Source organism: Dermacentor silvarum, chromosome 9, assembly GCF_013339745.2.
Source record: "Dermacentor silvarum isolate Dsil-2018 chromosome 9, BIME_Dsil_1.4, whole genome shotgun sequence".
NCBI classification, from domain to species: Eukaryota; Metazoa; Arthropoda; class Arachnida; order Ixodida; family Ixodidae; genus Dermacentor; species Dermacentor silvarum.
Window position 1 is genome coordinate 87,787,115 of NC_051162.1, and position 67,088 is coordinate 87,854,202.

General features: G+C 45.9%; 1 protein-coding gene across 1 annotated transcript; it reads right to left on the reverse strand.

The window, feature by feature from the left end:
* Positions 1 to 7,029: 7,029 nt before the first annotated feature.
* Positions 7,030 to 60,117, reverse strand: LOC125940456 (uncharacterized). The gene is made up of 8 exons (XM_049656691.1): positions 59,868 to 60,117; positions 41,990 to 42,125; positions 37,323 to 37,385; positions 31,391 to 31,515; positions 23,279 to 23,334; positions 11,495 to 11,600; positions 10,002 to 10,067; positions 7,030 to 7,436 (listed from the first exon to the last, which is right to left on the reverse strand). The coding sequence occupies exons 2-8, from the start codon at positions 42,044 to 42,046 to the stop codon at positions 7,277 to 7,279; spliced, it is 633 nt and encodes a 210-aa protein (XP_049512648.1). The 5' UTR covers positions 42,047 to 42,125; positions 59,868 to 60,117; the 3' UTR covers positions 7,030 to 7,276.
* Between the last annotated feature and the right edge of the window lie 6,971 nt (positions 60,118 to 67,088).

Below are 67,088 nucleotides of genomic sequence, written 5' to 3' on the forward strand. Positions count from 1 at the left end.
CTTTTCTATAAAACAATTTTAACTTCGTTTCCTGGAAGGTGTATTGCCCATGAAGCCATGACGCAGATCGTATTCATGGCTGTAACGCTAAAAAAACCAGCTGCCCTCAGAGCTGCATAGGTGGTTGGCACGCGTTCGTGCGCACATGGCACTGCTCCCACGTTCGTCATCGTCGTCTGCTTCTACAGCTGGCTGCGTTGCCGCTAATCATTCCAGCGCATAATTTCACTTCTCTTTTGTCGTCGTACTGAGGGAGGCCGCGTTTACGGGGGTATGACTCATTGCTTAAGGGAGTATGATCCATTCATTGTCTTACGTAATGGACAGATTTATTTTGAAGCAATTTCATGGAAATCCATCCAGAATGAACGCGCTCGGGAAAGGGCTCGTCGTCGACATGCAGATTCTAGCGCGAGGGCTTCCGAAGGTTAGGCCAAACGACAGCGAAGAGCCGCCGACCCCGAGTTGCGGGAGCTCGATATTGAGGCCAAACGTCAGCGACGTCTAGCCCTCCAGGAACCCGACAACGGTGGTGCACGCCTCGCCAAAGCTAGTGTCAACATCCGCAGTGCAACGGACAGGTTTCAAAGCCAATTTCTCAACCGGAAGTTCAAAGCCTGCTACAGTGCATGTGAACGGTTGGGTTTTGAGCACAACGTGGTACTCGTTAGTGCAATTCGGTCGGTGAAACACTGAAGAAACACACGACAAGCTTCGCTTTCACACATTGCCTCGACAAGGGAGGGGCTACTAATTTTGTTTTAACACCGAAACTATTAAGCCAGCCGCAAAACGTGTGCGTTTCACGGAACGCCAGCCGCGCCGTAGCCGTGGGAACCAGCGACGCCGCAGCTGCCTGCCACTGCGTTGCCTAGAAACCACCTCGCGGAGCGCAACACGCTGTGCTTGGGAAAGAGAAAGAGAAAATGAGAGCGAGAGAGAGAGAGAAACAAATTATAGCAGCACGAGCGAGGCAACGCGCAGAGGTACTGCCGACGCCAAACGCGCTTCTCCGTTTCCCCGCATTAGCGCCGAACGCTCGCAGTGTCCGTGATAAAACCCCTTGATGTTAGAAAGTAGCCACACTCTCCTCCGCGCGCGCGCTTTCCTCCTCCTCGTTAACGTGCACTCCTGTCTAAATATTAGAGCACATAATATACTCGCACCTTATAGATTTTCTTGAGTCCAATAGTTTTTTCAGTAATTCCCAACACGGGTTCCGAAAAACATTTTCGTGCGAAACGCAACTGCTATCTTTTACTAACGACCTGTTCATTAATGCAGACCTGGGATTTGAAACATATTGTATATTCATTGATTTCGCGAAGGCTTTTGATTCGGTTTCGCATGCCCTGCTCATCTTCAAACTTAGTCAGCTTAATATCGATCCCAATGTCTTAACGTGGATAAAACAATTTCTGTCTAACCGCACCCAGTACGTGACAACTAATAACGTCTCTTCGGTCCCCACTGCGGTAACATCTGGCGTCCCGCAAGGGTCCGTTCTCGGTCCTTTGCTCTTTTTAATCTACATCAACGACCTTTCTTCCTGCGTTTCAACTTCAACTATCCGTCTATTCGCAGATGACTGTGTAATCTACCAAAAGATCACTAACAATACAGATTCGCTAGAACTTCAATGTGACCTCGACAGTGTCTTCGTTTGGTGCACTAATTGGCTCATGACACTCAACCCAACTAAATGTAAAAGCATGCGTTCTTCTACTCAAAGCATGCCTACCTACTTCCTTAACAATGTTTCTTTACCCCCCCCCCACTGACTGTTATAAATATCTCGGCGTTAATATCACGTCTAATCTGTCCTGGGATATTCATATTGAATATGTGACTAGCAATGCGAGCCGCATGCTTGGTTATTTGCGTCGTAATTTTTCCACTGTCCCATCTACCGTTAAGTTAATGCTTTATAAAACCCTCGTCCGCTCAAAATTAGAGTACGCATGCGCCATATGGGACCCTAGTCAATCATCCCTCATAATTACCCTTGAAGCAGTTCAGAATCGCGCCGCGCGTTTCATCCTGTCAAACTACTCCCGTCATTCTAGCGTCACGTCCATGAAAAGAACATTAAATTTACCGGACCTTTCCCTCCGTCGCAAATGCTCCCGCCTGAATCTTTTTCATAAAATATACCATTACAATCAAGTGTTGAAACTCGCTCTATTTTCACCGCCTTGCTACGTTTCAGCTAGAACCGATCACCTTTTCAAAGTAAGCCTACCATTGTGTCGCACTAACTTATATCATGATTCTTTCGTCCCAAGAACAAGCACTGAATGGAACCACCTTCCCTCCTCCATTGCTGCCATTGCAGATGCAGAACGTTTCAAGATCGCCTTGGAAAATGCTTTGTAACTCATTATCTGTTATTTAACTGCATACGTTTGTAATCATATACCACTCCTTTCTGTAGTGCCTTCGGGCCTTGAAAGTATTTATAATAAATAAATAAATAAATAAAAAAATTCTCCTCGGATTTCTCCCCTCCCCGGGCCGGCGCGGTGCGCACGGCATGCTGAACCGTCCTTGGGCTCGCTGGAGCCGCATTACCATCAATGCGCACGCTTGTTTATTCGGTCTTTTGAAGCGTTGTATGGCAATTTAACCCTTGTGAAACTGTCAAGACGACAGTACGCTTCCAATACAACGTCGTGACATTTTTTTTTTTGAGGACGCTTCGATAAATACAAGCGTAAGCGCTCCGAAAAATGAGTGCCAAGCAGAGGCTGAGCTGTTTGCCTCTACGTCGCCACTTGGGTTGTCCGTAACGCGGAGGTGTATTGGGCGCATATAATATAAGCTGCGTAGAGTATAAACGAGAACTTGGTTCATAATCCTGGCTCTTAAAAGGCCCAGAGAAGGTAACCAAGAAGAAGTGTGATAGTTTACTTAAAGTGAATTCGCCAAAATGAGTTGGCCAAAAGCCTTTGTACGAATGCTAATGTGCAAAATACAGTGCTGTGTTTGCAACACAGCCAACATAGAATTTTACACACGCGCCTGTGTTCCGTCACTGTGAAACGACGAGAAATTGCATTCCATCACCTATGGGAGTACCCTAAGTCTCTAAAAAAAAAAAGAAAAGGCTGATTGCTCACACGGAAACTTATAAGACTATGGCACTTGATGATTAACTTACAGACCTCAAGATGTCAAGTATATCAGAATTAAGGGAGATTATGAGAAGCACGTGCCTTGTACTTTATGAGCATGCGCGAATAATACATGCCAGATACGTAACTTCGCCTCCGTGCGTATGGCTTTTTACTTCACGGCGGCTGCCAAGATATCATTGAGCGGTTGACTGATTTTTATACTTTCGCTTAACCAACTCAAGTTCATATGCCTATATATATATGCAGGAAAGGAGATAATTGTCTCGTTTAATTTAACAAAATAATACTTATTCGCGCTTTTTCGCACGATGAAAATCGCTACCAGTATTTCGTATCTGACGGCACTGAACTACAGAATGGTCTAGGCGGCACCGTAGGTTGCGGACCGGACCAATGGGTGGTTAGAAAAAAAGTACCACGTTAACTACAAAGTATTTCTCCTTGGCGCGCAAACACCCAGACACGCGCACGCATACTCAGTGCACACACGCACACACAGACACATACATACACATACATGCACACGCGTACGCACATACACACACATGCATATACGCACGCACACACACATACATAGACGCACGCACGCACACAACATTACAGAATAGGAGTTACAGCCATTAACTTATAAATTACATAAATTTGAAAACAAACGCAGGCTCGAGAACACAAAAAAGCTTTGTCACTGCACGAAGAGTCAACAAAAAGTTAAGCGACTCACTTGGAAAACAAAACAATATATATATATATATATATATATATATATATATATATATATGTGTGTGTGTGTGCGTGTGTGTGTGTGTGTGTGTGTGTGTGTGTGTGTGTGTGTGTGTGTGTGTGTGTGTGTGTGTGTGTGTGTGTGCACAGTTATAGGTGCTCTGTATTGACTGAACAAAAATCCCGGCTGTGCAAAGAGCATTAAAATATCCATGCAACTTCACTTACGAATATAAGGAAAGCTGTAAGATTCACCTCGCAAAGAACGACGTGCTTAGAAGGCGCGAAATCCTTTCTCCCGATGTTATGGAGCCACGGAACCGGCCAACGACATTCCGTTCTCCTCGGGAAATAGAAAACAATGCTAGCCCTTTCTCTGACCTGCTGCTGCATTGAAACGCGCAGCAGCAAGGCATTTCCATAGAGAACTAAGCTCAGATTATTACGGAAAGACGGGAAAACAAGGAAACGCACGTTCAGACCGGCAGGGCGACCACCACTTGGACAGCGTATGGCGGGCGGGAAAAACTGAAGGCGCGCGAAAGTAAAAGATCTGAAGTGAAGGTGCGAAAACGACGACGGACGAAGAGAGAGCACACACACACACAGGGCGCCACTTCCAACAATGTTTAATCAGAAAAGAACGCCACTAAGTTATACAGCGAAGCGCAATCACAGTTTCTCAGTGCGCATTCGCGTTCAGGTAAAGTAGTTCTTTGCTTGATAGAGATATTGAGGCAACACTTACGCACTTTGTGTGTGTGTGCTCTCTCTTCGTCCGTCGTCGTTTTCGCGCCTTCACTTCAGATCATGCTTAACCAACACGCCCAACTATCCAACCAAACGCGAAAGCAAGTTTCGCGCTGTTTTCGTGACGTCAAGCTCACCTGATGGGGTAGCATCGCGGGCCGCAGCCATTCAGCGTGGCGGATGCGCCGCCTCCGCCAAAGAGAGGGAGACAAAGAGGAGGTTGACCGCGCCGGTGAGGGTGTTGCGGCGTAGATCAAAGCGGGTCGCTACTTTCTAACATCAAGGGGTTTTAGTCCGTGATAAAGCCCCTTGATCTTGTCCGTGACTGCAGCAGGCGCCTCTGGCGGCGGCTCGGCCGAGCTCCCACCAGGTGGCGCTACCGCGCATGCGCCGGGACGTCATCCGAGCGATTCGTCTGCTGCGCGCCGCCCGCACACAGTAAATAACTTTCGTCCCACTTCCATTACGTGTGCTCAGACTGCAAGTGTTTTTCGAGTGACTAAGCACGGTCTTAATTTAAATAAAGTTGTTTCTCTCTCTCTCTCTCGATGCGTTCCCCGATGCCACGGACCACGAGGATATGCTTATACACTTCGTACAGCCATCACCAACTAGGAACCGTTCAGCGCCACTGTCTTTAGCCTTGCGCCACTAGTGCAAGCTACTCCGATTTTTTTTTCACTACACATTGAACACATGGAAAACAAAAGCAAAACATTTCGTAAAAAAACTTCTTTAGTAATAAATTAGAGCGTTGTCAGGCTTGCCATTATTTTTCTAGGATTTTGAGGCCAGGAAACTTATTTACCGCAAAAAATGATAAATCAACATTGTCATGTCAGTAGCCCATTAAATGAGCGATGACGTCGGTGTCGCATGCGGCGCGCGGCGACGATTTCGGTGTACAGCGTACGGCGCGCGGCGACGATTTTGTCGCCGGTGGACTTTACACGGAGCCTCAGGGTGACGACGACGGTGACGGCAGAAATGCGCCTATATAATTGCGGTCGCAACAGAACACCAGTTTCACATCTTGTGAACCAATTGCCGCACAGATGCCGCGTTTCAAACGCGCAAGCATTTCTATGCTACAGAGCCAAGAAACCAGTCCGTCCGTCTGTCCGTCCGTCACGTAAGTCGATCCCTTTAAAGATAGGGCTCGTTGCAGCGAGTGAATTGACCTTCGTGCTGCCTCTCGCTTCAACGCGAACTAAGCGGCGAGAACACAGAGCACACGAACACTCGGCGCACTCTGTCGCCATCGCAGATCTCTTTCATGATAGGGACCGTGCGGCCGCGCCATACGCTGCGTATGGCGCGGCACCCGGTCGCTATCATGAAATATATCTGCGATGGGGACAGAGTGCGTCGCCGGAGTACGGTTCATAACGGTTAAAGATGGTTCGACACGGATGAGAAAGGCGCTAAAGAGCGATAGCGGCTTATAATGATCAGAACGTCATCAGCCCACCAATGCGCCGGCAGCTGCAGTACTTTGCTTGCGTCATCAATTCACTTGCGCCGCCGTCCGCAGCCGTTAGTGTCACCGCGGCGCAGTCGTTTGTACTGGTCACATCTAGTTTCATAACGTTTATAATGGAACCGGGCGTTGCGGAAGCGCCACAATGCTATTCGTACTTAAATAACTTCCCAGAGGAGTTTACGCATAAAGTTTTTTTAACAGCGAAGCTGTTCAAGCCAGCCGTAATTTGTGGCCCGTATCAAGAAACTATCATCATCAGCAATGAAGAAAGAAAAGGAAATAAGCTTTGTTGCGAGGCGGGATTCGAGGCCTCGTACCCATGGTCCCAAGGCCAGCGTCGTAACCACTAGGCTATACAGCCACGCTTCCAGAACATGCATTTATGCCAACCATATGATTGCGTTCGAGCGTCGTCGTCTTCGTCCACAACTGGTGCGTTCGCACACGCTCGTGCCAATGCTCTGCGAGGTGAAGAACAGGTTTTGTGCGCTATGCTCGGGAAAGAGATAAAGAAAATGAGAGCGAGATAGAGAGAGAGACGCATTATTGTAGCGGGTCTGCTGGAACACGTTGTCGGCATTCAAACGTGGTAGAACGCGTTGACGGCAGTGGAACGCGTTGCCGGTGTTGCAAGCTGCGCTAAGCAAAGCGCAGTGGCGGCCGTAAGTCCGAGAAGCACGAAAAGACATTGTCATCGTCATGAATAATAAGATAAAAAGTACGCGCGCACTACCGGAAAATGCTAGGCTACGATCGCCCAGCTTCGCTGTTTCGAGCCTTGCGCGGCCGAGTGCAAGGTTAAGCGCTTTCTTTTATTTCTCATGAAATTAAACGTGAAATTCAGACTGAATGGCCATGCTGTCAAGAGTCGCATAATGTTGTTTTTTTAATGAGGGAATAGTCAGGTGTAATTTGATGGTGGGCTGGTTAGTCGTTACATCTTTCAGTGGTCGCGTTAGGGCACCTTCGCCGTGCTACAACATTGAAAAATTATTCTTACTATTTTCGTAGGTGCAACAGCACCTGATTTCTTACGCATAAGTATGTATGAACCTTGTTACAATTTAAGGTCTTTATTCAAAGGTTGATTCTAATCTGAATAAAAAACATTTTGCAAAATATTTTTGAAATTTGCGCTAAATCTACAAGTTGGCATGAATATCCGTATTTCATTTATTTATAGCATTCAATTGTTACTTTGGCCCGGCTTGCTCTGTCCCTTTTCTTGCCCTTTTTTCTCGCCTTTCTTTCCTTTTCCTTTTTCTCCTTTTCCTTTTCCTTGTTCTCCTTTTCCTTTTTTTCCTTTTCTTCCTTTTCCTCTTCGTTTTGCTTCATGTTGGCAATTCCTGTAATCAAGAGAGACTTCGTTTACGGAAAGCCAAGACAGTTTGTTTTAAGCTAGCTTACTCTGGCTGGCCAATTATTCAGCACAGGGGGAGGGCACTAATACACAAATATAAAGCTCACATGTGTGTAGCATACGTATCATTTTGTAATATGATACATAGCGCTCTATTGTGCTAACTTGTGTGGATACCTAAGCTGTCTCTATAAGCCTTCCGTACCTTAACGTGTTTTCGCTGTTGTGTGTGTCTTAAAGCGTCATTTTATTCTAATATGGAGCTTCTTTTACTTATGCGCAGAACTTCACATATGTTCACGATCTGTGTCTGCATCCAGCATATTTCTCTTTTTATTGTACGTTTTGGTGGTGCATGCCCTGCGAAGACGTGTAGTCGGTGCGAATATTGGCGCAAACCTCTACTCCCTCACACGCGCCGAAGTAGTCGTAGAGGCAGCTACAAACACATTTCCGCACCTATATCACGCAATGTACCCCACACAATACCCGCAAGAATGCCCAGATTGAAATGGCCTGGCCATGCTCTACCACGCCCATGGGGGGGGCAGCTCATGAGCACCAACCTTATAACTCCCAACCCAACCGCGCAACAGTAGGAAGCCTCGCTGTCTAGCGTCAACTCCCGGGACCAGCTCGATCTGGTCGTGATAAAACGCCGGGCGGCTGTGGTTCATTGCGTCCTGGACTGAGAACTCTACCCGCGCCCAGGACCCGTCAAAGAACCCTGTGGTTCCCCTTTAGTTTAATAAATGTTTTGTCTCTCTCCTTTAACTTGAAATTGAGAACTAAAGATAACCAATGCAAAAGAGGAGTGAAGAATGTATTAGAAAGCTAGAGGCATTTAGAATTATTTGCTTCTATTAGCAATACAAAACAGCGATAGTAATCTTCCCTGTATTATCCCTTCCATTATTTATAAGCGATAACATAAGAACTGCTGGTGTAGGTGCACACCGCAAGGATGCAGCGCGAGCTGAAATAATGGAGGGCGTGTTACTTTTTCTGATCAAGCCTTTTAATGTGATCCGCTTTACTCTTGTTACTAAATGCTCAAACGTGTCGGATACTAGTGAATACACTAATGTAACTTATAGCCCGCCACTTTCCTTCTACAAGACACTAACTAGGAGCCCTATTCAAGCGTGATTTATATTTTACGGTAAGCTGCAGCCGAAACGTTCTGATTTGAAACAATTCTGAGCAGCAGTAGCATTGCTAGTTTTACTGATGCTGCGTGATTCCTGCTGTCGCCAACGTTGCAGTGCATTTCAGCATGCACTTACACTTGAGCCTTTGTAGTTCATTTGTACCGAGTGCTGCCTTGCAGCGTGCTGCGCCGATACTGAGAGATTAATATCCGATTTTCTGAATGCTGCGGTAGCTGTGCTTAATAAGTGAAAAGGATATGCCTAAGCGACCATCTCAACATTTACCTCTATCCTTATCTGCAGTTTTAACGAACAAGAACGCAACGTAAGCCTTCGCTATTTGAACGGCAGGTTAGTTATCATACATGTCACTTCGTCTTAGTCCGCTATTGTCACTGCTGCTCACTAGTTTATCTCTCGATGCTGGCTTCTTTTCTACGATTACCACCAGCGCTGATCTGACTAAAAAAAGTTGAGAATCTGGAATTACTTCCAAAATACAATCTTGATTCACTAGTTGGCAATATTTCTGGTGAAATTTGGAAGACATTTCATGATCGGAGAATTGGCAACCTTGCTTCCCTAGCTGAAAGCGCATATTTCAGGAGAGAACAGTAGTACATTATCAAGTGGACCTTCCACAAACTCGTACATACTAGCAAAGCATTAACTTCCAGAATCAAGCATTAACAAAAAGCATCGCTGACTTGGAACAGTGCCGAAGGATGAACTGTGTCAAATAAAAGTAATCGCGCCATCACAGGGAGAGAACTGTCCTTCAACTATGAATAGGGTAGCCAATAGATTGCCCAATTTCTTCTGAGGACTTCGATATAGTTCATCATGTATGCAGCAGAACTACTGATGAGAACGTAATGTTTATTTACTTCAGTCGTAAGAAAGAATTTATACGTAACATGTTTGAGTGCAGTAAGGTCGCTACGAGCAAGCTCTTAGTGACGTTAATCATTCACAAATCTGGCGTGCTTTTCTGTTCAGCCTCAAAAAATTAAAACCACAGCAGCGATCAATACGGGAATAAATTATTTAACGTAAACAATTAACAATTTAATTTAAACAAATAACAATTTAGGTAATTTAACAATTAACATAATACTATAGATGGGTAATTATTACTTTTATTAAAATATCTGAGCTTAAAGTTAAATATTTAAGTTGCCCGAACAGAGCAGTCTCCGTTGTTAACTTGATCGCATTCTTGTACCGTATACGCAGATTTTTTTTAAGTCTTGGCATGGGTTAGCTGAAACACTCAGTATAACAGGCAGTGCTAAAAAATGATGTTTTTGCCCCTCCCTCCAGAAACACGAAAGTGAAAGGCAAATATCGCATTGCGCTTAACCCGGATGGCATGTTAAAAAAAGAAATAAAACACGTACGCAAAGGTCTTGTTCATAGCTTGAATGTCTTCAAGATGAAAATCTACCCGGTGTTTCGCACCGAATCTGAAGCAAAGAAAAAAAGTTTTTAGAGTAACAAAACAGCGTGGCAGTATTGAGAACACAAGAACGGTGCCATCTTCTTTGCAATTGTGTAGATCATTTATAAGTAGTATGGCACCAGTAACGAGATTTCCGAATGGTGTCGAATATGAAAATTTGAGACAAGAGGTCATCCGAATGACGAATGTTTTGCCAAATCAAAAAATGTGAACTACAAATTTTGCGCTAGGCTGTTTGGTAAAAAAAAGGAACTGTGTACGTTTATTCAACATACCAAATGCCTAATACAGTTCTGAACATACCGATATTTGCGGAGCTTGTACGTGCGTGACAACTGCCTTTGTTATCAACGAAACAAGGCAACAACACGTCACCGTATGCACGTGCAGCGTTGTGCTTTTTGAAGGATGGATTGGTGATGATACAGCCTCGCACATACTTGGAAGGAGATGAGAACATGGTGAAACTGGCTAAATAATATATCAAAACAAGAAAATTTTATATAGGCTGCCTAAAAGGGTGTCATTATCACTGAACAATTTCTATAATGAAATTGCTGAGCAGAAGATGTCATCTGTATACGATCAGGAAGCACAGCTCACATCCCTCTGGCAGAGGGATCATTCGGAATGGTCTTCACATCCATCCTAATGCCTCTCTCATGGCCCCAATGTCCGAAAGAAGCAAACATTACGCAATTTCGAAAACTGAATTTCTGAACCGAATACAAATCGAAAAGAGCAGACTATTCGATTTGTGTTGATACTTCAAAAAATTCGCAGTCCCCCTTCTAGAAACCTTCACTTTTGTAGACAATATTACTATCATACTCATTTTTCTTCATGTAAAGAGGAACATGAAAAAAATACACGCTTAGTTCCAACAACAATCACAATATTGTCCTGTATCAGAGGCAAAATGTGACAGTATCCTCTTTACTTGCTGTTGAAATATCTGAAGGGCCAGATAATCTACAAGATGATGTATCTCCTTCGGATACCTAATTTTGTATACTATTTCTTGATGCGAGAGAACCCGTTAACCAGTTTCCGCAAGTACTTGTTTCTTTTGTATTGCTGTCATGTCCACTGATCACATGTCACACAAGAGAATACTTAAAATTGCACTCTGCTGCTATACATGCGATTGATGTCATTGAAATGACACGATTCCAAATACAATCCTATCGCACCTTTTTGGACGAGCTTCGCAGCTACATCCGTAATGACAGACTAACGTTTACGTGTTTAGGGACTTCGCTTTTTGCATCTTTCAAAACCTACTACTTGGCGTTGTTCAATTAGGGAACCATGAAATGCACTCTGATTGCACTTTCTTCCTATCGTTGTTGTTCCATGCCTGTTTCCGTCAATTTCATCAAGATTTACATTATGCAGTTACACGTAGATCCCGAAAGATTCAATACTCACGTGCCCGCCGTTCCTCTCACCATGCTGCGAGGATTTGAACTTCCCGGAAACTCCAGAAATATCACTGCGCTTGGTCCTTTGCAAAATGTTCCATTTGTGGAAACATCTGCAATGTGCCCGGTATTGTAAGACTATAAATACGAAGCTTGCTTGCCGAGTTCCAGGCACCTTATTGTACGTATCTGGCCTCTAACGCCGAACGCGTTTAACGGTATGGCGCCATCTAAAACGTTTAGCGCCATCTAAGAACTGTGCAGCGAAGTAGCAGTTCACGAATTTGCCATTTCAAGCATAGATTTTCATAGTATAATTACTAGAGAGATCAGTGGCGCTAGTATCTGCTGGAGCAGCAAGCAGGGGGATTCAGCCAGCATGGTATTAGTGGTTAGTACATGGATTTGGTATGGTTTGTCATCAAACAGCTTTGTGACATTGCAAATTCGTAATTTCCACCAATGTACGGTGTGATACATATTTAATTATTGAATACATAATAATAAAATTGTCCTAAGGCACGAGTCGAACACAGGATTTCTAATACACAAGCCTATACGCCACGTACGCATGCGTCGACAAACGGCATAGATCACCCTTTCTCGCGGGCTTGCCATCGCGTAGAAACGCATGGCGCGTTTCGATCCGCAATTTCACTAGAAGAAACCGAGGCATCAGAAACACCACGAGCGCAACATGATACTATGGACACCACAGAAAACTTAAACAAAGAATATTTATGACGTACTGCCTGTAAATATATCTATATAGTATCCATATCTACACTCACACATTCACACGTTTCGCGAGCCAATCATACCAAGAATTATTTCCTTTACGCAGATGTCAACTGGACGTCTGCCTGTTTTTATACTGCACATTTGTTTTTCGGTGCGCGTGAAAGCAATACATTTATAGGGGCACTATTGTGACCGAGGCATTTACTTCTCCCTTCAGCAATGAATCATTTTAGAATAACGTGCACAACAATGCAACACGATGGGTTCTGAACGGCCTGAAATCGTATAGATAGAAATTATATTGACTGTCAAAGTGAATTACCGCCATCGTCGTCACCCTCACCTTGGGTGTTGCCCTAAGGCTCCGTATATATTTAGGTATATGGATGTTATATGCCATGCCATGCTATATGACTTGTGCATTAGCGGGTTTTAATGCCACACTACTCTGCCACTAAAGTTGCTCAAACAAGCTCTTACATGCTTGACAAATTATTCCTCAGAATTATGAGAATGGCAGCCCACAAACAAACGTAATGAAACGTGTAACACTGACAGCGGATGCATTTTATCTAACATCTTCCAGACTAGTTATTATTAGAAGTGCGAAACAATATGAGAGCTCAAACCTGAAAGTAACTCTATATTTACTGGCACGGCGCTTTTTTAAGCTGCACTACCTCAGTGATCTGCCCACGACAGGGGTCTTAGGCTGCAATATCTACGGGATCTACAGAAGAAGGAGGCTTGAAACATAGACAACACTAAGACGTCGTGCTAAGTCACTGACACCTAGTCTTTAATGAAAAATACATAAATAAAGTTGTCCGACGGAAGGTTAACAGCTCGATCCTCTAACCATTAGGCCACTGGTGCATATAACTCAGTAGATAAAATAGAACATCATTAAGAATTAACCGCGTGCAAGCCAGCGCCTTTATGCGGTTCGCGTGTTTTGTGAACACACAACGCGAGTTTTTGCCATCATCAATAATTTGACAGAAAAATAGTGATTCCTTTAGTTTTATTACGTTTTCTGAAGAACTCTACTATCAATAACTGTATGAGTTCTCCTTGCGTCAGAAGTTCAGCGCCAGATGGCAAAAGATGTCTAAGAGTGTTATTCCAATGGCAGAGACTGGTGCGCAGAAGAAGCTGTACTCTAAGACCTCAGGTTAGGCTACTTTGCTTGTTGGAACGAAATGTAAAACATTACGCAGACTATCAAGACCATGTCGACCCTTTTGGCTTGTGCTATTTTTTTTCCCACGCGTAACTGCCAAGGTCCGGTGGCTAGAATAGAACGTGCTGTTACGTGGTTTCCGCTGCGAAGCAGCGCGTCCCTCACATTGCACGAACATGCCCCCGCGTGCTATCAGAACCCCAGCCGTGAAGCTCCATCGAAAGGCTAATCGCAATGGAGCCATGCGGGCGTGCATACATGCAATGACCACTCCGTTAGCAGTTAGCTCAAGATGGCACTCACGCTTATCTGCCGCAAATAGTTTGTCTAAATGGCAATCAGGGAGCTGGTTGCCCAAGTTATCCGCTTTTTTTTTTGCGTTAGCAGTGGGAGTGCCAAAATGACAAAAAAAAATAAATAAAAAGAAGAGGACGCTTAAGCTTTGCCTCGATGATCCCTGACTGCTTTTCACGTTTCCCGGCAACTGCAGCTTATGAATGCTTAAGGCTCATTCACACTAGGCCGACACGACGCCGATTTTGGTCTGCCGACTGTTGGCGGCAGCGTCTTCCTTCCTTTAAACCGTTGGCCACGTCGCTTTCCGTCCTGGAAACTGCTGTCGCCAACAGTCGGCCAAGCAAAATCGGTGTCATATGGGCCTAGTGTGAATGAGCCATCACCGCAAAACGCTGGCGGCGAACGCTATGCACCGCGGTGAGCTTTATGCTCGAAATGCGGCCTCTTGTGTGGGCCGATCCCGGAGGTTTTTTAATATTTCAGTCTAATATTTCAGACTTTTAATATTTCAGTCTGAGTATATTTAACATAAAAGGCTTGCGCTGTAGGTGTTTTGTTTCATGGCATTTCTTTCTGGGCTACCACAAACACTAACACTGTACTATGTGTATGCACATTGAAAGTGAGCAGATCTAAATAGTTCATTCTTTTTCATTTTTTTTCTGCGGCCTTCCCACTCCCCGCTCTTGTCACATAGTCTTTGAAACCTTAGAAACCAACTCGCATTTCCATTGGCTGCGACGCCACGTCATGAGCGTGCCTCGACGGAGAAGAGCGGGCGAAAGGGAACACTTGCTGCTGCGTTATCGTGCACGTGTTACGTGAAGGGACAGGGCATGGCTGCGACGACACGTCACCCTCGCTCTCGTTCTCGGCACGAGCGCTCCTCAACAGAGCAGAACCAACGCCTGCGGCGTTGGCAGAGCGGGAGAAATGGAACACATTCTGCTGCGCTAGCGCACCAGTTGTTGCATGATGGGAGATGGCATCGACATTTCGCTGACATGCGGCGTTGGCATCGCAGGCCTCTGTTGCTTGCTGGCCCGGGCAGAACGTACCGCTATCGGACATTACTCGAATCGCAACACTGGAAGGACTGCTCAGCGCCGTTCAATTAAACATTAATGCTTTCGCATTGCCCAAGTCATATGAAGTACGTACATCAATCAATCAATCATATTTTATTTCCTTTCAAAAGGAGGATGTCGTCGGACTTCTTGTTTGAAAGCTCGTAGCTTCAGCGCAACTGCACTCTTCGTGGTGGCTTAGCGGCTGAGGTGCTGCCCTGCTAAGCGCGAAGTTGCGGGCTTGATTCCCGGCCATGGCGGGCGCATTTTGATTCGGGCGAAATGCGAACACGCCCGAGTACCGTACTTTCAGTGTATGTGCCCAGGTGGTGGGGGTTAGTTTTAATCATATCGAGGTTGCAGCACGTAAAGGCTCATAATTTAAATAGCGCTAATTTCATCGCAAGCGTATTGTTAGTTCAATTCTCGCTGCCCTCGCCATTCAACGTGGATCGCATACCATTCACCAATTTAATTTTGAGTTATCTGCTTCTATAACTTTATGAAGTTCCGTCTTCGTTCTGCAGCTATTTAATTGCAAAATACTCTTGCGAAATACTGTCACTCCATACTGTCAAGCTGGAGGGCTTCGTATGCCTTGGTTGGTATGTCATGCCTGCAGTGCTTCCGCAAATCAGCCAGTGAGTTTTGACCTTCCCTGTCTCGTGTTGCGGTCGACGTGCTCTAACTGGAGACCACAAGAAAATTCTCCAGCAAATAAGCAATTATTTCAAATAAAGCCCGCTATGAAAAGGGCACTTTCTACAAAGCCTTAGTGAATTGGTTATCAGCAATGTTGACAAAACGCCAATAAGTAAGACAAAACACCCCAAGCAAAAATTATTTTTTTCTCACAAATTCCGCTTCTACACAACATTACACAATGGCAGCCTAGAGCGAACTTATGAATTTATTATATATATGCACTATATCGGTTTTATACTGAACATAGATGTTTGACATCTTGCATTCTGACACATTGCATTCTCATTTATTTTACAGGTAATCCTGTTTCGGCGAGGCCGGCAGATCTGCGTAAAATTGCTTCATTCATGGACACGTAGAAACGTTACAAAAAAAAATCACCGCCCAAGCACTTCGTACGGAAGGTTAACCGGCGAAGCTGTAACGTGCGGCCCCGGTGTTTATCACTGGGTTAATCCGACGGCTCAATAAAGTATTTTCGATGATTTGTTAAGTCTTTGTGTTTCTTAGTGAGGTTACACCCACGTTCGGCTGCGACGAAGAGAACGACGTCACTGACGGTATGCCTACATTCCGCCGTTGTCGTATTGCCGCTTGCGATTCTTCAAAATTAAATTGCTTAAAAATATAAATCCATCCGTCACGTACGATAATGAATGGCTCATACCCCCGTAAACGCTGCCTCCTTATGACAACGACAGAAGAGAAGTGAAATTCTACGCTGGAATGATGAGCGGCAATGGAACCAGGTGTGGAAGAAGACGACGACGACGAACGCGGGAGCAGTAAGGGGCACGAGCGCGTGCCGAGCACGAGCACGAGCGCAACCCGTGGGGCGCCAATGATCCAGCTGCGGAAGAAGACGACGACGCTCGAGCCATTGCTGATAATGATAGTTTGCGGCATACAGATGGACGAATCGGCTAGCTACATACAGTTTCGCTGTAAAAGACGCGCACGAGCTCACCTCTGACTCCGAGCAGACTTATTTAAAGGAGGTGTAATATAAATAGCCATTCAAGCAAATTTTTTGGCCCATGAAAGGACACAAACGGGAAATATCGTAATCAACTGTATTCCATAAGTCGCGCTTCACAGTGAAGGTTATGGTAAACTGGGTGGTTTATTATTATCTCAGATACAAGACTGCAAGTTAGAGACTTTGTGAAGAGATTTACACTAGCACGGCGTAGGCCCCACCGTTCAGGGGACAACGGACTGCTGAGAGTTCTGATTGGTGACGCGTGCCTGCGCTTGCAGGTCTCACGGTTCTCAGCACACACACACACACACACACACACACACACACACACACACACACACACACACACACACACACACACACGCACACGCACACGCACACGCACACGCACACGCACACGCACACGCACACGCACACGCACACACACACACACACACACACACACACACACACGCACGCACGCACGCACGCACGCACGCACCGAGTGGAGGTGCGTGAGGAACCACTTGAATGCAAAAATGTGGCACAACATCTTCATTCTGAACAGATCAGACTTGACTATCGCATTTCACATTCGTGTTGTTCATTTTGTGTTCAAATAGTTTATAACTGCTTATGTCAAGTTCCATCCCGATGAAACGTAGTTGCGTAAAATCGTTGTATGTGTGCCAATTTTTTTTTTACAGCGACCGTTTATATGGCTAGGTTCTGGCGGACCGCGTCGGTGGACAAATTTAGGCATACAACAACATTAGAAATAAGTGGGCCGATCCTGGTGATAGTGCAGAAAGCGTATAAGCTGAATGGCACGTATCCCTGTCATGTCGGCAAATCATAGCGATTGTGCAGAAAGGGTCCAAGCTCAATGGCACATGCTACTGTGGGCTCGGGGATCTGTAACGCGCCCTTGAACTACCCTTGTCACACGTGGGACCCAAAGAGACAAAAACAATGCGCCGGAATAATGAACGCTGTTGCCCAAACGCTAGTCTACGACGATGCGTGTTGAAACGTCAGTGATAAAACGTAATATTCTACCAATTAATAGCTGTGTCTCATTCTCTTTTCACCTAGCCTTTTCTCTAGCGATGTCATCAGTTGCCCCTTGGACTCGGTACGGGTAAGACCAGTGTCGCTCGTTCGGAAGAGGAAGAGCGCGCCTTCAAGGAGCGCCGGCGCGCTCGACAGCGCGAGGAGATGCGAAAGCGACGAGAAGTGGAACGCGCAGCGGCCCAACGTGCTGCGGCCGATGGCGCAAGGTGTTGTGAATCTAGTCGCCTAAACTCGTTTTCACTCGCACATACAGCAACGAAGTAATGTGTTGTCTCTTTTCAACCCCTAAACATAACCACGAAATTTAAAACATTAAAATATAACTAAAGAAAACCAACAGCTTCGTTAGGCTTCCATCTTCACATAGTGGAAGAGCTCTGAATTTCTGAAGTCTTCTCTCTGTGTGCGTTGTAGGTAGAAGGTCACGAATCATCAACAAGAAAACCATTCAATTCAGCAAGCTACCGAGAGAAACGAACAGGCTTGTATAGTCGGCAGTTTTTCCAGTATATAGCTATAACTTATCTCCACGATGAGAGCTGAGGCCCATCTCTCGGCGCTGGCGTGCAGTGAGGATGTAAAATTCTAGATGTCGGACGGCGTAATGATTAAGTTTCAATTAGTACAGTAATCTAGCTTATCGCCTACCACAAAACAACAATTACATTCTACAAAGCTAAACAGAATCGAAAAAGGACGACGTCCCAAAAAAGTTATTGTTGTAAAATCGCAATGGAGGTACAAAGCGGCAAAAACTTTTAACTAGGGTAACTAAGACCGACAATACACCTAAACGCTATTCAGGAGTGATTATAGGTTGCAGCCGCAAGACAGTCGCCTATGCGTATAACCTCATGCATCAAGTATCCTTTATATTTTCGGAGTGCTTCACAATCTGGCACAGTGTTTTGTAACTATTCTTTCCGTACGGTGGAATTCGTTTCTGAGCTGCTATGCGACTGTTATTCTATCCCTGTTCTTCGGCTTGCAAGCACACGTTCAGGTCAAGGCATGATTTATCACAATTATCAAGCGACGCGAAAGCGGTCCGGTCAATGGCAAAGCAGAGCGAGCGCGAGCACCAACAACACTCTTCGTCCTCGTCTTTTGCTTGCGTCCGTGTTTGTCGCTACAGGCTTTTATTCGACATTTTCTATCGGTTTAGCTCCATGAAATGACTTCCAAAGCCTTTTGGACCTCACTGCTAGTTACACAGGGAGCTCCTATGCCTGGCTCGCCACTACTTGCGCTCTAGAATAACAGATCCGGGTATTCCGCAGTTCATTATAGAAGCCCTTTGCTGCCTTTTACTGTATCATAAAAATTGCTGATGACAATACCATGTTCATCATTCACTATGTATATATCATGCTCTTCCGGATGCGAATTTTCCCCCACAGTGTATTTAACGCGGTGAAACTATATTTATTGCGTGGTAATACTTTTCACTGTAAAACGTTGGCTATCACTTACTTTCTTTTTGTTTATCAGCTTTTACAGGCCATCGAATTGTATCTCTCTCTTTAATTATGTGCCTTTATGTTTTGTCATTTTCATTTATTTTGTTACTTGGGAGAGTTCATCAATTATTGCCTTCGCGCGTTTCCTTCCAATTCAACTACTACTTCTGAAATTAGTATAGTTACGGTTTCATTCAATGGTTATAAGTTAGCCTAATGCTCGTGTTTAAAGCTTCATATTTCCTTCCGCGCACATGCCTCAATTTCTCTGCTCTTACCCTGGCAGTGTCTAGGCATAGCCCATAGAGATGTCAAATATATTAGAGATTTACACGCATACCTATATCAAGCTGTCGAATATACAGGAGGGCATAAGTGTATCCCAGCCAAGAAAAAAGCACGCCCAGGTTCACGCTACAAACAGATCCATGGCACCTTGCATAAGAGGTCTGATTTTGGAAGCTTATAGCTTCCTCATTTCTTCACGCGGGTTGAAATACCCATTGCATAATTGCCTCAAATATTGTGCAGATGCCTTGCTATAGTGTTTAGCCTTGAGCCAATAAGCCATTGTTATAATTATTCAATTGAAAAGCTTGCAAGACTACTATACTATTCGTCTGCGAAAACACCCGTGTACTTAGATTTAGGTGCACGTTAAAGAACCCCAGGTGGTCCAAATTTCCGGAGTCCCCCACTACGGCGTGCCTCATAATCAGATTGTGGTTTTGGCACGTAAAACCCCATAATTTATTTTTTAGCGCATTTACACTGTTTTTAATGCGAATAGCATCATTCTTGGCATTCCCACGCGAGTTTTTATTTCCGCTATCCAACTATCTGACTAAAAGACGAAGCATTGCTTGCAATAGCGAAATTACTGGCAAACTATTTCACTAAAGTTCGTCGTTTAATGAGCTGAGTAAACTGCTGTAATCATTCGTTTAGTAACTACATTAACAAGCAGTGTCACTAGCATGATGACCTCGGACACTCGGTGTCAGAACTCTGGCAGCGGCGAGCGAAATACCCCTCGTGCTGCCTCTCACTTCAACGCGAACTATGTGCGCGAGAATACAGCGCACACAAAACCATCAGCTATCGCGGGTCGGCTAGCCTTCAAACCTACCGCAGATTACGTCCAAGACAGGGCGCGCACTGCTGCCACGGCTGGAGTAGAAGCGGAGAGGTGCACAATCCGGGCCCCCACCCCGCACCCTCCTTGCGCGCGCCCATGTCACCGCCCTCCATCTCAAGCGCGTGAAAAGTGACATTGATACATGTCCGAGACGTTTCGTACGAAAAACATGTACGGAATGAAACTGATACATAAAACCATTCTCGGCATCAGGCTCTTCTGCTACGCATGGCTTCTCTTGCTGAAGTCATTTTCACAGTTCATAAAGGAGCTCAACATCAGTGAGTAAACATCAAGTGAGTCAACGTCAACATTAAGTGAGTCAACACCAGTTTCCCATTTTCAGGACCAAGGATGTAGTCAATTAGTGATCGCCTAATTGTATGCAGACATAATTATTTGTGCTGTTTTACTGTAAATAAAATTACGTCTTTCCTTATTGGATACAGCAGTAAATTAAACATAATGTTCTATACTTATTCTCCAAAATCCTCCACACTTATTTACACACTTATCCAAATTTAATCTTTTAACTTCTGATCAATTTGGTTTTCGTGATAATTTGTGAACGGAACTAGCACTTATTACTTCTACTGAGAGGGTTAAATTAGCCATCGATCAAGCCCTCTTAGTCGTTGCTCTCTTTATTGATTTCAGTAAGGCGTTTGACACAAATAACCAGCGTATTTTTTAAAGTAATCTTGAACCGTATGGCATTTCTGGGTCGCCTTTACAACTAATTCGTAACTGCCTAACACAACAACCATATACAGTCGAAGTTAATTGTGTCTTCTCATAAAAAAATTGTAAATACAGGCGTCAATAATCAGGGATTAATACTGTGGCCACTTTTATTTCTCATATTATTTAATGATTTCCAGAAATGTTAACACATGCGCACTGCCTTCTTTATGCTAATAACACCACTATTTTCGCAATAAAAATATTTGTATTGCAGGATATACTTAACGCTGACCTAGCGAATGTTCATTCATGGTGTGTAAAAAACAAGCTAACCATTAACCAATGAAATACAACATTTATGCTATTCCATTCTTTAAAAACTTTGCACATTGATTCTATTGTAATGTCTATAAATAATAATGTATTTGCAAGGTTCGCGTCTACTAAATTTCTTGCTGTAGTTCTAGATGAGAACCCAAAGTTCCAGTGCCATATGCAATCACTTATTCAAAAAATCTCATGTGGTATTCACGTCATCATAAAGTCGCTCTTTTTTTCAGCAAGTCATTCTGATGTCTTTATATTACGCATACATACACAGTCATCTCTCATACTGCCTGTCATCATGGGGTATGCATATACCACACATCTTCATCAGCTACAAGGTTCAAAAAGCAGGCATTACGGTTAATTGCTTTGCAATCGTATATATCTCCCTCTGCTCCCATATTCCGTTCCCTAAACGTTTTACCTTTGTACTTGTTGTTCAATCCATAAGCTATTACTTCTTATGTTCCGTCTTATAAATACTGAGCTTAATATTCAAGGTTTTACTCGATCTAGCCTGATCAATAATAACCACACAAGATTTTCAGGACAACTCAATTTCGTCCTTCCAAAAGCAAGGACTAATAATGGGAAATTTACCATCACGTTTTCAGGCATTTCTATTTGGAACTCAATACCATCTGATTTGAAGTCATCTACATTATTAACATTCAAGCGAGAAACGAAGGATCATTTCATGAACACTTTATCTGACACATAGTCTCATTTAACCAACATAGAAGATTTTGTTCTGCCATACCATTATGCAATGTACTGCTCAAATCACCAAGTCATTGAGTTTTGCCTATAATTGATACTTGTCCTCATTGTTAGTTTTACATGCCATTTATTCTCGTTTGAATTTCGGTGAGTTATCTTTGAGATTTCTTCAATTTTTTCTCTTCATCTTTCTTTTTAACTGTGTGATTATTACTGTATTTCTTCGTAGATTTTTTTCTCTTACCTTTTATTTACGATGTAGAAATTGTATAATATATGATATGACTCACTATTTGTCACGATCCTACTAAACCCCTTTTACGTCTTGTTAGGAGATCCCCCCAGCAGTTCTTACTTCTAGAACCTCCGAATGTGTACTTATATCCATCTTGTATTTGATGTCGTCGTCAAATAAATGTTGCTTGATTGGTTGGTTGAGTGGAGGGAGGGATGAATTATGCCATGTTTTCACGCACTGGTGCCGCACACATTTGACCGGCCATGGCCGTACTTTAGGGCGCGCTGCTCGTTGTTGCAGCGTTTACAGAGTGCGACGCTATGGAGGAGCCCAGCGGCTGCACACAACTCACACATGGTGCATTTCAACTATTGGCATACCTGAAGATTCTTCGTAGGCGAGTTCCACCCGAATTTTTCTTGTGTCTAATCTCCACGATAAGAAAATACAGTCCCCTCACGCTTTTAGTTATGCCATCGTACAAAGTACTGTGTCAATTATTGAGAAACGCAGAGTTTGACTCATCTTGAAATGCAGAGTCATGAACCTCGATATTTAAGCGGATGCTTACACTAGCTCATCAGACGAGGACCTTTTATCAGGAATCCGATAGAAACTCGGAAAACATCACTCAAAGCATCGCTATATTCTTTAGAAGCATGTTTATTATGCATAAATCTTGGTCTCTCCAAATTTGACACGATCATGTAAACTGTTTCAAGATAGAAGGAACTCTATAAAGACAAATGCAACGTATCATCTGTGTCAGCCAAGAACACCTACCTGTGAAAAATGGACCTTTGTATATTTTCAGCAAGTATTCAAAACCTTTCTAAAATTCAGTTGATCATTTACTCTTGTAGTAATTCGGCATCATTGAAGCCTGACAGACTCTTACCAACATGCCACTAATGTAGAGGCAGTTCAAATTTCATGAATGATTGGGCTTCTCTTACTTATTTTACTTTTTTTATGTAGGGACGTTAGACATTCGCTCTGTGTGACTACTATTACGTTGAAAAACTTAAACGTCGCTAATAAAACCTGCACTATTATTTGAAAAAGAAGCAATCCTCGCCTCACAGAGATAATAACTTCCTGTGTGTCTAGCTTTCACGCTACAAGCTTAAAAGCTGCATGCTTTGAACAGGTGGTATGCAGGAAGAGGCTTTAAATCGGTAAATAAATGTTCTTACCCGATAAACTGACGGGATGGTAATCCTGCCCATCAAGTTCTGCAAATATTTTATATCTGGAAGATATGTAGACGGTATATCATTGCAGATGTGTGTTCTACTTTCAAAATAGGTACATTTTTTTGCTACTGTAATGCTTAAACAATATGCGATACTTTAAAAACTTGGCAATAATACATTTTATACAATTAGAAACCCGAGGGCTTAAACCTTACACCTAAAACAGGAATCAACACAGCACGCGTTAAAGAACATGAACACTTTACTGGTCTATTTTTTCCGTACTGCAAACCTCTAACCGGTTCATGCGCCAATGAACAGACCGAGGGTAAAAAAATTGCGAAGAAACAAATGATTGAGTATGTAAACAGTTAAATAACAGCCTTTCCTTGAGGTTATTGCACTTTTACTCGTTGAAGTTCCAGTAATATAACCCTTCGTAAATATTTAGCTATGCATTCTGCGGTAGTCCTTTTGTCTGCGTATGTTATAAGTGCAGCAATAGTTTAAATACGTGAACAGTGATATGTGAACATAATGTCCTCACAAAGAATGGCTGTAACTAGAGAATATTTGTTAAGGAAAGCAACCAGAGAGAGAGAGAGAGAGAGCAAGCGAGAGATGAAAGGCAGGGAGGTTAACCAGAAGTCAGTTTACGGTTTGCTACCCTACACTGGGGTGGGGGATAAAGGGGTTGGAGAGAGTGCAAAAACAGAGAGAGAGCGAAAACAAAAACAAAAAAAAAGACACAGGCATATATGTAACAAGGAAGGCGTTCCAATCACAGATGTTCACACAGGCCAGTGCACTTCAGGAACCGCAGGAACGCTTGCACGGCCTTCTGATGCGATGTTGAGTCGCGTCGATGTTGCAGAATTCTTTCTTCCGATAACGGCTGGTCGTCCAACTGGTTCAGCACGACGGAGAGCGATTGTCTCTGCACACTGTATTGTGGGCACTGACAAAGAACATGACGAATTGTTTGCGCGTCTCCACAATTGCCACATGCTGCACTGTCGGCCATACCTATGCGGAACGCGTAGGCATTGGTGAATGCGACGCCCAACCATAGCCTACACAGAAGGGTCACATCTCTTCGGGGAAGTCTCGTTGGAAGTCGAAGGCTTAAGGTTGGATCCACGGTGTATAATCGGGCGTGCATAAAATGTGGTTTATTTCAGTCTGATGGCGTGGCGTGCAAGTAGGCGGAGCATCCTTGCAGCATTTGTCCTAGACAGCGGGATCGATAGGCGGTTGTCTTGTTCATGAGCTGAACGAGCAGCTTGATCGGCACGTTCACTGCCAATAATTCCACAGTGACTTGGCAGCCACTGAAAGATTATTTCGTGTCCTTTCTCAGTCAGGTGGTGTATGGCTTCTGTGATTTCGAAAACTAGTTGTTCCTGTGGACCGCGCCGTAAGGCCGGGAGTAAACTCTGCAGTGCCGTCTTCGAGTCGCAGAAAACGGACCATTTGTGTGCTGGTTCATCATTAATAAAATGTAGTGCGACTCGAAGCGCTGGGAGTTCTGCTGCCGTCGACGTTGTCAAGCTAGATGTTTTCGTCTCGATAGTAGTAGCTTTTCCTGGAATAATGACAGCGGCGGTAGAGCTGTTCTGCAAGATGGAACCGTCGGTGTATATGTGGGTGTAATTCCGGTACTTTTCATATAATAGGAGTAAGGTAAGCTGTTTAAGAGCTGGCGATGACACATCTACTTTTTTTACGGACGCCGGGTACTGTCAGGTTGATCGTTGGCTGAATGAGGCAACAAGGAGGAGTGGAAGGTCTCGCGGCAGGTGTGAAGCAAGATGGTATAGCCTCACGATGTGCGGATACCATTCGGCAGAACGAGGCGTGTGGTCTCTCTACAGGTAGAGAAGCTAGATGGTGGCAAGGAGTCCGTGCAAGGTGCCTTACGTGCATTCTTATTGCTTCAACTGCGCTGTGGGTCTTTATAAGGTGGTCTCTGGCGATTGCAATAGTTGCCGCCGTTGACGCACTTCGAGGAAGACCTAGACAAATCCGGAGCGCCTGGGCCTGCACACTTTATATAGTACGTAGGCTTGTTGTACTTGCGTTAGTTAATGCTGGCAAGCTGTGCCGCAAGAAGCCGAGAGAAAGTACTCTATATAGTCGAAGCATAGCGCTTGTCGACATTCCCCAGGTCTTTCTAGCGAAGAATTTCAAAAGGTGACAGATGCCTGTCAACCGTTTTTTCATGTACAATACATGGGGACTCCATGAGACGTCTCTGTCAATTATGACACCCAGGAATTTATATGACCGTACAAATGGTATCATCTGCACATTAATTAACACACTGTAGTGCGTCATAGGCTTACGCCTAAATGCCACAAGTGCACATTTGTCAGATGAAATCTCCAGGCCTTGATTTCGGACATAGTGTGCAGTCTGAGTGGCAGCTTTTTGGAGTCTGGCGCGCAGCTGTAGGCGTCACTGCGGACGCCCAAACGCATATGTCGTCTGCGTACATTGATAATTTAACTGTATTTGGAAGGTGATGGAGGAGACCAATCAGCATAAGGTTAAACAAAGTAGGACTCAGTACGTCACCTTGGGGGACGCCACAGTAGGTGTAATGCAAAGAAGTGTGGCCGTCCTCGGTTCTTACAAAGAAAGATCGCATAGAGAGATAGCTATGAGTCCATAGGAACATCCGACCACCGAGGCCTATATCTTCGAGAGCGGCGAGGATGGATTCATGTGTAACTTGTCGCACGCCCCTTTGACGTGGAGGAACAAAGAAGCGCACAGACGTTTACACCCTTTTTGGTGCTGAATATAGGTAACAAGGTCGACGACATTATCAATCGACGAGCGGCCGCGTCGGAATCCTGCCATGGCATCATGGGTAGACGTTGTGGTATTCTAAGTACCACTCCAGGCATCCGAGGATCATCCGCTCCATCACTTTTCCCACGCAGCTCGCCAATGCAATCGGGCGATACGATGAAAGCTCCAACGGAGACTTTCCAGCCTTCTGTAGCGGAACTATGCGACTAGTCTTCCAGCTTGTGGGAAGTGTGCCAGCTCGCTAGGATTCATTATAGATTTCAAGAAGAACACTCCTCGCCCGCTCACCCACATGACACAGAGCTCTGTAAGAAATTTCGTCAGGTCCGGGTGACGACGTGTGTCTGCACAAAGATAGCGCCGCCTTGAGTTCATGGATTGAAAATGCAAGATCCATGCGGGGGTCACGTGGTGGCGGGACGCTGATGAAACGTGATAAGTTGTTGGAAGCTGTGCGTTTCCCGGATAATCTGGCACAAAAGTCTTCTGCGACATCAATATCTGGTCGTTGTTGGAAGAAGGCCAGAGCCTTGAATGGAGACTGTTGTACGGGTGGCGTCCTGAGCCCTCGCACCGTCCTCCATAAGTTGGATAGGGGCTTGCGAGGGTCTCACGATTCACAGAAAGCAGTCCAGCGTTGTGACTCTAGCTTATCTAACCGGCGCTGGATCTTCTTTTGTAGGCGTCTAGCAGTCCGTAGATCGTCCATTGACTTCGTGCGTCGGTATCTACGTTCGGCACGTCGCCGTATAGCTCGAAGTCGCTTTAATTCTACGTCAAATTCAGTGAATTTCGAAGAGCACATTAGAGTACGTGTACTGTCTTGCACTGTGGTTTTGATTATGTCTTCCAAATTATGTAATAAATTACCTTGACATTGGTCTTCAATAACAGCCTGGAATTAGGGCCAGTGCACTCTTCGGAAGGTATCACTTGACTTCGACGACGACAGTCCTCTGATCTTGACATATGTGGAATATGGTCACTCCCGTGCGTTTCAATGTCCGTAAACCATCCTGTACGCCCGACGAGACTTCGTGATACGAAGGCTAAGTCAAGACAGCTGCTGTATGTGGAGCCGCGTAAAAAAGTAGGACTGCCGTCATTTAAAACCCAGAGCTCGCTGTCGGTGGCGAATGATTCCAAGGCTCCGCCTTTCGCGTTGATTTTCGTACATCCCCAGATTGTATGATGTGCGTTGAAGTCCCCGATGATAATCCATGGATCAGGAGATGTTGACAGAATATCTCGTAATGTTTTGGAGTCAAATCTGCTTGATGGTGATAGGTATGCGCCGACAACAGTGACGGTAAGTCTTTTCTTCTTTGCTGTTAGCATACGTATGGTTATCGTCATGAGGTGGCAGAGGCTAAAGAATGTAAGTGAGGTCACGGCGAATAAACACCATAACCTTGCTTTTTTCACCACTAGTTGATGACATAAATGATTCATAGCCGGATAGCCTGATTGAGTTCGATAAGTTCGGCTTGTAGATGATGATGATGGGAAACCTGTTGGCGTACACGAACCGTCGGAAATCGGCGATGCGCGATCGGAGTCCACGGGCATTCCACTGGAAGATTGCTGCTTTTCGGACCTCCTCCCGAAAAGACAGTTGCTGGGGAGCCATAATTTACTCAAGGGCTGCCAGCACCGGACTTAGTGTGTCCAGTACTTGCAGTGCACTTTTGGCTGACGTTGTGTGCATGTTGTTCCGCAACACGCGAATGGCATTCATTAAGGATCGCAGTAGCGATACCACTTGCTGATCTGTATGTCGCACCTCATCCGATGGAGCAGCTGGCTGTACTGGATGAGGCACTTGCTGCTGTTTATCAATAGGTCGTGTACTTGGAAGCGGGGGCCATTCATCTGTAGAGAGACGTCTCGTCGCAAGCAACCAGAATTTTCCATTTTGTCATGAGAATATGATAGTTGTGTCATTTGAATCATCATAGTCGTCATCAGCCTATATTTATGTTCACTGCAGGACGAAGGCCTCTCCCTGCAATCTCCAATTGCCCCCGTGTTGCGCTAGCTGATTCCGACTTGCACCTGTAAATTTCCTAACTTCATCACCCCACCTAGTTTTCTGCCGTCCTCGGCTGCGCTTCCCTTCTCTTGGTATCCGTTTGTAACTCTAAAGGTCCACCAGTTTTCCAGCCTACGCATTACATGACCTGCTCAGCTCCATTTTTTTCTTTTAATGTCAATTATAATATGGGCTATACCCATTTGCTCTCTGATTACCACTGCTCTTTATCTGCCTCTTACTGTTAGGCCTAATATGTTTCGTTTCATCGCTCTTTGTGCCGTCCTTAACTTGTTCTCGAGATTCTTTGTTGACCTCCAAGTTTCTGCCCAATATGTTAGCACTGGTAGAATGCAATGATTTTACACTTTTCTTTTCAACGACAGTGGTAAGCTCCCAGTCAGGATTTGGTAATGTCTGCCGTATGCACTACAAGTTCACTCCTTTAAATATACTTGTGCAAATGATGTGCACCTAGTATACAATGCCCTCTGTAACCGTGGAAAGCAACATGTCTCCGTTCCAGACTTTTTCAAGAGACGCTTTGCCACATGAGAAAGATACGTGCAAGTATGGCGTGATAGATGCGATCGAACGCATGTTTCCTTGGTGCCTAAATATCTCCTTGAAACGCCTGGCCCGTGCGCAGTGTGCCAGTTCTCGCATTTTTTTTTCTTGCGACAGCTATTGCTTTCTTTGAGACGCTGTGTTGGGCTGCAGTGTCTATTGGCCGACTTTTCTTGTCATACAGAATGTGACATTATTGCAACAACAATATTTAAATTACGGCTAACCGAAAAAAATAGACATTCCCTTTAGCACATGCCAAATAAGGTGAAGGCGAAAGCCTACGCGCTGAAGATACATTCATTAAAGTACTTGACATTCTCATTAGAATACATTGTTACTTCTTATTACTTGTTTTCTCTCACTAATGGTCGTGGGTCCGGGTGCCTTAATTGACGCTAACTTATTAACTGTGCCTGAAAAACCTTACCCTTAATTAACACTAAAGGTCGTGGGTTTGACTCCCACGGAAGATCGTGGGTTCGAGTTTCTGAATACACTCTCTCTTAATCAACTTTGCATTTTTGGCATGATCGGAGCCAGCTGTGACAAGCATCGGAGCCAGCTGTGGAAGAAGATGAGGACGAACCCACGATCAGAGGCACGAGCGCGTATCAGCACGAGGTGAGCTCACATGGCTGTTACGGCGGAGCTTTTTATGTCTACCCTCCCATAGATGTTTCAATGCCCGCGCCTCAAAACTCCCGTGCCTTCTATGCGGAGGCAAAGCAAGCCAGTGAGGCATGTGCTAACAGCTGCCATCGCAAGAGGAAAGCTAAAAAACACCCAATACGGTGTACCAGACCACCAGATTGCCCAACTGAAGCACGAGAGAAAGGCTCTACAACGGGAGTCCTTTCCTAGCATCCTTCCTTTCATTCCCACTCGCCTTCCCAGAGCAGCAGAGGGGCAGCTTGCACGAACACTTAATATCGAAGTAAAGAACGCGAACTTAGAGCAAGCTTTACCTTGGGCCCAACTCCAATGCGGCCTATTCAAATACATGCAAAGCAGAGAAACTATTTTCTGAGATAACCCCTGGACCCGTTACTCCACTCCACCCGCTAGTTGTAGAGAATGACTGATTGAATGATAACTTTATTTATAATCCGGCGAGTTATTCGCGGACTTGGGCGAATACCCTGCCTAGGTGTCGGCCACGAGCCCTTGAGCTCTGGCGGCTTCCTCGGCCCACTTCGAGGGCGGAGCTGAGCAGCGTAGTCTCACAGCGCGTTCGGCTCGAGGCTGCGTCCCCGTCTAGAACCCCCCCCCCCCCCCCCCCCTTGTTTGCACTCCCATAACATGTGTTCCAGGGTTGCCCTGGCCTCACAAAACTTGCATTGGTTGGACGAATAAAGCTCTAGGTAACAGAGAATCAAAATCACCGGGTTTACAAACGTTCTTGTCTGCAGCTGTCGCCATGCGACCGCCCATCTCTTGTTCAGTTTCTGGTGTGGTGGCGGAAATTTGCACCTCGCCAGTCTGTAGTGTTGCGTTATTTCTCTGTAACTCGTCAGGCGATCCTCCCACTCCCACCCCTCACCAGACGTCGTGACCGAGGCGGCGGTAGTGTGGTTGGCGGCTCGGTGCGTAAGCCCTCGAGCCACCCTGTGCGCCGCCTCGTTGCCGGCGAGTGAGGTGGTGTGGGCGGGTGCCCATACGATGTAAACTTATTTATTCCCGGTTTTGCCCGCGAGTAGTACTCGTAACGCCTAGAGGGTGATTGCGGCCGTTGGCGTAGTTGCGAATTGCCGTCTGGGAGTCGCTGATGATCACTTCGGCCTCGGTGGTGGCCACCGCTAGCACGATGGCTACCTCCTCCGCTGTCTTCCGCGTGCACCGTGCGTACCGTGACACTAGTTTTGCAAGTGTTCTCGTGATCTACCACCGCGGCCGTGAAGGCGCGCCTGCGCGCGTACCTGGCCGCAGTCCACGAACACCGCGTCTTCACTTCCTCTGTACGTCGTAATTAATTATTTCTCTCCACATAGCGAGTTTCCGCTGAACATTTACCGTAAAACACTTGATTTGCTTCGAGTTGTTGATAAATTCGACTTCGCCCTGCAACCTGCTAGCCGCCTAGTTAGCTCAAATGGTGGAGTGGCTGTCTCGGAAAGGAGGTGGTTCCGGGTTTGAGTCCCGGAGCAGGACGAATTTTTCTGCAACTGCGAAGCTTTTATTTTGAGGAACCCGTATAGGTTTTTCCTTTGTAGCAACTGCTACGATTGGGTTGATGTCTCATTTTCACTTTTATTACTTCTCTCCACCTAGCGGGTTCCCGCTCAACTATTACGTAAAATATAACAACTCATGTTTCTTTTTTTATAATTTATGGTATTGGCATAGAAATTTGAGCTACTGATATAAAAAATTGTTACTTATTCCTTGTGCTTCGATATGCCAGTTTAACTGAACATATCTGTGCTTTGCTTGCTCTCATTTACATCTGGAATAAGTTAAGTGCGAACGCAAAATTTCAGTCTGACGCGGCATCTTTTTTTTGTTTATCAAACTTCTACTGATGAGGAACTGCATAATAAAGAATAGATGCTGCAATAACGAATGCATTATATTGAAAGCAAAAAGATACACAGACGCTTGCCTGGCTTACTCGTCAACACTAGCCACCCGGTGTCTATTTCTGTTCCTTCTGAACAACTAAGTGAATAATACGAAGACATTTTAATACTACATACCCAGAAGCGTGATATAAAATAGAGTTGTTTGAAGCATTTTGAGATATGGCGTATTGTGTCATGTTCTCCAAAGTTTTGTCGCCGTTAATGGACCCATTTGTGTATTTTACCAGCCAATCGTCCTTCTGAAAGTAATATTAAGATGAAATCGTAATTCAAGGTTTCAGAAAACTTTATAACCAATGCGCGAAAACAAAAGCATGGGAACTCAAAGATAAACTCAATATTCCTTTCACGTACAATGCAAATATACCTTTAAATATTGTAGCAATGATACCTGGACTAGAGCACTGCACGGGCCGATTTTTGCAGGCAGAGCCCGGCCCGGGCCCGTTTTTACCTTGGGCAGCACGCCCGAGCCCGGCCCGGGGCCGGAAATAATCTACGTTTCCCGCCTGGCCCGGCCCGCCACCCCGTTACCTTAGGCCTGAGCCCGGCCCGAGCCCGGCTCGAAACCGGCCCGAGACCGAGAAATACATGTTTTTCAGAGTTGAGATGCCCGAGAATAAGTCGCTGCACGTTACATGCACACCGCCAGAAAGCCCGAACCCGGCCCGGGCCCGCGTCAAAAACCCGAGCCCGGCCCGCGCCCAGGTCAAAAAGCACACGCCGTGCCCGAGCCCGGCCCGAGCCCGTAAAAAACTGCTCTACCCGGTCCGGCCCGGCCCACGGGCCGGGCCGGGCACGGGCTTTCGGGTAAGCCCGAGCCCGTGCAGTGCTCTAACCTGGACACCCGACGTACCAGTCACTTTGCGGTGGCTGTATGAAAAGTCCGCATTATCTGACACTTTTTCATAGATCGAAAAATTATTCAAAACACTTACAATCCGATATTCTGTAATTTCAATGCCACTTTTATTTATTGCTGTTCCATGATTGGACCACCTTCCTAGCTTAAGTTTCAGACTTCCTCCGGATATTATCACATTTATAAGCATTCATAAATTGTTCAGTTGGGTAGTTTCTTTATTTCAAGATGCTCAATGTTTTAGGAGGTTTACTGCCCTCGAACAAGTAGTATAAAATATAATGTTTCTGCACTACGCCTATGGGGAATTTTTTTTAAGTCAGCATACTCAAAAACAATATTTGAAGTGGTTCCTGAAATAATATTTTTTGTGTAGTCCTAGGTTCTGGGATATGATGAATGCTGTCTATATAACCAAACATGTCTCATATGTGCACACTTGGGTCAGGTGCCACAATTGGGTAACATATTAGTCAGGCGAATTGTGTTACCAGATTGTAAGCCCCATGCATTCGTTGAAAAAAATGAGAAACAGCGCTTGTGTATAGGCTAAGCCATGCCACAAGCCCGTGCTGTGTGGTAAAGATGAAAGTATGATAATGTCCTAATAATTGAGCCACATATTTCGATGCTGGATGCTCCGGTCATCTACCTTTTTCGACGAATATGTGAGCTTGATTCTTTGGTAACAAAATTGAGAAAGCTACACTCCAGACCTCTCAGTGCGTATTGGTGTCATTTACTTTTATAATTTGCGGCATTGTTCGGTGCATGGAAAAGTGTTCCATAATAACGATAAGTTTTTGAGTTCTGTACAACTGGTCTCAAATTTTTTGAAAATCAGAAATGGGACCCCAAGACTATTTTTGTTTAAGTTGAACAACGGATATTCGTATCAACATAGGTTTGAAAAACGTATTTCGAAAGAAGATTGACTAAGCATGACGAGTACGCATAATTTGCGTTTGGTCACAAAACGCACAGGGCACCAATCTTTATATGTTATAATAAGTAACGTGAAACACCTTATTATATGCCTTGACTTGGTCAGTACACCCCATCGTTGAATTGCAAAAGCCGGCCACCCATTGTCTCTATTGATGGAGCATCCTTTATTTTTGTATGACTAGCTGTGCTATCTTGTGCCTACTCTATACTGAAATATTTGCTAGGTTGGAATTCATTGGAATTCTTTGTTGCCTGTAAAATTCATTGCCTTTTAGTGCAATGTTTCAGTCATTCGATTTTCACGTCATATGACTGGAAGCTGCAACTTTTTATTCAATAAGAAAAAGCATCAGTTGGTATTGTTAAGGTGCAACCAAGAGTGGCACCAGTCAGAAGAAGACAATTTGACGTGTAGAGGAAGAATCGGTCTCGTCAGCCATCTTGTTTATGTATCGTTGCCTCTCTTGTAAATATTGTAAATACACCTGTATATGTGACTGCGCAACGTAACAAATTGGTGGAGGTGTGGGGTACCCACCAGTAACAAAACGGAGCTCCGCAATGGGCGTCACCTCGAACAGGGCAACATGATGGACGAAACAGGACCCAAAATGGCGCAGCCCGCATCAATGCCTACAACCCCGAAGGTTGTCCTGGCTCAGCCGCGGGATCCAGGAACGTTCTGCGGCACCGACCACCTCGACGTGGAAGACTGGATCGCCACGTGTGAGCGTGTAAGTGCCCACAACAAATGGCATCCCATGATTATGTTGGCTCCGGAATAATTTTGACCACCTGGGGTTCTTTAACGTGCACTACAACGCAAGCACACGGGCGTTTTTGCATTTCGCCTCCATCGAAATGCGGCCACCGCGGCCGGGATTCGATCCCTCGATCTCGTGCTCAGCAGCGCAACGCCTTAGCTGACTGAGCCACCCCGGCGGGTGGCTAACAAGGTCATCTACCTACAAGGCACGGCAAAGGTGTGGTATGACATCCATAAGAAGATCTTAACGACTGGGACGCCTGCACAAAGAAGCCGAGGAACCGTCAGAAAAGTGCCGCAAAGAAAAAACAAGTGACCCTCGTCCAAACATCCACAAAGTAATACGTCTCTTACATCCAGGACGTGCTGGCTTTGTGCCGTAAGGCCGACAGCGATATGCCTGAGTCAGACATTGTTGGGCATGTATTGGAGGGGATCGCTGACGACGCTTCCAACCTGCTCATTTGCAAAAATTGTGAAACAGTACAGGACGTCATAAAAGAGTGCCAAAGCTTTAAGTAGGTCAAGAGCCGCCGCATTGCAACGCCGTTCGCACATCTGCCGAACACAGCTGTGACATCTTGTGACGACAGGCTAGGAATGCAGCGACCATCGTCATCAGATGACCTGACGCGGATAGTGCGGCGAAAACTTGAAGCCAATGCTCCTGCAGCGCTTTTTTCCCCACCGAGTGAGCCGAACAATTTGCCTACAGAACCATTTATGCAGAGAGACCAGCAAGATGAATGAAGAACTCTCTGGTCTTGGAGTTCATTCTGTATGTGCCGTAGCCGCTTCACAGCAGTCTCATGCTCCTTGTCCATCGACTCGTCAGCGGTATCCTGCACGCTGCCGAAATCCAGCCGAGTAGTGAACCGCAGACAATCGGCCAATCTGTTTTGCCGGCCGGCGTATCGGTCACCTTGCTCGCCAGTGTAACAACGGTACTGTCTCCTGGCCTCTGCGACCCCCATTCAAAGTTTTTATTGACCAGAACAGAGCCAGCGTCGTTACGAGCCTCCATTTCAACCGCAACAGGCAAACAATGACGTTCGTGTCCCTTCGAACTATCCCTCGTCGCCATTCCGACGTCACCAGTCCCGTTCGCCACCAGCTCGTCGGCCATCGTCCCTATCGCCGCAGGCTCGTCGCCCGCCATTCCCGATGCAGCCCCGGCGCCGGTCTCCAGAAAAGCTAAGCGATGCAGCTTCCAGAGGTGGCGCTGCATTGATGACTCGACCGCCAAACCCTCTGATCACTTTGCTGACCACCTTGACGATGATGCGCATGACACCGACTCTTGCGTCATGGCTAGTTCTGATCTGCGTGACATCCGCACTGAGCAACGACGTACGTGATGACTGCTTACGTGTTCTTATCGATCGTCTCAATCCTGGACATTCGGAGCCCGCGCTGCGCCTGTTCGTGCTTCGCGACGACGTTCTCTATAGTCGCAGCTTACGCCCTGAAGGACCAGAATTTCTACTCGTTGTAGCACGCCTTCTCCGGACCTCACTTCTTGAGCATTTGCATGACGGCCTTCCTGCAGGCCACCTTGGCGTTTCGCTTACCAACGACCGTGTACGGGGCCGCTTCTATTGGCCAGGCCTGTAACGCTCTGCGCACCGCTACGTTCCGGCCTGTGCGCTCTGTCAGTGCCGCAAAAACCTGCTGTGCAGCCCATTGGACGCCTTGACATCATCGATGTGCCCTCAGAACCATTCTTTCGCGTCGGTCTCGATCTTCTCGGCCCCTTTTCTACTTCGAAATCTGGCAATAAGTGGGTCATTGGCACGACTTGGAGGTTAACACAGAAGCTCGAGAACAAGTTAAGGACCGCACAAAGAGCGATGGAACGAAACATGTTGGGCCTAACGTTAAAAGACGGGAAGATAGCAGTGTGAATCAGAGAAAACAGGGATACCGATTTTCTAATTGACATTAATAGAAAGAAATCAGGCTGGGCAGGCCATGTAATGCGTAGGATGGATAACCCGTGGACCATTAGAGTTACAGAATGGATACCAAGAGAAGGGAAGCGCCATCGAGGATGGCAGAAAACTAGGTAAGGTGATGAATTTATGAAATTTGCAGGTGCAAGTAGGAATCAGCTAGCGCAAGGCAGAGGTAATTGGAGATCGCAGGGAAAGGCCTTCGTCCTGCAGTGGACATACATATAGGCTGAAGAAGATGATGATGATGATTTCGCGACTGACTACGCGACCCGGTACGCGATCACGCGAGCTATGCGTTCAAGCTGTGCAATTGAAGTGGCGGATTTCCTTTCACATCACGTCATCGTCCATTACGGCGCACCTCGGCAGCTCCTCACTGATCGCGGCCGCACCTTCTTGCCCCACGTTTTTGAAGACCTACGTTGCTCCTGCTCTACCGAGCACAAGCTTTCCACCGCCTACCACCTGCAGACAAACAGACTCACGGAGCAGCTCAATCGCACGTTGACAGAAATGCTCTCTATGTACGTTTCTGGCGACTATACAGTGATTGGGACAAGCCTTCGCGAGCTTCACCTATAATTTGTCCCGTCACGAGACCGCTTCCTTTTCGCCCTTTTACGTTCTGGTTTTTCACCCTTTTACACTGCTTCATCCCTCGACGAATACTCCCACTGAATTTCCTCAAGCCATCTTCGCCCGACCTCACAAGGCCCGCCAGATTGCCAGCTCCCGGCTCACTGAGTCTCAAGCCACGAGGAAGATCCGGTGCGACAGCCACATTGGAACGTCCGATGGCTCCGCTGTCCTTTTATGAACACCATGTCGCCGTATCGGCTTGTCTGAAAAGCTGCTGGCGCGCTACCCAGGGCCACGATGTTGCGTCAGAGTGGAGATGTGAACTATGAGATCGCTCCGCTGGACTCGCGTGGCCCCACTGATGTTGTGCATGTATCCTCGCTGAAACCTTAATTTGTCGCGTGTTCGACAAACACACACACACACACACATATATATATATATATCCCCAATATGGCCACAGTGAGCATGTGCAAGAGCATGCGGAATAAAAATGATACAGCTATTGGGAAAAAAATATACACAGAGCTTCTACGTACGTCTCTTAACAAAATCACGTGGCGCTCAAAAAGGCAAATTCCTTGTCAGTTACCTTGTCAGTGTGTTTCCCTTTCTTTGTGTCCTCGTTTCTGGACTCGTTTCTTGTGTGTGCGCCCCAATTTGAAGATGAATAGCTGCCAACTCGCCCAACTTTCAGTACTTTTTCCATCTTAGAGTTACTATATTGTAACAATAAATAAACGCACAATCTTTTCCTTTTCTACACAAGCCAAATACGCAACAGTTTTCGGACAGCCGTGTTTAAAAGCTTTTTTTCCCTTCAAAAGAAGAGCTAAGCCTGATTACCACCAAACGAAGGTTATATATTTCTGAAGCTCAAAACGGTACATCAACTACCCATAAAGGCAGCATACAGATGCTATAGAATTGTCTTACCTGCATTGTGCTGTTTACGACGAATTTTACCATTACTGACTGGTTATTAAAATATTCTTGAGCCTAGAAAAGAGAAGCAGATGAAAAACGTATTAGGAGGATCTAAAACTGCAGTAGACGTTGAAATGCGTGAGCAATTCTATGCCGACCCACCGACCAAACCCGTCCGTCAGTCCGGCTGTCAAGTAAGATGAATCGCTATCAAGAAATTATTCAATAAAACAAATATTAAATTGATGCAGAACCTCCTCTGGGAGTTAAGTATGCTTAAGCATTGTGCCAGTTGCTCATCTCCACGCCTTCCGGTCTAATTATCAATGATACGAAACTTGATCCGTCCAGTGTAAACGACAGCGCTGCGGCGACACGCGCTTCTGCGGACGTCGGTGCAACGTGAATTGATGACGCCAGGCAAACTACTGCAGGTGGCGGCGCCAGGTGTGCTGATGACCTTCCGACCAATTTAAACCACTGTCCGACCTTCCGTTAGTGGTGCAGGTGGAGTATACTTCACCCCTTCTCACATTCTGTCCGAACTTCCGATCGGAAGTTCCACTATCTGCCATTACTTGTCCCTCCGGGCCAGCAGGGTCGTTGGACCCTGCCGCGTTTTCAGCTGTGCGCTCCTGCCTCCTGACCTTTTTGCGTTCACGAAGAGACATGGCGACGTCCCACGTACCTCCGTTCGCGTCATCTTCCTCGGTGCTTGTGTCCATGGCAGAGATCTGTCCGTTCTTGGCGGCGGGGTGGATGTCTTCCTCTGTCTCCGAGACAAGTTTCATGGAATTTTGGGGGTCCATTGTGGTTTTCCGGGTGATACTTGACGTTCCGTGATCAAGATCCACGTTTTCTTCGCCCCGCAGCGGGTTTACTGCGTGCGGGCTTGATGTAGTTGCTTCTCCGGCGACCCAGTAAGACGGCCGGCGCGGCGGGTCGCGTGCTCGTGGCTTTCAAAGCTCGCAGAGCAAAATACCTGATCCGCTTTGCCAAAAAATTGGTGTCAGTCGATCCGGAATGACTTCATGCACCACCGTAGCAAAAGTAGTGAAAATCCATGGAATTTATCAAAGTCAGGAAATAAAGAGTCAGGAGCCAACGTGCATGGGTCCGCACTCCTCGGCGGCCCCTGGCGATCTCTCCCATTGAGGACATAAAGGTTCCCGAAGGACCATTCATATCTTGAGAGCGATTGGAAGCATTTCCACACATTTTCTTGTTTCAATAAACGGCATATTAAAAATTTGCTTAGCTTGCGCTGGAAGCACAATGCTAAAGAGACTGCGGAGCTGATGTGCACCTAGCTAGTCCTGGCTTTTGGGCTAGGCTAAGCACGACCATGTCCTCCCTAGCATTTTCCGGAATTTATTGATTAGTGATCGATTATTGATTATCTATTGATTGACTATCAATTGGCTATCGCATGGAATTGGCCAAGTATTTGGGCTTGGCTAAGCACTGCCAAAAGTCATCCCCAGCATTTTCCAGAATTTATTGATTATTGATCAATAATTGATTAGCTATTGATTGGCTATCAATTGGCTTTCGATAACTGACTAAGCTTAAGTAGTCCCAACCATGCTTAGCTAGACTTCGCCACGCTCAGCTTCGCTAGTTCCCAGGGGTATGTGCCATTGCGCTTGGACCCTTTCTGCCCTACCACCAGGGTCGGCCCACATTTTCGGTTCGCACGTTAAGGACTAAAGCTCAGCTTAAACAGCTCAGCTGTTAAAATCAAAATTGTCAGTATATAATGCCGCCAGGCGTAAATGGTACATGCAATGCTGATGGAGTGCGCTACCAGGCACGCTATTGTGGTGTGCATTAATACTGCCAGGGTAGGGTAATTTTCAGTTCGTTGGAGCGCTATCAAAACGGAGTTCTGGTGTTTGCTTGTTGCATCTCGGATGGCAGCTTATCGATAGCCTTATAGAAATATATTTTATATTCTCAGTCCGTAATGAAGCATTAGCCATGGAACTCTATAATTTTATTTTTGGGCCCGTTTAACTAAAATATTAGAACATTGCAAAAACTATATATTTTTGTATGAAAGATATTTTGTGCTTTTCTCCCAAGTTATCATAAACGCTGCCTCCTGAAATACTCTCGTGTTTATAAATTCGACAGCAGAGAATACTTAGTTGATAATGCTTACTATTAATACATACATGTCTCTAGCCTCCTGCCGTTTTTATGTGTTACATCTTTCGCAGCAAATAAGTGGTAATTTTTAGCGCCAGGAATGAACCTTTTGGAAAAATACTCTTCCATTGCCTCACAGCTCGAAAGCATTGCATTCGTCAAATATTCCATAATACTGGGAACACTGGTGCCCACAGCGGATTAATCGGACGGCTGTGTGTTCGGTGGAACAGTGATGGATTCATAATAGACATGGAGCAGCGCAACACGACAGGGATCAAGAATTAGAAGACACATACGCAGCGCTAACTTTTAACTAAAAGTTTTACTTGATCGCGCGCGTAATTTACACAATGACAGCGGACAGTGATGGATGGCACCGAAAGAGACGCTGGCTTCACAACATTGATGTTGGGCACCACTGCTTTGTGCTTGAAGCGCACTGGGTTATAGCTGGAGTTCACTCACTTGTACATATATTTGTTTGTGCTGCAGTGCTGCCACATTAGTTCAAGTTTATCATTCGGTCCAAGGAGCTAGCGCGGTTTAAAATTATAGACTCCAGTCGGTCGTATCGTGAGGTCTACTGTATTAAAGTGAGAAGTAGGAGCCTGACTCTTGAACTTGTGGCCACTTAAACGTATAATGACATCTATTATAGGACGTCAGAGGAATAACGCGCCAACATTCAGTTCCTAAATATCCCATACGAAACTTCCACAGGCCAACTTATTTGCCAAAACCACCAATCTCAGAATTTTCATCCACGGCGAGGCCTTTCCGACGCCTCCGGTAGCAGACAGAGCCAGCTTTGAGGAAGTGCTTGCAGAGAGATGAAATAATGAGATGTCCAGTGACTGGTAGACAGGGGTTACAATACGAGCACAACGGCGTGGCTAGCCAAGACAAGCCGTTTATTGCAGTGCACATCACGACAATTTTCACATTTTCCTTCACTGTGTAACGTAACCTTCAGGGGAAGCCATTGCGGCATTTTCTCCGTCATGTACAGAGCGCGAACAGTAGATTGCTCCTATTTTACTCTTCGGGTAAAAAAGAATCAGATAAGTACCAGTCAACATGCGCGAAGTATGATAAGCGGTCCGCTTGTGCACCACAGATGACTTGCCGTTTTGCCCGACGAGATTCTGCTTCGACGTGCCTTTATTCAAATTTCGTAACTCCCTTTGTCACCTGGAGTTTCTTTCCGACAGAACAAAACGGCTGCCTTTCCAGCGTTCTCGGCATATTCGGTTCCAATATTGCCTAGATTCTGCCTTCATTTTTGATGACGAATATCTCAGAATATCTCAAATTAAGTGCAATTTTCTGGAACTATAAAAAATGGGCATGCCACAAATTGTGACTGTCTACAAGTTTTTTGTATAAACAACTGCCCCAAGTTATTACAAAAAGAGATTGAATGAACGGGTTCTTGTTAATTAGTCTTTGCAGAGTAACTCAAGCAGCCGCAAAGTATTTTCGCCTTCCCGTAGAGCAGGTCTGCGAAGACGACAGGTATCTCACGATCATAGCCTTCTGATAAAAAAATCTGCATTCACGAAAAACAAACACCCTTAGATAACCGTTTTTCCAAGCACAAAATTATTATTAGGGCACCATTGTATTTTTTAGCTTTCCTGTTGAAGAACTGTGGACGAGACCCACAAAGAAGTTGATGTATGTTCCTGTAGGCAAGAGACCCTTTACAAAAAGATTTTGCTTCTTTGTCGTTCATCTCCCCACGAGAACGCACTTCCCAGAACGCAGTCCTTTAGTGTGCTCACGTTTTAGACATATTACCTATGCTCTGAAGGGTACGCTACTGCGGCTGATGACCTTTACGGGCAGGTTATAGGACCCCTAGGTGGCTGAATATTGCTGCACATGTCTTATTGTGATTTGCCGTTTTGTATTCTTTGCTTATGGCAATTCTCGTAGTGTGTATGATCTGTAAGCTTTTCTTTTCGCTATGCAGCTGAATTGCCCATAGCAGCCAGCATTACTTCAGTATGCCCAGTCAGTTCAGCGCTCCGGTATTAACTTTTTTCACAAATGCGCTGCAGGATATCAGCGAAAGTGCAAGGGCACTGCACACATCTCGTCTGGATTAATCAAGATGGCATGTGTCGCAATAAAATGTAAATAATGCTTCTGCATGAGGATCGACGCCACGATCGATGCCGCGGAAATGCATCCTCCATCCTTGCACCACTCAAACATATGAAGCGTGTCTTTAATCCATGAACGCGTCTTTTAGCTGGTGGTAGACCAGCTTTGTTATGCCAGCTCGAGGCACGTAAATGCATGATGACGAACTTTTAACGCACCACTCATGTAGAGTCCTCACGTCCTACAATAAGTCACAAGCGCGCAACATTCTTTTATATTTTTTTTCATCAGGAGATACATTTTATGCCGGTAACATGCAATCATGTGTACTCCACTGCTGTGTCAGAACGTCTCAAATAGTTGCAACATCGAAAAATTCCGCTAGTGAAAGAACAAAAACAAGGCGATTCTACCTGACGAGTCAAATTGATAAGGTATTCTGTTATGTTTTCGCCAGGTCTTTTTAGCATGAATCTTTGTAGTAGCTGCTGTCGTAGAAAAGAGAGGCGTTTACAATGACCCCCTCTCCAATTTTCTGCCGGTGCTCAACTGAAAAAAAAGAATACTTATTTTAGTGTTGTCAACAATGGTTCAATTTCATTGCACAATTTCTTCTACAGACATGTATTTAAAGTGATTTCATCGGTGCGCAAGAATAGGACATTGTGAGTAAAAGCAAAAAACGTGATATGGTGAGTCTCGTATATGTTGTCACATCATCGAGGCGTTGAGCATCGATGATATGACAACATATATTGAGACAAACTGGTTGTTAAGCATCACAACCAGTTCGCGATTAGAAAAATAGTAGCTGTCTCCTCAGCAAGAAGCAACTTTATATTAGATAGCGACGGCACTATGAAACAAAAAAAAACTGAGCACTGCTACCAGATATGCTCAAAAGTATACAATGATTTGCCTCAGTAGTTCTGACGTATCCGAGGAGAACGTGACGTTTTGTTGATGTTCGTTTTGTGTCGGCCAGCACTAGGCGTATGAACGCGTCATGTTCCTTGGTATTACCAATATTGGGTAATGATTACTTTACCTTTTCCTCAGTGACCCTCTTTCACCGACCAGATCCCAACGCCGCTTGCTGCGGTCTTCTTTAATGGCCTATCTTGGGAAGATTGACTGTAATTTTCTAAAAATGGCAACACCATCTGTATGGCATAGCCATCAGTTCATTTGAAATTTGGAAGCTATTCTGTGTACCATTGCAATATATTCCATTTGAAATCATTGAAACATTTCCTCGAGTGAGTTCACTGAGGGTACTTTTGCGCTTATGCTCTGTTACTCGCATTCTATAAAAGTCGTGAAAATGTGAACTATTCCTGCAGTAATACATTTGGTGCAATTAATAAACTACAATCTACTGCGAAATTTTTAAGGCTTGAACAAGCGCTCCAAAACTTTGCATGCCAGTTTTACCGATGTTCTAAAAAATTGATTTTCCCGACAATTTGCATGAACAAAAACGTGGGAAATGTGAGCGCCAATCCGAAGGCAAATATTTATGTGTGTGTAAATTAGGTGTGAACTGAAAATTTCCAAACCCAAGTTTAGGCGTGTTCCGAGATGTTAATCCCACCTATAAAAGGCAATAAATGCTGACCCACTTTAAAGGGAGGACAAAAAACGGCACAGACATTCTATTCATAGCTTCATAGGAAATAGACGTCTCGCTTTGTCTGACGCGTACCAAAGATTAAATTGTGTAGGTTCATTATATGTTTTCGAAACTGTAACAATATACTCGTATGCTTTCATTTTTACGAGTTATACGAGGCATGCAGTTGATTTCCACAGTATCCTTTCTGAACTATGAATGGTACGGTGTTTATATATCACTGAAATATGCAGCACGCTGTGAATTATGAAAGATAAGTGTTTAACTCGTGTAGATAATTGCAGTATTTGTAGAAATTTGCCTACCCAAGGGTTCGGGAGTGTCATAATGACTTCATCGGCAATGTTTCCCAGAGTAGTAAAACATTAAAAGGCACCAACAACAAATATAATGCAACTTGCTCCTATGTTTATTCGACGCTATGGTATTGCTTACCAGAGATAAACATCAATGCTCTACCCCCATGCCATTTCATATTTTTGATGCTTCAAAGGGGCATTTAGTTGGCTTCTATGGTGACTGAACTGGGTAGCTAGTTTATATAGAGCGAAAGTAAGCGGTGCATTGTGCGAAACGTGTAGGCTTAATTCGAAGTGTTTGAGATAATTGTTACGTGGGCAAGTATTTACGTGAGCAAGCACCTGAGAGCGTTAAGAGTGTGTTCTGCGAGTGAAGCAAAAGTTAGCCCTTTGCCGTGGCACAAATATAAATTCCACAATCAAGTTTAGTGAACATGGGGGAAACGCTCTTGCATTTACTGCCTTTGTAAAAACTTCTTTACTAAGCACTCGGAAGTGTTATGTGGCCATTTCACGCTATATTTTCGGGGTCCCCAAGGAATCCTACGTCACACCAAGTTCACAGTCAGCGAAAATAAGAGATGTTCTTTAATAAATGTGCATGTGAAATTCAGACTGTTTCGAATAATTGCTACCTGCCCAATAAATCACGTATTCAAGCCCCCGGAAGGTTATGAGTGTTACGAGTGGCGTCAAATTTTGCCTGCTACCCTAGCATAACTACTATTACCACTAAGAACAAATTTAGTCATAATGGGGGGAAGACAATACGAAATCATTGTGCGAAGTTAGTAGCATATGACTCAAACAAAGTTTTCGTAAAAATTTAACAGTGCTCACAAACGGTATATTGCCATATATAATGTCTTCTCTAGTGGCCCGAGCGAACTTTATAGTATGCAAAGTTCATGTTTGATGAAAATAAGAGACACGTTACCTTTCAAAGGGTTTCGATTAATTATGGTCTTTGCAATAAACTACGTATTTGAACGCTTCAGTACATGTATGGTTCAGTTTTTCAGTTCAGTTCGCAGAGCAAAATGTAGCACGAGGCATTTAGCATAATTACAAGTGCCACCAAGATCAGGCAAACCAGCAATGGACGGAATACCGTGGCAAATCTTTGGTCAAGATTAAATGCATGGGGAATAAATGAAGTTTTCGCAAAAGGGTTGTTTGTGACTTCTGGGACAGTATATTTCTCGCACACGCTCATGTTTTTAACTTAAGTATGCTTACTCAACTGCGATTACTAGAACCGATGAAACGGGCTCGCACAATGTCCTGGACACCAAATATATTGTTTTTGTTAAGTTCTTACAAAACCTAATTGGATGTGTATTATCCCAGTTCGTGCTTCACTTTCATTGTTCAGTTGGTGAAGTTTCACATGCATAGGAGCAAACTAGCATACCAAGATTTTTAACTTTGATTTAGAAGCTTGTGCGAATATCGAACAGGCTGGGCTGATTTATTCCCGTGAGACGGCTTTCAAAACAAATAAATGCTGCGCACAGCTTTCAAGTAACCCAAAAGGCGACAACGCCATGTTTGACCTGCATAAAAGTCACGTAATTGTCATCGATGCCTTAATGACGTGCCGCAGGGCATGGTGGCAAACTTTGTGATTCTTTCACAAGCGCTGAAGGCGAGAAAATTTGCATGAATAACCTGTACCGAGTGCGTTTTCGTGTTTGTAAAACAGGGTACTCAAGCGCTCCGGAACCTTGCTGGATTTGTCACCTTACAATCGGAAGGTTAACGGAACTAGTTGTCATCATATGTTCTTTTGTAAGTACATGAGAAAGAAAGCACTCTACACCCTTCTGGCAAATCGATGGTTTATTCGTCAACAGCACGGGGGCACACACTAGAATGCTGATCATTTTAGTTAATGTTCTAAGCAATGCCACCAATATCATGGTTTTAAACATCACTTATATTACGAAAATTTCGCGTTACAGTTTTAGGGACAATTTTTGCGACCTTGCAGGGAATTTAGCGGAAATTAAGCCACTTCTTCCGTTTAGCCACATGCCGAAACAAGGTTGGAATAAGGTGGGAAATGGTGTGAGACAAATGGGCGAGACCGAGATTAGCAGCCACATGGCCAAGATGGTTGATTGTATCCGGCAGGTAGAGAACTTCCGCCAGAAGTTAACAATAGCGTGACCGGTGAGAAGGCAATAATTACCCGCAGTGCAACATTGGACACAAGACTGGAAAATGACATCGAATTACTCCACCACAATGGCATCTACAGCATGAACGCGAAATGCAGCCGATATGCCTACAAGTAAAAAAAAAATGTGCAGAAACCATTAACAACGATTGCCTAGGTAAGAGAATAGTCGAACGCTTCTATTTAGGTTATTCCCGTATTTCAATTATTGTTGCGCTGCGTGACGCATGTGTGTTGCATGGAGAATACACGTATTTTGAATAACTCTGTAGAGTACTGAGCCATTCACCTGCAAATTTAGAGTTGTATTATGTGTTGCGTTATATGTAGGAGAAATAATGCGTAATAATTCTAGAACTACTTCCCTCGGAAATCTGTACACCAGTATATATAATGCATGACACGATGCGCTGCATAGTAAACATTTGTTGCTGTGGGGGTATATGTGAGAATGCCTTATGAATCTGTATGAATACTGATATTTATGATTATGGTTATATATAGTGAGAGTGAAGAGGTCGTAAGTGTAATTAAGGGTAATAAAATGCGAATAAGAATAACTATTATGAAAATATGCCCGCATATGACTCCGTAAGACTACTGAAAAGTAAGGAAGCCTTGTAGACAATTAGGATGAAATCACATGACCATAATGAAAATTTATTGAGCGTACTTCAGAATACATGTGTGATTGCTTTACCTAATCATGAGTAATTCACAAGTCTAATTTTGATTGATTAACATAATATTGAGTAAGCCTAATCAAAAATAGTTAGGCGAACTTCACTGACTTAAGCCAACTTAAGAATAAAGGCGATTACAATACTTAAGTCTGATCGAGTATAATAAGACTCATAATAATAATGAAGTTAATTAGGGTGGCTCCAGAATAATCATCATTGTTTACGTGTACATAAATTAAGCTCAATCAAGATTAATAAGGCTAATCATGAAAGATGTATCTCTGCAAGATGAGTGCCTGGATAGTATGCTTACGCATTATCTGACAAGTCCCACTAAAGAGTTTCTGAGAGAGAGAGAAATAACATTCATTTCCACTAGTGAATGAAGATGGTCTTTCTCTGCAGTACCTCTATCCGTCGGCCAGGATCCCGAAGGGCTCTGCGGCAGCTAGTGTTTGGCTGATCCTTGAGTCCCGCTGTCCGGGTTGCGTAATAAGGCCTCCCAGGATTCTATCGTGTTTGAGATATTGTATATTGCTTGGCACATCTACACCATGTGGACCAAATTCGCTACTTATTCGCAGAATCTGCACTTTGGTTTGTAGACTGCCGGATGGAGTTTGCTATATAGCATGGGGTACGGGAACAGAAAAGGGTTGCGTCTTTCTGAGCGATTAACCACCGCACGTAAGCCTTCAAATTCCCGAAATCACTCGCGCGACAATACATGCGTCTGGTATAGGTACAGTAGTATCTGCTTTGAAACAAATGCGCCCAACGAGTCCGTTGTGCGAGAGCGCGAGCCCTTCGCATCAAGGCCTTTGTAACGGCGGTGAAAGTGCGACCTCCATCGAGCAATAAAAACGATTAACATTCCCCTACAAAAATGGTACAATGAACTAAAGACACCTATTCGCACGTTAAAGAATTAAAAAAAAAGATCGTTGGTCCTTCCACTCCAGGAAGATGGTTCACCAGCGAAGCTGAAACGTCTGGCCCCGGTGTTTATCACTGGGTTAATCCCGAGGGTTCATTAAAGTATTTCTCAATTATTCATCACGTCTTTGTGTTTCTTAATTAGGCTACACACACGTTCAGCTGCGTTGGAGAGAACGGCGCCACTGGCGGTATGCGCGGAGCCTGCCGTTGTCGCTTGCGTTCGATGTCTAGAGTTTGCTCGGCGACATGGTTTTCAGCATTCACCCGCCATTGCCGCTTGCGATTCTTCTAAATTAAATTGCTTCGAAATAAATAAATCCCTTAGATAAGACAATGAATGGCTCATACACCCTTATGCAATGACAGAAGAGAAATTAAATTCTACGATGGAATAATTAGCGGCAACGCAGCGAGCTGTGGAAGCAGACGACGACCAACGCGGGAGCAATGGCACCAGCGAATGCCGAGTATTAGCACGAGCCAGCATTCCAGCTGCGGAAGAACACGACGACGCTCGAGCCAATGCTGATGATGATAGTTTTCTGCGGACAGGCGCTTTCGCCTAGACATACAAAGCTTGGCTTAAAAAGACGGCCAGATCCCACGCCCTGTGCGAATCGATGTTATGCGACGCAGTGTGCAGGGAGCCTACCAAGTTCACGAAACGACTATGACAGCCCCAAAGCGGCTGTTTCATGACTTACATGACACATATGTCATGACTTTCATGTCATGAGTCCTGAGCTGTCCCTTTACCTACGCCTAAGAGACCTTAAGGCGAAAGCCTTAGTAATGCTCATTACTATGAATTGGACCATAAACCTTTACCTTCACTTAGTACCACATCCGAACTAATTCCATTGGTTTTTGATTGTTAATCTTTTTCGCTCAGTCTGTCATTTTTGCTGAGTCATGGTCATGACTATGACTTCGACTACCTTCCTCAGTGTTTGCTTCCCTTAGTACCCACGTCGGAACTCATTCCTGCGGTTTTTGAGTGTTAATCTTTTTTCCCTGAGTCATGGTCATTTTGGCTGAGTCACGCTCATGATTTTGACTTCTGCCGTCACCCTTTATTGTTTCCTTCACTCATTGCCCATGTCTTAACCCATTCAAGTGGTTTTTGACGGTTAATCTTTTTCGCTGAGTCAATGTCATTTTCGCTGAGTCATGCTCATGGCTATGACTTCTACCACCATTCTCTGGTGTTTTCTTCACTTAGTACCCACGTCCGAACTTATTTCAGTGGTTTTTGAGTGTTAATCTTTTTCGCCGAGTCACTGTCATTTTTGCTGTGTCATGCTCATGATTATAGCTGCTACCATCATCCTTTAGTGTTTCCTTCACTTAGGTGTCCACGTCAGAACCAATTTCAGTGGTTTTGTAGCGACAGCTACATTGACCGCATTCTCGCCGTTTCGCAGTGGCCGGTGGCCGCGCCGCGAGCTGAGCCGTTGCCTAGCAACCGCCGCAGCTGATGATTATGATGATGATGATGATGATTTATTGGCATCCCCTTTGAAAAGGGGCGGCGACAAGTAGTCACCTAGCCTGCTTGATTTATTCAGGTATACTATAATGTGCTTTATCTAGCATTTTTGTATACCTCTCATTATTCTTTTTCTTTTTCAAAAATTTACCTTGTACCGCTACCTATGATTTTAAGAGATCAGGTCGTATCAATCTTTTCCCTGCTTTTTTTCCACCAGTACTCTAATCGTCTCTTGCTTATCTCTACGGCTGATCTGTTGATGTTTCCTTCCACTTTAAACCCAAGCGCTTCTGGGAGTTGCACGTTTCCTACGGTTCTCGCTGGGTGGATCCCGTCGCATTCCATTAGGATGTGCAGAGTTCTCTCTGGATCTTTACTGCAGCATACACATGCCTCATCTAGTTCCGAATATTTGTTCCGGTATGGTTTGGTCCTTAGGCAACCGGCTCGAGCCTCAAATAGCAAGGCACTGCCCTTTGTGTTATCGTACAGATTTTCCCTTCTAATCTCTTTCTTGTCATTCTTGTAAATCTTCATTGTCCTTTTTGTTTCCATTCGTTGCATCCAATTCACGGTCTCTATTTCTCTCACTTTCTTTCTGATGACTCCTGCTTGTCTATTTACAGTTTCTATTATCCTGTACTTGGTTGCCAACTTCCTTGACCTCTTCCTCCATTCTGTGTCCACGCTTTTCATGTAGAGATACTTGTGCACTTTAGCCGCCCATTTATTTTCATCCATGTTCCTGAGCCTTTCTTCAAAACTAATTTTGCTCTGGGCTTCTCTGACTTCAAAAGAGGCCCAACCCATGTCACCCTGCACTGCCTCATTTGTGGTATTACCGTGGGCTCCCAAAGCCAACTGGCCTACTGATCTTTGGTTAACTTCCAAACCCGACAAGATATCCGATTTTAAGCACATAATGGCTTTTGCGAATGTTAGCGCTGGCACCATTACTCCTTTCCAGATTCCATGCACCACATCATACTTATACTGGCCAGCGCCGCTCGCCGCGCCATCTGCCGCCGTCTGCTCGAGTTACCACGGCGCGGCGACGCGCCCGCGCCGGCGCCGTAGCAGTTGCGTTGCAGGCGTTCGCCGCTTGCATCTGGCATGACGTCAGAGAAGGAGCCGATGAAACCGCGTTGCAACAGAGGAGCAGCCGGCGTTGCATCGTATATATTGAAGGGGCGGCTCGGTGGGATTCGTCGGCAGATATGGAAAGTGATTCGCAGAGACTGAAAAAAGCCAGGATTAATTTGTCGTCGGAACGAAATCAGGAGGAGGCAGAGAGCCGAGGAGACGGAGGAAGAACGAGCCGCAGGCCCCGAGAAGCGTCGTAAGTACAAAGCGGCCAGGCCAGTGGATTCAGGTGAAGATATCACCCGCAACGTGTTCGAGTCACTGGACGACAACCCCTTATCATCCCGCCTCACCGGCCATCGGGCCGTCTTTGTAGCAATTGAGAAACAACAAGATGAAGACTTCCAAAATAGATGCGTTACACTTTAAACATGTCTAGTCTTTAATGTAACCATAACTTAACGAGAGGTAACCACCAAATCTAAATACTCAGACGTACGAAGCTAAACGATAAAGATGTAATCTGTAGAGAGAACCAAGCTAAACAATAAGATTAACCTGTGGCTCTCACTACGCACACCCTCATAACTGAGTTAAGCCACAGCCAATTTTTTTAGTTAATAATTTTTTTCGCTGAGTCATTGTCATTTGGGCGGCTGTTTCATAACCTACATGAAACGCATGTCATGAGATTGATGCCATGACCCATCATTTATGTTCGTAATACACTCTTGTCATAGTATGCCAATTTTGGTGCATACCAAGTTAACGAAACGACAATGAGAGCACCAAGTCGTAGGCGGCTAGATAGATAGATAGATAGATAGATAGATAGATAGATAGATAGATAGATAGATGATACTGTCAATGTAGTAAATGTTTGGCAAGAAATGCTTCGCATTAAAAACTCAGAGCCCTTCCACTACTGTGAAGATGGAAACCAGCGAAGCTGTGACTATGGTAGGCCTGCTCTAGTGAATATTGCCCCCCACGATGAGAATGAGCGTATCGTCGTTGGGGATCACCCACCCGAACATGTCTATCATGATCGTTCCAGGTTGAGAAACTCACGTTCAAACCTGGCCACCGCACCGGGGAAGTTGGCGCTAGCTTTGCCAAGGCGTGCACAACCTTTGTCGGGTTCCTGGAGGGCAAGATGACGCTGACGTTTGGCCTCAACATCGCACTCCCGCAACTGGCGCCCGGTGGCTCTTCACTGACGTTTGGCCTCAACATCGTTCTCCCTCAGCTCGGGGTCCGCGGTTCTTCGCTGACGTTTCACCTGGGCTTCGGAAGCCCTCATGCTAGAATCGTGACGTCGACGACCAGCCCTATCCCGAGCGCGTTCGCGGCGGCGTTTCTCAAACGCGTTAGGACACGTCATTCGTTTCTCATGAATGGTTCATACCCCCTTAAGCAATGGCTCGTATACCCCCGTAAACGCAGGCCTCCCCATTACGGTGACAGAAGAGATGTGAAATTCTACGCTGGAATGATTAGCGGCAACGCAGCCAGCTGTGGAAGCAGACGACGACGACGAATGTGGGAGCAATGGCACGAGCGCTTGCCGAGCACGAGCGCAAACTTCACTCTCTCCCAGTTCACGATCTCCCAGCTCGGCGATGCTGCGCAATGACAACGAGGCCAACCTAGCGGCTGTACAAAAAAATATCATTATCTCACACTCTGTGAGAGTAGGTTGAAGTAAAGCATCTCGAAGTCTGAAAGATGAAACGGCACATCTTGATTAGAGAAGCGTAGCCGACTTAGTCGAGAAACACAGATCGCAACCGCAAGCCAAGGCGGCGAAGAAAAGCGACGGCCACTGCCTCCGACCACAGAATTTGTACCTTAAGACGTCTAAATGCTCGCGCGCGAAAATTCGTACCCTTTAGAGAAGCACCACGCACATGGGGCCAAAGCCCCGCACACATGGAGCCAAAAACACAGTTCCACTCAACTTGAACGCTGGTAAAGTGCGGAGCAGCCGGGCGTGTTTGAAGTAATTTTAACGAGTTTCTGTTAATTAATTCGAATAATTCATGAGTATTCTTGAATATGCTATTATTCTGAATGTAGTTGGTTTACTTTTAGCCGGTTCTAACACGCCCGGCTGCTCTGCACTTCCTCAGCTATTACGTTGAGTCGACTGTTTGGCTGCATGTGCGCGGGCCATGTGCGTGGTGGTTGGCTCCATGTGCAGGGCAGTTTTTTAGAAGCGATTTTAACAAAATGTGTTAATTTATTCGATTAATTCACGAGTTTTCCTGTATTTTCTTTTGTTGTGAATTCAGTTAGTTTAATTTTACCCGATCTTGTTTTCTTAGCGTGACGACATGACACATGGTACATTAGACGCCGACAGCCCGGGCCCCCAAAGTGCTCCGCACTTAAAAACTGGTTGGCGTTTTTAGGACGGGAGTAGGCCTCCGATTCAGACGAAATGCTCCTACACTTATTGAAATGGAAGAAGGAGAAATAGACACGTAAGATCACTTACATGTGAGAATGCGAAAGCATTATAGCGTTTGTGGACCTCGGAACGTAAGGAACACACTCAATTCATACACTTATGGCGGGGCGCCACCTCTTTCCCATTGGCTGCGCCATCACGCGCCCAATGACGCACGCACTAGGCCACGCCTTCAGTCAGCCAGATGGCTGCGAAGTGACGTCTGCAATGACGCACGCACTAGGCACACCTTTAGTCAGCCGGAACCGTGGAGCAACCATGGCGTTGGAGAAGTGTGCCTGTCTGGCACCCCGGAGGCATGGGTTCGACTCCCAGCCAGTCCCAAATTTACCAAATTTTCATTTCAAATTCATTAATTTACTATGTTTACAGGAGCCTTCCTGAGATGTTGAAAGTCAATTCCAGCATTTTATTACCTGTTTTCGCTCTTCGCGCCATTTCCCAATTTTGGTACCATCTTTCTGTCACGCCGACGCCGACGGATTTTCGCCTAATGGGGCATATAATTCTTTCGCATTAAAATGGCTCCTGCATTTAAATGAATGAGGCGCTTGAACGCGTATATTGTTTCAATTAAACAAGTTACGTAGAAATTATTGTTTCACTTCGTAATTTCGTCGCAAACACAGTGCATGGCCCGCACGTCTTGCATTAACGTATACAGGCAGTACAGGCTCATACTGACGCGTGCTCTATGCAGACATTTAGAATACTATGACAATATGTGCTTTAATCTGCTCCGTGTAGTGGGACAGGGGGAACTCGAAGACGAAGAAGACGTCTGTTGTTCTGGTGGTCTTTTTCAACAGGCTGTTCCACAGCCATCTTGCTCCGCCGTTGTTGTCTCTTGTTCGCGTTGAACCGCGACACTGGTGGAAGTGCAGGGTACACAACCCTGCCTGATGCTCCGGACTCCTCCTGGGAGCCGTTCATCCAGCCCATATTCAATTACAACTCCCGTGCATCGCTTCAGTCGGCGGTTGCTAGGCCTTGCCCCCGAGCTCAACTCCCTACAAGAACGCTCGTCCGCGCCCTGTCTACCTCTGTCAATGGCAACCGCCAGCCTGCCACAGGTTCCACGAGTTCCACAAGACAGCTCTACCCACAGTCCGTCCCAGCTAGGTAACCCTTCTGCAACCACTGGTTCCTGGTCGCTTTCATGGTGGCGCACATGAAGATGTTGAAGACTAGCTTGACCAGTACGAACGTTTTGCCAAGGTCAATGGCTGGACTGCTCAACAAAAGCTCTCCCACGTGTATTTCGCCCTTGACGGTAGTGCTCGCACGTGGTTTGAAAACCACGAAGCCAGTTTCGCTACATGGAATGATTTCTAACATCAGCTAATTGAAACATTTGCGAGTGTCGATCGACGGTACCGTGCCCAGCAACTAATTGAGCTGTACTTTCAGAAAGCCAACGAAACTGTAGCGATGCTTGCCGAGGACATGGCCCGCCTGTGTCGTAGAGCTGACCCTCACATGCCTGAGGAAAATAAATTACGCTACCTTATGCGTGGTGTAAAAGACTTATGCGTGGTGTAAAAGACGGTACTCGCCGGACTTGTGCGCAATCCACCGAGTACCGTGGCGGATTTTATAACGGAAGCCACTGGTATTGAACGCGCACTCCATCTAAGATGCAGGCAGTACGATCGCTTGCCCACCAGCACTCCTATCAACGCCGCCGCAATGACCGTTAACAAGCAGAACTCCCTTCGTGATCTAATTAGGGAGATTCTGCACGAAGAACTTCAGAAGCTCTGGATACCGGCAATGGGCACACCCATGGCGTCAGTCGCTGAAGTCGTACCTGAGGAAATTAGGCAAGCGTTCTCCACAGGCGATCCTGGTCACGAGCAGCGTCCCCTAAGTTACGCCGACACTGTCCGACGTCAGCCAGCTGTTATGCCCATGCGGTCGCAACATCAGCCGCCGAGAGCCACACCTTGGTCATCACCGCCAGAGGAACCTCTGAGACACCCACTCGTTGTGCCGATCCCGTCCTACCGCCAGCCGCTATCCGCTGCATTTTGGCCACCGCCACAAGACGAGGCTTCGAGGTGCCCGCAAATTCGAAAAACGGATGCATGGCACCTGCTTGATATAGGCGCCCCCTCTGTTAGCATTGCGGATGCATCGGCCATATTTTCCGGCATTGATGGTACCGCGATGCCTCATTTCGGTCTCTTCAGTCCTGGTCTGACAGTCGACGCACCGGCGACGACTACATGCTACGCCGCGACGACGCTGCTTTTTAAGGTCCTCCGGTGGCACGCACTCTGAACGATGACTCTCTGCCTAACCACCAGACCGATTTTGGCCGACGGTCACGCTCTCTGTCCCTTGCTCATTCATCTTCACTGAATGGACGTGCCTTTGCTGACCTCCGGGGAAGGAGGTCGCCCAGCCCACGCCGGGGAAACTAATGGCGGTGACCTCTGGGGGCAAGGTTGCGGGCCGTCAACAAGACGATGAAAAACCCCCAATAATCCTGCCGCAAGACGCCGTGAAATCGACACACTCTGATACCGACGAAATTGTGAGCGCAGATCTTATTGTTTCCGTTGACGGACATCAAGTGCGAGCGCTAGTCGACAATGGTGCCGATTATTCGATAATGAGTGAAGGCCTAGCCGTTCACCTTATCAAAGTAAAATCGCCCTGGACTGGACCCCACATAAGGACTGCGGGTGGCCAACTGCTCACGCCTGCTGGAAGCTGTACAGCGAGAATCACCATAGAAGATTTTTCCTTTGTGGCAACTTTTGTCGTTCTTCCAACATGCTGTAAAGATTTAATCATAGGCATGAATTTTCTACGGGAATACGGCGCCATAATCAACATCCCGGATTGCTTGGTTGCGTTTCACAAGAGCCCTGATTTAATTCCCTGCTTAACGCCACAACGCAACTCTTTTCGTCTAATTGAAAATGACGTGGTCGTCCCACCTCGGTCATGTATCCTTGTTTCGGTGGAATGTGACGTACCGTTTGATTGTGAAGGAGTTGCAGACCAAGTAACCCCCTTGTTATTTACTCACGGTATTTTTGTTGCACGAGGCATCGTAAATATAACCGATGGGCGCACGAACCTGTTGTTAACAAATTTTAGCACAGAGCGATGTCACCTACCAAAGGGCACGGCTGTGGCCTATTTTGACAATGTCGTTGATGTTCGTGGATGCTTTTCAGTACTAGAAGAAGTGCATGCACAAGACCCAGCACCTGTGCTTGACGTAAACACTACTTTACCGCAACACGAGCGAGAACGACTTCTTGCGCTACTGGCCGAGTCCCACGACTGCTTTGCGTCGACGTCAAGAGTCGGTCGGACGCCGCTAACCAAGCTCCGCTAATCACAGAGGACGAAGCGAGACCGATTCACCAAAACCCTTATCGTGTGGCCTCAAAAGAACGCGAAGCAATACAACAGCAGCTAAACCAAATGATTGAAGACGATGTGATTCAGCCTTCCAAGAGCCCCTGGGCATCGCCTGTAGTTTTGGTCAAGAAGAATAACGGCAGCCTGGGTTTTTGTGTGGATTATCGAAAGCTAAATCAGGTTACAAAAAAGACGTGTATCCGCTTCCCCGCCTAGACGATTCACTTGATAGGCTTCGAAACGCTCGTTATTTCTCTTCCATGGACTTAAAGAACGGGTATTGGCAAATTGAAGTAGACCCGAGAGACTGTGAGAAAACCGCTTTTGTCCCGCCAGATGGACTATACGAATTTAAGGCCTTGCGTTTCGGCTTGTGCTCTGCACCTGCTACTTTTCAACGGCTTATGGATACCGTGCTTTCGGGGATGAAGTGGTAAACTTGCTTAGTCTATCTCGACGACGTTACAGTGTTTTCCGCAACGTCTCAAGGGCACCTTGAACGGCTTGAAGCGATTCTGCAGTCTATACGGTCCACCGGTCTCACCCTAAAGCCGGCGAAATGCCACTTTTGCATTGCGGAGCTAGAGTTTCTTGGCCATGTCGTCAGTCACGCGGGAGTCCGCCTGGATCCTTAAAAAAATGCCGCTGTCACACAGTTCCCTGCTCCTTGTGATAAAAAGGATGTCAGGCGCTTTCTGGGCCTCTGCGCCTATTACCGGCGGTTTATTGCAGACTTTGCTCGCATTTCGTCACCGTTAACTCGCCTCACGAGAGATGACATTGCGTTTGTATGGGGCGATGAACAGCAAGCTGCATTTAACGATTTGCGGAACCGTTTACAAAGGCCCCTTTTGTTTGCCCACTTTGACGAGACAGCTCCGACAATGCTTCACACGGATGCCAGCAATGTTGGTCACGGAGCTGTTCTTCTGCAGTGCCAGGCAGACACAGAAACAGTGATCACCTATGCAATCAGAACGCTCTCACGTGCAGAAGTAAATTACTCTACAACCGAGAAAGAGTGCCTCGCCGTGGTATGGGGGGTTACAAAATTTCGCCCTTATTTGTATGGTTGCCACTTCAAAGTTATCATTGACCATCATTGACTTTGCTGGCTCACAAATCTGAAAGATCCTTCCGGGCGATTAGCACGTTGGAGCCTGAGACTGCAAGAGCTTGATATGACGGTCCTGCACAAGTCGGGGAAACGGCATACCGACGCTGACGGCCTGTCTCGGTCACCCATAGAGTCAGCTCCTTCTTCCGATGAAGGGGAAACAGCATTCCTCGGTCTTCTCGACACGTCTACCATTGCACAACAACAACGTGACGATCCTGAGTTGCTTGGCCTGATTAATTTCTTGGACGCACGAACTCAGACAGCACTTAAAGCTTTCACAAGATGATTATGATCGTTTTGCTTAAGGAAGAAAATTCTGTACAAAATGAACTTCTCATCGAGCGGATCAAGCTATTTGCTCGTCGTTCCTACTGCTCATCGTAGGGAAGTACTGGAAGCATGCCACAACGAAGTCACTTCTGGGCATCTAGGATATACGCGAACACTGAACAGAGTGCGACAATAATATTATTGGCCAGGACTGCCCGTTGCCATGAAACATCACGTTCGGACCTGCCTAGATTGTCAGCGGCGCAAGTCACCTCCAACGAAACCATCCGGTTTGCTACAACCCGTTCAAGTACCGCAAACGCCATTTGACCAGATCAGAATGGACCTCTTGGGTCCACTTCCTACCTCTATTACTGGTAGCCGCTGGGTTAGTGTAGCAACTGACTATATTACTCGCTACGCCGAAACAAAAGCTATCCAGAGATGCACAGCAGCAGAGGTGACCCGATTTCTCATAAAGAATGTTGTGCGGAGACATGGCGCACCAACCATCGTCATAACAGACCGAGGCACCACATTCACAGCCGCGCTTTTAGATCACTTCCTGATGCTCAGTGGCACAACGCATCGAAAGACAACAGCCTACCATCCACAAACAAACGGACTAACAGAGCGCCTGAACAAAACACTCGAAGACATGCTTTCCATGTACGTGAATATAGAGCACAAAGATTGGGATGAGATTCTGCCTTATATCACGTTTGCTTATAACACGGCTAAACAAGAAACTACACGGATGACTCCATTCAGCCTTGTCCACGGACGCGAAGTAAGGACGATGCTCGACGCCATGCTACCACATGAACCTGATGACATTGACACGGATGCCGATGCGTTTACGCAACGTGCAGAAGAAGCCAGGCAGCTCACACGCGTGCGAATACACCTGCAGCAAGAATACGATGCAGGTTGCTATAATGCCCATCATAGGCCTGCAACTTACGACACCGGTGACAGAGTATGGGTCTGGACGCCTATACGAAAACGGGTACTATCCGAGAAGCTGATGAGGCGATATTTCGGACCCTATAAAGTGCTCCGTCGGCTAAGTGACGTGACATACCAGGTCGTTCCAGATAGCCCTTACTGCACAAGCCGCCGCCAACACCATTCTGAACTTGTGCACGTATAGCGCATGAAGCTCTACGTCAGTACGAGGGCTTTTCGTTTTCACCAAGCGAACTTTATTGTTTAGCATCGGGGCGATGCTCTGTTCGAGGGAGAGCAAATGACGCATGCTCTATGTAGGCATTTAGACTACTACGACGATATGTGCTTTAACGTGCTCCGTGTAGTGGGACAGGGGGAACTCGTAGACGAAGAAGACGTCTGTTGTTCTGGTGGTCTTTTTCAACAGGCTGTTCAGGTGCCGTCTTGCTCCGCCGTTGTTGTCTCTTGTTTGCGTTGAACCGCGACAGTATACGTGTATACTTACTCATTATCAGTGCAGAGTAGTGTGTAGAGCTATTCGGCAAAAACGCGGCAGCGATGGTAATTGAATGTCCGGGAGCGTGCACCTGGAAAGCTTCGCTTTCAACTATATCAAAGCACGCTAACACCTCTAAAAAAGACGGCGCCATAAAAGCAGAGCGCACAGGGTAGCCTACGTGTTCAGCACATACTGCTGCAGCCTCTGGTATTCGACATTCCGCCGTGCTGCGACACCGCGTACGAGCTTCCCGGCTTTGGCTGTGAGTGACAGAGTGACAGGCTGTGCTGAGGTTGTACACAGACTGATAGAATATATGGTGAAAAAGTGTTACGTTATTTCGTCTAACCAGTTTCTTTCCCACTAATTAGGCTGTTCTATCAATCCAGTTACCCTTCTCCCACGCACAGGAGCAACGCAAACTTTAGTTAACCCCTTGATATATCCACTCCCTTCTCCCTAACATTTACCAGAATAAGCAGGTTTTCGTTACCTAGCCACGAAGCATTTTGACATAGTGTCGTGTAAGTTTTAATTATTATATTACTTCATTGTTTTATAGGGCTGGACATTTGCGCATTAAAATAATGAACGTCTTGCGATGTGAAATACGTCGTATCAGGAAAAAAGAAACGTCAGCTGCTTGGTTTGAGGTACTGTTTGATGTTTTAATAATTATTGGGTTTTACTTGCCAAAATCACTATCTCATTATGAGGCACGCCGTAGTGGGGGACTCCGGAAACTTGAACCACCTGGGGTTCTTTAACGTGCACCTAAATCTAAGTACACGGGTGGTTTCGCATTTCGCCCCCATCGAAATGCGGCCGCCGTGGCCGCGATTGAGTTACTGGTTCTTTGACTGCCAAATGTAATATAGAAACAGTCAACCAATGCTTTGACGAGTATATTGAGAATCATCAAAACGGAGTATGCATGTAAGGCGTCCGTTTCTTCGTTCTGACTTTTAACTATACACAGAATATCTCAAGTAAACACATTGCTGAAAATTAAATACAGCATTGATTATTCAATGTTTTGAATAGTGCAATGCAGCGGCTATAATACGGGAAAGACACAGCTCTCTGGTTTTCCCGTTATCTTCCTATGCTTTTGCATAATTCAGTGCCCTTACTATGGAACGCCAACAGGCCCAAATTGCCACGATGGTAAACTTCACTTAATTATTGAGTTTAGTTGAAGCATGTAACTCAGGCAGCATCACGCCAACACGACAAGACACTGTCAAAATTACAACAGGAAGAAAAAAGGCAAATGGAAAACTTACCCGTTTTTTCATTTCCTGACACCACATATTGCAAGAAGGCCAATACAGCAATTAGAGCAAGCTGACGCATGGTGCACAACTTTTCAGGCATCACGTTTGATGATGCAGGGGTATATATTGGGCCTTCTGAGCATCTGGCGAATATTTTAGGTAGCTTGAATTCCTGAATATAAATGTGCAGTTGATAAAAATTCCGGTGACAACGAACGCACGAAATGCCTTATTGAAATTTTTCCACACCGCAGTTCGTACAGACAGAAGAATCTCTCAAATGACGCACGATATTTAGCGCATTTAAATAAGTTCGTTATATTACCCTAAAGGTAAACCGTACGATAGAGAATTTTTAGGAAATGTCACTCTTATGAAAAATACGCAAAGAAATCTTAACCTCACTTTTCACGAGAGGCTAACAGGTGCACAGAATATTTTAATTTATTTGATGCCACATACAGTCCTCTATAAAACCCTTATGGTTTTTTTCGACAATGACTCAAATTATTTCATGCTGTACAGAGAGCTAGAGCAATGAGAGGAAAGACAGGGAGGTCAGTCAGACGAGCCTCCTGTTTGCTGTGGTTAAATGAAAGAGTGAATAAAAAGAGGGAAAGCGGGAGAGAGTGCATGGGTTGAAAACAGCAAGAAAGCATAGCGCAATCATGAATACTGCAAATCCAGCTTTCTAGTGCTGACTTTCTGTGACTGCCTCTGCAAACGTTGACCTGTGTCAATGCTGTGCCCTGCCCTTTCAAGCCAGATTTCGAATATTTGCCATTGTCTTTCTGTAGGAGAGTATGCCGTTTTCTCTCAATCTTTTGATTGTCACCATTACAGGAGTGCCAAATTTTCTAGTCTTGGGCTACACAGAACGCCTTCACCACGACGTATCCTCCAACACACTGCAACCTCACGAATAAGATAGCCCCGGACTTGTGGCATTCACAAGTAGACATCTATCGTCTGCTCAAGTTGCAGTACTATATATTTATTTTGACGGTGGTCCTTCTTAGCCAATCTTCGCTCGTAAAGCATCCGAGGCATAACGGCATGATACCGGCGATTGCGCATGACCAAAGCGCGGGTTCTGAACTGGCACGAAGTCAATACAACGTTTACTAAAGTCATCAGGGAACATCGTCGAGTCCGCGCCATTCCTACTGTATTTTACAAAAAGAGAAAATACACCTGGTAATTCTGCGTAGATTACGAACATCAAAGAAGGTCACTGAGAAGGATGTCCATTCACTTCCACGCAAAGACGACGCTCTCGGTGGCATTCATGGTGCAACGTATTGCTACTCTGTATCAGAGCTAGTTCGTTCATATTTCTCGCCATAGAAAGTGTGCGAGATCAAATGAAGAAACAATAAACAGATAAGAACGTCAGTTGCAATTGATTTATTTAAAGAAAAGGCCCTTTTTACCACGGTAGTGCCGACGTGTGCAAACACATATGCTCGCAGATGAAAGTCTAGATAGCTTGGTGCTTTAAATTGTCTAAAAATGCTTAATAAATCAAGAAACACTGAAAGAATTTACATTCGTTGCCGTACAGAGCCACTAACGTATCGCTGATGTATATACAATGTTCCGTTTGAATTATGTACAAATGAAATTTCGGGGTTTTACGTGCGAACACCACGATTTTATTATGAGAGGTGCCGCATGGGACTCCGGATCAATTCTGACCACCTGGGGTTCTTTACCCTGCCATTATTGCACGGGACACGAGCGTTGTCGCATTTCGCCCCCACAGAATTGCGGCCGCAGGTGTCGTCGCATCGTTTTGTCATACCAGCTTTGTCATCCGACTCTTGTCATGCCGTGTTTTTCTTTTTTTTGTATAATTGGTATTTTTATACATACCTCAAATACCATGCTGCGGGGTGATAAGTGGTCGGTTGTGACATTTGTGTGATGTCTTCAATGACATTTGTGTGATAGCTTGAAGTGGATACGTGTACCACCTCAGTGTTCGCGCAGCGTTGTCCAGTTGTGACCAGACGCTCTAGTGGATAGCTTGCATTGCTGAGCTAGTCAGCAACAGCCTGTAGTACAGTTTGCGAGAAGTTTCTAACACAGGCCACGGGCGCTATAACGTAAAATGATTCCAAACTGTTTTGATTCCAAATTCCTGACGTCAAATTTACGTAGCCACCGATGCAAGCATCGGGCGGTGGCCCACAACGTTGTCTGAACAACCCAATCAAACACTCTCCTCGTTTATGGGGGTCACTTTTGTTCGCTTTGAAAAGCAATAACATTGCTACACTCAGTGGTTTTTCTTATCTAATTGGCTGACAAGAGGCGAGGAGCATGCTCTAGTGGAGAGGGTTTTGATGGGTCCGAGCCAGCACAGTGACCGCATGAAGAGAGTGGTGCCGGCTTTTCCGATTGGTCCGCTTCGCCTTAATTAGTTTGCGGTGGCTGGTGGAAAATCGCGGCGGCGTGCAACGGAAGGAAAAGAATGCCGCTAAAACGGATCCTCAGCAAGGAAGAGTTCGCAGAGCGATATCGTATACGTGCCGAAAGGGCTCAATAACGTTTTACTGCCTCGCAAGTAGGTTTATCATGCGCAAATACATACATGCTCACCGGCAGGTGCGAGTAGCGAGGGCCTGAACAATCGGCGGACAGCCATCTTCTGTTCCTTTCGGAACATGGCAGTCTGTGGCTATTCAGAAAAATTGGCAGTTTTGTTCGCCATATTAATGCATTTTTTTCGCGTACACGTCACTTTGACATTGTGAGTTTTCGCGGTTTTGTGAAGTCGCGTGACAGGCAGGCGAAGTGGGCGTAGAGGGCTAATGGTGAAAAGGCGTCGAATCAGGCATAACTAATTTTCTTTTGTGCGGTTTAATCATGCAGAATCAGTGTGTACACGTTATATCAGATGGGAAGCTATCGCGGTTTTTGTGACGTCGCGTGATAGACACGCGAAGTTGAGAATGGCCTGAAACTGTTTTGACCAATCGTGGAGGCTGATTGCAGAAATTGGAATCAGAACAGTTTGGAATTATTTTACGTTATAGCGCCCCACGTTTGTGTACAGAACCAACGCCACCCAGATAGCACAAGGCCTGTTCACTGCGATCCATGACGTCACACTTCCTGGCCCGAAATTTCCATAGGTGACCCGTAAAATAGCGAGGGATTGTTGGAGGCGCCATCTGCTAGCTGTTTCCGGTTCCAGTCAGCGCAGCCGCCGCTAGCGCTTCGCCGTTGAAGTCCTTTGATGCGCTTGCAGTCCGTTGTTCTTTCTGGTGCCAAAACCAGTTCTATTTATGCGGCACGCCGTAGTAGAGGGCTCCGGATTAATTTTGACCACCTAGGTATATTTAACATGCACTAAAACGCAAGCACACGGGCGTTTCCGCATTTCGCCTCCATCGAAATGTGGCCGCCGCGGCTGGGATTCGATCGCGTGAGCTCGTGCTCAGCAGCGCAACACATTAGCTGACTGAGCCACTTGTGATTGCAGTCCGGCTTTGTCCCACTCGAATATTAACCGGTTGCAGGTGCCTAGCAAAACCATCGTCGACTGTTTAGCCGTTGGCTGCTGAAATTCAAGCGTTAAAGGTGAACGCATGTAACTACGGCCTTGGAGCAAGCCTTGCTGAGTCAGCTGTGCACAAGCATCAGAGGAATGGCTGCCACTTCCAAAACTGTAACAAGGCAGAGACCATCCGTGAACAAAAAGAAAATGAACGTACAGTGCCGCTTATCAGGCGGCGATTAGCTGTGTAAGGGCCGACACGGAATGATTCCCCAAAATATTTCTTTCTCTAACATTGACTCATGCAACCAGAACTATTTCAGTACTCGCATGCACATATATAGGTATATGAAACGAGGTTTTACGGCGCGAATTTAAGCGGGACACAGCGAGATACATACATAATAATCGTAACCAACTAACCCTCCTTAGCTCCTTCAGCACAGATAGAGATAATGCGCAGCCGTAATATGACGGCGATACGGCCATTGTTGACAAAAAAGCGAGAACGTCTAACTACGTACCACTTCAAATGAACCTAGAGTTTCGACCGCGAAATGCCGTTGACAGCGCGCAAGGTTATCATTTTCAGGGCTACCTGCCCCGTTACACCCACGATATCGGTTTTGAGCTACGATCACAGAGCAGCATGCACCGCAGTAGCCATCACCTCAGTACCCGATTTTCTAAGCAATGCTTCTATACCCTTGATGAATTATCGGATAATGATAATTTTTTTCACATGTATGACTGACCCGCAGGCAGAGCAGTCAGTGACGGTGCGTCCAAGCAACGGCAAATGTCGTAGAGCTAAACCTGGCAAAAACAAAAAGGCAGCCGAAAAGAGAACCAGAGTTCCTTTATGAATAAAAGCGTATCCTTGCCTTTCTTGGCTCGTTATCGTCGCGCCCAGAGTGAACTGTAACCTAGAAATCAGCTGTATGAATGGTACGACATTGCTGGTCGACAAAGCGGACGGAAAGCTTCCCACGACTGACAGTTGAAATCGCGTAGAAAAACAGTGGGCGCCGGGCATGCCGCCGATGCCGCCGCGTCGTCCGCCGAACCGGAAGCTGCTAGCAGACGGCGCGCCCCACAATTCCCTGCAATTGGTCGTTTTACCGGTCACCTATTGCCAAGCCTAGCGTGACGCAAGCGGTGACGTCGAAATCACCACTGCTTACTCGGGAGCCTCCCCATTGATTCTATGACAGTCGCGCCAGGTAGCATGACGTGATGGATCGGAGTGAACAGGCCTTGGTGCTATCACCAAACACCATGGTGGTACTCACCAAACACCATTGGCAAACTAGGTCTCTTGGAGAATTGGTGACATCGTGATGGTGCCTGTGGTACCGTGACATACACGGTAAGCTGTTATGGCCTCATTCTAACAACTGTTTCGGCTGGCGATGTTGTGATGCTCCCTGCACACCGCTCAGCAGAGAGCACCACAGTCAGCAGCTCGCCTTCGATGGTGGGTGGACAATTCAGATCGTTCTTGTTAACACGAAGCAAATAGACTTCGCCGCAATGACCCTCTTGGGCGAGCTGTCGAAAACGGAGCCATTGAGCCACTCCTCCATTTGATGCTGTGACTATGCACCATGTGCCACGCACGCCTGTTACTTTTATTGCGATAGCAATTATATGGACACTTCAACCGGATTTCTGCCGTCGCCGTCGTCGTCGCCGTCTCCGTGAGGTTCCCTATAGATAAAATCTTCGCCGCGCGCCGTATGCCCGAGCGGAAGCGTGCGGGGACGCGCGCTATCACCGAGAGCGAACGCACTCAATCTCCCACGCGCAAGCAAGGAAGCGGGAAGCCAGCACCGGAGGGAGCGGAGGGGGGGGGGGGGCGAACTTCTACTCTGCCAACAACCGCGCTCGTCGCTCGCTCGCACCGTCGCTTATCTCCACACGGCTCTGACCTTTATGCGCCGTGCATTCGCCGCTCAGTTTCCGTTGAAGCGATAGACCGCACGCACCTTCGCCCGCTGGTGCGGCGTATGCGCTTGCTGCCAGCGTTTTGACAGTCGTTGTCTGCAGTCATTCAGTATGATCTATTCATGTTTGTTTGTGCGCGCTCACACCACGCTTGTTCAATCAGTTAATAATAGTCGGTCCACATTTTCCAACGCACGCTACACATGCAATGCTGCCCGGGTCGGCAGTGCAGCGCTACAGGTGTGTCTCTTCGCACGCTCTGCCCACGGGAAGCGCTTCTCATCAACACCACCGTTTCACACGCGCCTTCTCGTGGTCATCGAGTCTCTCTTCATGTCGGTCTACTTACGCCGCAGCACACCTGCTTACTTAATCAGCTCATGTTTACTACAATTCATATTGCTACCAAAGCCGCTCACCTTACTTCGTATGACATTGCTGTGTTGCTATCGCATTCATTGCTTCGCCCTTAGGGCGAAACTGTGACATTTTTTTACTGGTCCTGCGAAACCAGAGTACGCATGCGGGCCTTGCATCGATATTCTTCCGCGACACACAGAATTTTGTTGATGGGGAGATTGCTAAAAAGTGTCAGTTTCACCTGATAGGCGAAGCATCAATTGCGATAGTAAATTAGTAGGCAGCTGTACGAAGGGAGGATAGTAGTTTTATCAGCCGCATAAACTTGAAAACATTCGCTTGCTAACTAAATTAACAAGCAAGGTGTCATGCGCTCACGGGCAAACAGGAACACATCTGACTCGACGACCACGGAAACTCGCCGTCGAAATGCTGGAGTGAGGAAGCGCGGCAGCAGCGAGCGAATTGACGTTCGGGCTACCTCTCGCTTCAACGCGAATTAAACGGCGAAAACGTAGCGCACGGCGCACTCTGGCCCCGTCCCAGGTCGGTTTCAAAATGGGGTACGCGCGGCCGCGCCATACGCAGCAGCCGCAAGAGTAAAACGCTCCCCCCCATCCCTCTCCTCCCCCCGCTGTCTTGTGCGCTAGGAAGACGGCGCGCTTCCTCGCCGCTTTCCTCCTTTGCGAGATTGAGCCGCCAACGTCAGCTCACCCTCACATGCTTTCACTCGCACATACAACAAACGGCGCGCGGCGGCGATGTTTCACCATTGGACTTTATACGCAACATCCGGGCGACGGCAGAAATGCGCCTGGAGGGTCCATATTATTTCTATCGCAATAAAATATGGTGGCCTGTGTTTTTCGCGGCGTACGAGCGCAGAGCAGGAAAGTCGGTGTTGGAAGCAGTGGTAAAAGCTCATGTAATAAAGAGCAAAATGTCATTCTAGTCTTTGTGGTACGATTCGACGTACATGGGCATGTTGTTCACCAAAGTGTGGTTGGTACGCTCGGTCGGCCTTTTTTTTTACTTTTGCGGTTGATATGGTCTCGAGTGGCGACAACTGGAAGCGCACAATCCAAGAAGCTCTTCCACACCATCGGAAGTAAACTCACTTTAATCAGTTAAATAAACTATAGAATATTTCGGACGTATTGGCTGCACACAAGGATGGCAACCCAAATTCAGATACCAAAAACATTAAGCTAAGGTGCCGTTTGTTTCCATGCAAGAACTGCATTTTATGGTCCCATTATTTTTATAGCCAAAGGTGTAATGCGCTCACTTTCTTAGTCGTGTTCACGTCCACCCACGTTCGTCTCAGGAATCCGTAATGTTCTGCTGCTTTATAGATATGTTAACCAATAAATATACAGACTCCGCGTGCATGTGGGTGTCTGAGAAGCAACGATATT

Bases quoted from the DNA above. Each gene is read 5' to 3' on its own strand.
- LOC125940456 (XM_049656691.1), bottom strand. From the start codon at position 42,046: ATGCTAAAAAGACCTGGCGAAAACATAACAGAATACCTTATCAATTTG. The intron at 31,516-37,322 runs GTAAGACAATTC...TATTACTTTCAG, and splicing joins TCGTAAACAGCACAATGCAG to AAGGACGATTGGCTGGTAAA. The intron at 7,437-10,001 runs GTACGTGTTTTA...TCTTGATTACAG, and splicing joins GCTATGAACAAGACCTTTGC to GAATTGCCAACATGAAGCAA.